This window comes from Artemia sp. Qi Xiang Cuo, chromosome 1 (assembly GCF_049724085.1).
Source record: "Artemia sp. Qi Xiang Cuo chromosome 1, ASM4972408v1, whole genome shotgun sequence".
NCBI classification, from domain to species: domain Eukaryota; kingdom Metazoa; phylum Arthropoda; class Branchiopoda; order Anostraca; family Artemiidae; genus Artemia; species Artemia sp. Qi Xiang Cuo.
Genome location: NC_142794.1, coordinates 90,377,713 through 90,449,801, shown reverse-complemented (window position 1 = coordinate 90,449,801; position 72,089 = coordinate 90,377,713). Strand labels below are relative to the sequence as shown.

The following is a 72,089-nucleotide window of genomic DNA, read 5'->3' as shown; positions in this document are numbered from 1 at the left end:
GGAATTTTGCTCTCTTTGTAGATGATCCTGAGCGAACGCTTTTGGACCGACTCGATTTTGTCACTAGGCTCGCTTGAAAGATGTGAATGTCAGATCGAGCATATATATTCTAATAGCGGCCTCATAAATGATTAATAAACATGGAGGGACTGCATTTTGGGGCAATTAAATCTGTTTAAAATTTTTGAAATAGATAATAAAACGTTTGCTTGTTTAACAATATTAGAAACATGCATGCCCCATTTAAGATTATTTGAAATTGTGACACCAAGGAGTTTAACATGTTTCACAAGCATTTCGGGTGAGATAGGGTCAAGGAAAGCGGGTGTGGATTTTAAAAAATTTATCGTCATTATATTTGATTTGGTGGAATTTACTTTCATATTTAGGTTCTTAGCTTCATCCGAAATATGGGTGAGGACTTCGAGGGGGTTACTTTTAGTATTCCTGTTGGAAACTTCAAAGATCAACAAGTCATTCACTTATTTCCACCTTTGGGGAAAATCCCTACCAATATCGTTAATCATGACTAGAAATAAAAGTGGTCGTAATAAGGTTTCTTGAGGAAATCCACAATATATAGGGAGAGGGTTAGAGAAAATATTTTTTGTATTTAACAACTTGAGATCTATCAGAGGAGGCGTTGCCTATAGTAAAGGCCATACGGCTCCAATGTTTTATTATTTATTATTTTTTTTCCCAGAGGCACTTCATATGGAAGGGGTTGTCGTAGAAACTTCAAAGGGGGATCATTCAATTGGAAATCGAGAGTTCTAGTGCCCTTTTTAATAGTCAAAAATGATTGGAGGGCACCTAGCCCCCCCTCACGCCCATCATTCCCCCAAACACATCCGATCAAAATTTTGAGATAGCCATATTGTTCAGCGTAGTTGATTTCTAGATAGAAAATATATTTTTGAGGAGAATACCCCCCCCCCCACAACCCTCAGGGCAAGGGTTTTAAGTTATGCCCTGGGGGCATATAAGGTTTTTATAGAAGGCGTTATCGTAAAAACTTCAAAACATGCTCATTCAATTGGAAATTGAAGAGCTAGCGCCCTTTTTAATAGTCGAAAGTGATTGGAGTGTAACTAGCCCCCCTCCCCCCCCCCCCACACCCATCATTTCCCCAAACACATCCAATCAAAATTTTGAAATAGCCATTTTGTTCAGCGTAGTTGATTTTCAGATAGAAAATATATTTTTGAGGTGGACACTCCCTTATAACCCTCAGGGCAAGGGTTTTAAGTTATGCCCTGGGGGCATATAAGGTTTTTATAGAAGGCGTTGTTGTATAAACTTCAAAACAGGCTCATTCGATTGGAAATTAAAGAGCTAGTGCCCTTTTTAATAGTCGAAAGTGATTGGAGTGTAACTAGCCCCCTCTCCCCCCCCACACCCATCATTCCCCCAAACACATCCAATCAAAATTTTGTGATAGCCATTATGTTCAGCGTAGTTGATTTCCAAATACAAAATATATTTTTGAGGAGGATACTCCCCCCCAACCCTCAGGGCAAGGGTTTTAAGTTATGCCCTGGGGGTATATAAGGTTTTTATAGAAGGCGTTATCGTAGAAACTTCAAAACAGGCTCATTCAATTGGGAATTGAAGAGCTAGTGCCTTTTTAATAGTCGAAAGTGATTGGAGTGTAACTAGCCTCCCTCCCCCCCCCCCGCCCATCATTTCTCCAAACACATCCAATCAAAATTTTCAGATAGCCATTTTGTTCAGCGTAGTTGATTTCCAGATAGAAAATATATTCTTGAGGTGGACACTCCTCCACAACCCTCAAGGCAAGGGTTTTAAGTTATGCCCTGGGGGCATATAAGGTTTTTATAGAAGGCGTTGTCGTACAAACTTCAAAACAGGCTCATTCGATTGGAAATTAAAGGGCTATTGCCCTTTTTAATAGTCCAAAAGGATTAGAGGGCAACTAGCCCCCCGCCCCCCCCCCACTCCCATCATACCCCCAAACACATCCGATCAAAATTTTGAGATAGCCATTTTGTTCAGCGTAGTTGATTTCCAGATAGATAATATGTTTTTGAGGAGGATACTCCCCCACAGCCCTCAGGGCAAGGGTTTTAAGTTATGCCCTGGGGAAATATAAGGTTTTTATTGAAAGTGTTGTCGTAGAAACTTCAAAACATGCTCATTCGACTGGAAATCAAAGGGCTAGTGCCCTTTTTAATAGTCGAAAGTGATTGGAGTAAAACTAGCCCCCGTCCCCCCCCACGCCCTTCATTTCCCCAAAAACATTAAATCAAAATTTTCAGATAGCCATTTTGTTCAGCGTAGTTGTTTTTCAGATAGAAAATATATTTTTGAGGAGGACAATCCCCCACAACCCTCAGGACAAGGGTTTTAAGTTATGCCCTGGGGCATGCATATCAGGTTTTTATAGAAGGCGTTGTCGTAGAAACTTCAAAACAGGCTCATTTGATTTTAAAATCTCGGGTTCGGGTACATTTTAAGAGGCGAAAGTTAAGGGTGGGTAACTAGCCCACCCCCCCCTCCCACGCTTATCTCTCCTCCGTACAACTCCTATAAACATTTTGAGATTATCATTTTGTTCTGTGCAGTTTGTTTACACGTAGAAAATACGTTTTTGAGCAGGAAACTCCCCCAGAACCTTCAGGGCAAGGGTTTCAAGATATGCCCTGGGGGCATATAAGGTTTTATAGAAGGTGTTGTTGAAGAAATTTCAAAAAAGGTTCATTCAATTGGAAATTCAAAGGGATAGTGCCCTTTTTAATAGTCAAAAGTGATTGGAGGGCAACTAGCCCCCCCCCCTCCCTACGCCCATCATTCCCCTAAACACATCCAATCAAAATTTTGAGATAGCCATTTTTGTTCAGCGTAGTTGATTTCCGGATTGAAAAGATATTTTTGAGCAGGACACTCCCCCACAACCCTCAGGGTAAAGGTTTTAAGTTATGCCCTGGGGACATTGAGGGTTTTTATAAAAGGTGTTGTCTTAGATTCTTCAAAACAGAGTCATTCGATTGGAAATTAAATTGGTAGTGCCTTTTTTAATAGTCTAAAGTGATTGGAGGGCAACTAGCCCCCCCCCCTAGGCCCCTCATTTTCCCAAACACATCCAATCAAAATTTTGAGATAGCCATTTTGTTCAGTGTAGCTGATTTCCAGATAGAAAATATGTTTTTGAAAAGGACACTCCCCCACAGCCCTCAGGGCAAGATTTTAAGTTATGCCCTGGGAAAATATAAGGTTTTTATAGAAGGTGTTGTCGTAGAAACTTCAAAACATGCTCATTCTACTGGAAATTAAAGGGCTAGTGCCTTTTTTAACAGTCGAAAGTGATTGGACTGTAACTAGCCCCCTTCCCCCCCCACTCCCCTCATTTCCCCAAACACATCCAATCAAAATTTTTGGATAACCATTTTGTTCAGCGTAGTTGATTTCCAGATAGAAAATATATTTTTGAGGAGGACATTCCCCCACAACCCTCAGGGCAAGGGTTTTAAGTTATGCACTGGGGGCATATAAGGTTTTTATAGAAGGAGTTGTCATAGAAATTTCAAAACAGGCTCATTCTAAAGGAAATTATAGGGGTTGTGTCCTTTTTAATAGTCGAAAGTGATTGGAGTGAAAGTAGCCCCCCCCACGCCCATCGTTTCACCAAACACATCCAATCAACATTTGGAGATAGTCATTTTGTTCAGCGTAGTTGATTTCCAGATAGAAAATATGTTTTTGAGGAGGACACTCCTCCAGAACCTTCAGGGCAAGGTTTTAAGATATGCACTGGGGGCATATAAGGTTTTATAGAAGGCGTTGTCGTAGAAACTTCAAACGAAGTTCATTCGATTGGAAATTCAAAGGGATAGTGCCCTTTTTAATAGTCAAAAGTGATTGGAGTGCAACTAACCCCCCTCCCCTCCCTACGCCCATCATTCCCCTAAACACATCCAATCAAAATTTTGAGATAGCCATTTTTGTTCAGCGTGGCTGATTTCCAGATTGAATATATATTTTTAGGAGGACACTCCCCCACAACCCTCAGGGCAAAGGTTTTAACGTATGCCCTGGGGACATTTAGGGTTTATATAAAAGGCGTTGTCGTAGAAACTTCAAACCAGGCTCATTCGATTGGAAATTAAAGAGCTAGTGCCATTTTTAATAGTCGAAAGTGATTTGAGGGCAGCTAACTTCCCCCCCCATGCCCATCATTTCCACAAATACATCCAATCAAAATTTTGAGATAGCCATTTTGTTCAGTGTAGCTGATTTCCAGATATAAAATATGTTTTTGAGGAGGACACTCCCCCAGAACCTTCTGGGCAAGGGTTTTAAGATATGCCCTGGGGGAGTTAGGGTTTTTATAGAAGGCGTTGTCGTAGAACCTTCAAAAAAGGTTCATTCGATTGTAAATTCAAGGGATAGTGCCCTTTTTAATAGTCAAAAGTGATTGGAGGGCAACTAGCCCCCCCCTCTACGGCCATCATTTCCACAAACACATTCAATCAAACTTTTTTGATAGCCATTTTGTTCAGTGTAGCTGATTTCCAGATAGAAAATAGGAAGACGCTCCCCCACAACCCTCGGCAAGAGTTTTAAGTTATGCCCTGGGGGCATATAAGGTTTTTATAGAAGGCGTTGTCATAGAAACTTCAAAACAGGCACATTCAATTGGAAATTCAAAGGGCTAGTGGCCTTTTTAATAGTCGAAAGTGATTTGAGGGCAACTAGCCCCCCCCTACGCCCATCATTCCCCCAAACACATCCAATCAAAATTTTGAGATAGCCATTTTGTTCAGCGTAGTTGATTTCCTGATAGAAAATATGTTTTTGATGAGGACGATCCCCCACAACCCTCAGGGCAAGGGTTTTAATTTATGCCCTGGGGGTACATATGGCTTTTATAGATGGCGTTGTTGTAGAATCTTCAAAAAAGGATCATTCGATTAGAAATTCTGAGGACGAGTGCCCTTCGTAGTAGCTGAAAGTGATTCGAAGGCAACTAACCCCCCTCTCACGCCCAACTTTTCCCCAAACATATCCGATGAAAATTTTAAGACAGTAATTATATTAAACGTAGTTTTAAGTTCTGGAAATTAGGTCTTTGAGGATTACAACTCCACCAAAGCCCTCAGGGCAAGGGTTGTAATTTAAGGATTCTCCGAAATCTTCATATTATTTCTTATGGATGGATGCTCGTATAAACTTTAGAAAGGGCTCGTTTGATTGGAAATTGAAAGTTCTCGTTCACTTTTTAATAGTCAAAAGAGATTGAAGGGCAACTAGCCCCTCTCCCTCCTACACGCCCTCAATGCATCAGATAAAAATTTTGAGATGGACATTTTGTTAAAATAGTTCAAAGTTCTGATATCAAAAACTCCGGTGTCGACACAGCCCACCAGGGCCCGGGGGTAGGCGTTTTAAGTTATGCCCTGGGGCATAACTTATTAAGGGGGGTTTATAACTTATGGAAAGGGGTTTTGTATGGGAAGAACACATAGGAAATCTATTATAATTATCCAATTATAAGGTTAAAATAAATACTCTGTGATTGATGCAAAATTGTTTTGGCACACATATTCCTATTAAGGTCAATTCCAAACAGCCGTGATCCCTTTGTGTCAGCAAGTGAAATGGTCTAAACTCCCTTATTGGAGCTATTTTTTCAATACATTCATTGTTGTCAATCGCTGTCCACAAGTTATGCAAGCTGTCTATTGTTCATATATAAGGTTTTTATCAAAGAGGTAATCGTACATAAAGGTAATTTGATAAAAAGCCTCAAGAGGTAATTTGATAAAAGCCTCATTCGATTTAAATTGAGTTCTAGATCCGTTTTTTAATTTCAAGAATAATAGTACATTACTAACCCCTTCCCATGCCAAAAAAAACTTTAAACTTTTTGCAATAAAAAACGAACAAAAATTAATTAAAAAAAACACTCCGAAAAATAATTTTTTCATATAACATACAAGACCTATTCAAGCTAAAGCTCGGCATGTGAATCTACCTTTTAAAATTCAAAATCAAAACGAACAGAAATTACTATTAAAGAATAAATGAAACCTAAAATAAACAGAAATTAAATAAAAAATCATAGCAAAAAACATACAACAAGTAACAATGTAAATGAATAATTAGATACGAAATCTATTAATACTTAGATTTAATATGAAAATCTAGCTTAAAAAGAAAACAAATATTTTTCTATTAAATTATAAATGAAGCTCAAAACGAACAGAAATTAAATAAAAAATCACTGCGAACAAACATAAAATATATATTAATGTAAATGAATAAATAAATCTTAAAACGAGTGAAACTTAAATTGAATATGCAAATAAAGTTTGAATCGAATAAAAATAACTGCAAACAAGAGTTTGGGTATCACCTCACTACAGAAGCCTAAAACCTACTGTGTCATTGGCGCTTTAGTGAAACCGAATTATATTGCAAATGTTTTCTTTCGTACTTATTGCAAAATTGAAAATAAACATAAAAATTACACTAAAATTAAATTTTGTACTGATGAGCTTTCAGCCATTAATATCATTATGCATCAAATATTCAGTTTAATTTATTAGTTCTTTTCAAGATTGGTCAAGACAAATATAGTTTCACTACATGCTAAAGTTGGAAATTGCCCCCTTCTTTAACTGTAAAAACCTAAAGCCTTCTGCGTCATTGGCGCTTCACTGAAAACGAATTACTCGTATATTACAAATTTATTATTCTTACAGCATTGAAAATGAAAATAAAAATTACAGTGAAAAAAAAACTTGAACTGATTGGTCTTTCAACAATTAATATCATTATATATCTAATATTCAATTTGATTTTGTCTATACTTTCGAAGACTGTTCAAGACTCATAAAGTTTTGCCATTTTTTTTTAACTGTGCCTTTTTTTTTTAATAATCGTGTTAGTTTGTTATGAAAACATTCTATGGCTTCTAGGCATTTCTATTTGAGTGGAAAACTGCACCTCAAACTTTGTGAAACATGTATTTTCTTGTATGAAACACAAAAATATAATAAAATATCAAGTTTCGGAGTGTTCCACCACTCGCAGGCAAGTGCCATTTGTATTTTTGAGTCCACAAATCCAATATAAGGGGCGGAGGGTTTGCTAGTTCTTGTAGCAGTCCCATTCATTCGTCGTATGTTTCATAATTTCAGCACCTGACGTCTAGAATATCATATAATCTACCAAGAACATAACAATCCAACATTAGTATTAATAAATAAATGAAACCCAAGACGAACAAAAATTAAAATAAATATTAGAGTCAAACTCAAAACGAGCATAAATTAATGTGAGTAGGGTTCAAAACCCCTATGCTTTCTAAAAGCCAGAATATAATTTGTACTTTACTGAAAAAAAAATTCAAATGAGTTAACTGAAAAAAAATGTGCATTGCCAATTTAATATACATATGCTGATATTTATTCCCTAAAATCTTAATTAATTTTTGATTTCTTAAAGTTACAAAAGTGAAAATATTTCAAAGAATTGTTTTAAGTAAAGCGCCAATGACGCAGTAGGTTTTAGGCTTCTGCAGTGAGAAGATACCCAAACTCTTGTTTGTAGTTATTTTTATTCGATCCAAACTTGATTTGCATATCCAATTTAAGTTTCACTCGTTTTAAGATTTATTTATTCATTTACATTAATATATATTGTATGTTTGTTCGTATCGATTGTTTATTTAATTCCTGTTCTTTTTAAGTTTCATTTATACTTTAATAGCAAAATATTTGTCTTCGTTTTAAGCTAGATTTTCATATTCAATCTAAGTATTACTCGCTTTAAGATATATTTATTCATTTATATTATTCCCTGTTGTATGTTTTTTGCTATAATTGTTTATTTAATTTCTGTTCGTTTTGGGTTTCATTTATTCTTTAATAGTAATTTCTGGTCGTTTTGAGTTTGAATTTTAACAGGTATTTGTATCTTCCGAGGTTAAGTTTAAAATGGCCTTTACTTTTCTTTGAAAAATTTATTTTTCGGAAAGTTTTTTTTGAATTAATGTGAAAAAAACGATATAACAATATTTACTAACAGAGGATCAAGTTCAAAGTTAACCAGTAGTGAACGAATTAGGATGGTGTGGTCAACCAGGTCAAAAGCTTTTTGGAAATCAACTAAGACAAGGTTCAACCAAACATTTGGTTTATCAAGGTTACTTACGATGGTATGCATTAAGTGCACAAGGTAATGGCTGGTGGAAGTTTTCCTTAAGTTACCAACTTCCGGGTGTCAATACGCGGACAAATTATACCCCTAAGCCAGTCACAAATGAAACTTTCATAAAGTTTGGAAAAAACTGAAGTGAGTGTAATGGGGCGAATGTTGGTGAAAGTCAGACTGGTGCATTTTTTGGGACAGGTTTTATAAAACCTTGTTTCCAGCAACTTGGGAATTTACCAAATTTTTTGATGTGGTTGAAAATATTTGATAAAGGGTCAGCAATTTTGTCTGAAAAGGCTTTAATTATGTCAACTGGGATGTCCAGGGGACAAATACTTGATTTTCTAAGCTTTATAATTTTATTTATAACATCAGAGGGAGAAATAAAGGGGAAAGAAGTATTGGGAGGAATAGTTGGAATTGAGCCATTGAAAGGAGAGAGACTGCACGATGGAAGCAAGGTACAAGTTTAAATCATTGGCAGTCTTATTAGGGGGTTCAGGGAGATGAAAATCAACTTCGGAAGGACTTTTTCCGCATATTTCTTCAATTTTTCTGTACCATTGCTTGGGCTTGTTAGAACATAGATCTTTGAATTCACTATTATAATAATTAGAAGCTAGTTTTTTTAATTTTTTCTTTAGGGGCCTCCTTAGACTATTAGCCTCAGTAATACGACCTGTTTTGAAAAAATTGATTTTGTTTTCTTATAAGTTTTTGAAAAGAATGAGCAATATAAGGCTTATCTGTAGAAGACGTTTTAAATTTTTTCTCAGGGAACTGGGATTCATAATTACCCCTCAATAAATCTAGGAGGGACAAATCAATTGAGTCTACGTCATTTGCTTGATACACAGTGGAACAATTCGCAGTAGTAATCCAGGAGCCAAAATTAAAAAGTCCTGACTCAGTGAGAGGTCTATAAGCGGTTTCAGTTATAGAAAACGACTGTTTAACTTTAGCCAGCGGAGATAGGAAAAGGCTAAAGAGATAACTACCCCCTAGAGGGTCAGAGCGGAGACGGGTTTGTAAAACTTCGAAAGATTAGTGCAAATTAAATCAAGAGTAGTATTGCCTTTTGTAGTTGGGACATTAACGACCTGTTTTAAATTAAAAACATTACATATAGAATCAAGTCTTATAACGTTTGAGTCACCCATCAGGAAAATTCCTGCATTTGGGTATTTTGATAGTACAAAGTCAGCACTTGCATGTAATTTTTCAATAAAATTTATTTTGTCAGCGGATCTCTGATTAGGGAAGTAATCAAAACAACACAGGACAATTAAATGGAAAGGACGCGGCAAGACTTTAGGTCGAACACACACCCCCATAATCTCATCAAAGGGAGCAAGACACGGAATTGAGATTTCACTTGGGTACAAGTCATTACAGACAAAGAACAGAATTCCGCCACCACCTTTTTTACCCAAAGGGTGGTTTTCTGGTCTGAGTTTAATAAATTGAGAAAAATTGTTAATCTTTAACATGTGCAAATTTTAAGGTTGAACTTCAGTAATAGCGATTAGATCTAATTTATATATTTTAGAAAGGGTGTCTAATTCATTAAGTTTTTCAAAGTTAAGGCTTTCAGCGTTGCTCAACAAAAGTGTAGGGAAACTAAAGAGACTTGTGAAGGTACCGTTTTTACACTTTACTTTTTTTTATATCACAGATGGGGTCAGAGGTTCTAGTGGAATTCTTGACGGGGGTTAAAGATGGATAGTGAGAACAAGGGACAGGGGGATCAAATCCATCTTTTTCAAATACGATTGCATTTGATTGAGCAGGTACTAGCGGAGACTCTAAACAGCGTTAACTAATTAGCGGTTGAGTTTGGGGTCAACTGGAGGATTCTAGAGAGATTAGGCTATTTTGGCAGGGGAATGGTACGAAGAGTTCACGTTGAGTGGGTACGCAAGGTGGTGGGGAATGATAGATGGAAGGGTAGGAAAATGTTGGAAAGCAGTCGGAGGGGTGGGTGGGTTTATCTTTGAAAAAGAAGGAAGGGGGTAGGGAAGTGGATATGGAGACGGGGTTATCATTTGGATAGGTACTCGATTGGTAAGGACTGGATGGCTCGTGGGCTTTCTTGTGTGTGAGCGATGGTCTAAAAAATATTTAGTAGGATTAGCAGAATTTAGGTGGCCTCTGGGTAGCCCAGTTTTGTGGAACCTACTACGACTCTTAATGGGCAATTTGATGTGATGTTTTGCACAGCCAAAGCATCTTCCACTTGAAAATTGTTTACAGATATCAACATGGGGGTATTTGCACAGATTATTTATACAACGGCTAAAAACATGAAACTTGCAAATGTATAAATATTTACAATTACTAGACATACATCTAATGTCTAAAAATCTAAAGCACACATAAGGTTGATTACACTTGAGATCACTGAACTCATTTTTATTAATACATGATTGCATTGAGTGAGAATTTCCGGTTGTAAGTCCGATATCACTGTCAATTTTTTAAGATTTGTCATTACCACTGGATTTCAATAACAAAATATATTCAGTTAAAACAAGTTTAGAAGGAATAGTTGGAGCAGCATTTTTAGTCCCCTGAAAAAATTCTGACGAAGGAAGTTCACTATCACTTGCTTGATTACATATAGTGACATATATAACGACAAGCCTTTTGTCACCCTTTATTTTTTTCTGTGTTTTTAACATTGTTTGTAAATTTGATTGAAATAATAAAACTTTTATTTACAAGCTCTGTTTTTTAAGATTTATAGTTTAGGACTAGTAAAGAGTTTACAGAATTTAAGCACTCCTTAGTCTTGTATTACTATAAATACCTTGAGAGTGATTGTCTCTGAAAATATGCCGAAAAGGGTAATATTCAACAGTGATGTATGTCAACATCGCGTAAGATGCGTTGGCATTACATAAAGTGTGTGCCGCCATTAAGTTAAAGATCAAAAAATGCTTTGAGCGTTTGGGGCCAAAAATGAAAGTGTCAACGAGGTATTACGTGACAAGGATGGTTGCACTGTCATCACGTAAGGTGTTTGCTCGTTACGTTACATGCGAGGATCCCCCATGGGCTCCTGTCGCAAGGTTACATAAAATTGCGTTAAGCATATTAGACCTGTGCGCTTGAAATCCTGGCCAGCTATGCCCTTGAACCTTAAACACCCTCAATACTAATGCGGGGTCTAGGAGATCTTAATTAATTATTTAATTTCCGTGTTAATTTTTGTGTATATTTTAATTTAGTATATGTGGAGATTTTGCAGACTTGAAGAAAATATTATAAAGCTTAAAAAGAACTTTTGTAGACAAGGTTGGAAACCGTCTTGGTACTAGTAATTTCACGTTCCTTGAATTTTTCAGAGTTTCCCCTGAATTCTATTAAAGAAATGTGGGGTCTTGACCTTTCCAAAAATAAATTATTTAATTTTCGTATTAATATCCGCGTAATTTAGAACTTTTGTATTGACGGAAATTTTGAAGATGTGGAGAAAATATTATAAAGCTTAAAAAGAACTTTTGCGGACAAAGGCTGGATACTGTCTTGGTAGTAGTGCTTTCACCTTCCTTGAATTTTTGAGTCTCCTCCTAGATTATATCAAAGAAATGTGGTGTCTTGGAGATCTTGAAAAAAAAAATTATCTAATTTTCGTTTTAATGTCTGTGTACTTTTGAACTTTAGTTTTTGGGTACATTTTTCAGATTTGGAGAAATTATTTTAAAGGTTAAAAAGAACTTTTACGACAAAGTTGGACACTGTTGTGGTAGTTGTGCTTTCAAGTTCCTTGAATTTTTCAGTTTCCCCTGTACTTTATTAAATGAATATGGGGCCTTGGATATCTTGCCAAAAACTAGTTATTTAATTTCCGTATTAATATCCGCATATTTTTTAATTTTAGTATTTGCAGAGATTTTGCAAATTTGAAGAAAATATTATAAAGCATTAAAAGAATTTTCGTGGACTAAGTTGAATGCATACATTTGATTTATTAAAAACATTTGATCATTTAAGAAATTGAGTTTTATCTTTGATTAATAAGAAAACACTCGGTTAAGATATATCTGATCCATTGAAACTAAAATGATCATTGCAGAAACTTTGATTTTATCAGTAGTAATCAACCTTATACTTTGCTTACGCCCCTGTACCAAACAGGTTTCTGGTAGGTATAGTATTCTACCGGTCCTATAGGTAAACATTTCTACGAGACGTATACACCTTTTCAAAGAGATTCAGAGCTTTGCATAACGTGTTATGAAGGACAAGTTGTTCTGACACAATTTACCAGATTTCTAGTTCATGGTATACATGTCTTTTTATTTCTGACACAATTTACATGGACCAGATTTCTAATTCATATATTTTTTGATAACTTGATAGGTGATTTGAATAAAAGGAATTCAAATATTTTGCCTATGAAATAGAAGCTAACTCAATTTGCGAAAAAGGTATTCCATTTGCACAACTCAAATCTGATTGAATCATCGCCTGACAATGAGATGTAATCACTGCTAAGCCTTTTGTTATTGCGAGAGGGTTACCCAATTTACATCTTAGTGTTAACTGACAGAGTTCCAAATACGAACATTTTGAAAAGCAGACAAAAAAATCGGACGCTATAATCAGAATTATTTGATTAACATTTAAAAAGGGGTAATGAGATATATGATCTGTATAATACACAAGTGATGTTTGATAAGTATTGTCAATTTAAAATAGGATCTAACGTTCCCTTCGTTCCCCCATTTCTGAGGGCAGGGAGGAGAGGGGTCAATTTTGGAGGCCCGACACAATTTACATAGACCAGATTTCTAGTTCATATATTTTTTGATAACTTGATAGGTGATTTGAATAAAACGAATTGAAATATTTTGCCTATGAAATAGAAGCTAACTCAATTTGCGAAAAAGGTATTCCATTTGCACAACTCTGATCTGATTGAATCATCGCCCGACAATGAGATGTAATCACTGCTAAGCCTTTTGTTATTGCGAGAGGGTTACCCAATTTAGATCTTAGTGTTAACTGACAGAGTTCCAAATACGAACATTTTGAAAAGCAGACAAAAAAAATCGGACACTATAATCAGAATTATTTGATTAACATTTAAAAAGGGGTAATCAAATATATGATCTGTATAATACACAAGTGATGTTTGATAAGTATTGTCAATTTAAAATAGGATCTAACGTTCCCTTCGTTCCCCCATTTCTGAGGGCAGGGAGGGGAGGGGTCAATTTTGGAGGCCCTTCATAATTGCGTGGGTACTAAAGGAACATTGAATATTTTTTCTGATTTTGTGTGTTTTCGCAAGAAAATAGCTGGTCTTTAGCAAACTTAGCCATAGCTAGTTGAAACTCTGCATAAATATCTTCATTTTTAGCCTAATTGCGTAGATACTAAAGGAACATTGAATATTTTTTCTGATTTTGTGTGTTTTCGCAAGAAAATAGCTTGTATTTAGCACACTTATCCATAGCTAGTTGAAACTCTGCATAAATATCTTAATTTTTAGCCTAATTGCGTAGGTACTAAAGGAACATTGAACATTTTTTCTTATTTTGTGTGTTTTCGCAAGAAAATAACTGGTCTTTAGCAAACATAGCCATAGCTAGTTGAAACTCTACATTAATATCTTCATTTTTAGCCTAATTGCGTAGGTACTAAAGGAACATTGAACATTTTTTCTGATTGTGTGTGTTTTTGCAAGAAAATAGCTGGTCTTTAGCAAACTTAGCCATAGCTAGTTGAAGCTCCACATAAATATCTTAATTTTTAGCCTAATTGCGTAGCTACTAAAGGAGCATTGAAATTTTTTTCTGATTTTGAGTGTTTTCGCAAGAAAATAGCTGATCTTTAGCAAACTTAGCCATAGCTAGTTGAATCTCTGCATAAATTTCTTAATTTTTAGCCTAATTGCGAAGGTACTAAAGGAAAATTGAACATTTTTTCTGATTTTGTGTGTTTTCGCAAGAAAATCCATAGCTAGTTGAAACTATGCATAAATATCTTAATTTTTAGCCTAATTGCGTAGGTACTAAAGGAACATTGAACATTTTTTTCTGATTTTGTGTGTTTTCGCAAAAAAATAGCTGGTCTTTAGCAAACTTAGCCATAGCTAGTTGAAACTCTGCATAAACATCTTCATTTTTAGCCTAATTGCGTAGCTACAAAAGGAACATTTTTGTTGTATCTATTGGTATCAATATTCCCTTTTTTAGAGTTTTGGTTACTATTGAGCCTTACGTGCCGGAAATCATGAATTAGAATATTTAATTAGCTGTTTGGGTTTTCAGACATAGTTTTCTAGATGTTCATGGGTGTTAGGTTCCTGGAGGGTTTTATGACTCCTCCCTCCAATGAATTCAGATGGATTTAGGACTCATCCCCCTAGCCATAACTCCATTCAACCTTGAGCGAAGATATAAAAGTTTTATGAAGTATTTTTCTACTTAACAACTACATTAATAACTTCTAAGATGATGGGACTGTATGACACAGAATTTATCAGTTACCGAGAGTTCAATGACTCCTCCCCACAATGACTTCCAAGGGTTTTATGACTCCTCCTCACAATGAGTTCAGATGGTTTTAGGACTCACCCCCCTAGCCATAACTCCATTCAACCTTGAGCGAAGATATAAAAGTTTGATGAAGTATTTTTCTACTTAACAACTACATTAATAACTTCCAAGATGATAGGACTGTACGACACAGAATTTATCAGTTTGAAAAAATCATCTTGTGGTGTTATATTTGAATGTGCATTTTTATTATTGTCTATGGATCTCGAAGAAATTGACTATTATCATTGGATAGTTAACTATAATCTGTTTGAGTATGTGAAAAGTTTGTGGAGTACTACATTACGTTATATAAACAGACTGGGATTCTATGATAGAGTGATTACACCACTTAATAATACTGGTCAGGAACTGAGAAATGTTCAGGAGGAAGTCAGTGAAATTTGCAGCTTTTTCGGGGTTGAAGCACACTACGTAAAGGATAATGTACCTACAGATAAAGTTTTAATTCAAAAGTGTGACCCTAGGATTCCACTTTTCAATCTAGAAGAGTTTAAATGTCCTAAATTTGAAGGGGGTTATCACCGTCCTGAAGACGAGGTTAGGCGCTTCGCGCAGTGGATACCTAAGGACATACCTGATCGTGATAAATCCATAAGACATGGTAAAAAAAACTATTCTATATTATGGGGTCATCTTTTCTGGATGTTTAAGTGTGAACTCTAAGTAATATTTTTATGTAAATATGTGGTGTTGTTTTTGTTTTTTTTTGCTTTTCAAAAAAATATGTTAATAAGTTTAATCAATAAATATATTTAATCTTAACCCGTCGTTATTATTTATAATAGTTTTATTAATTTCATTAAATTATGAAGAAATTGTAAGTAAGTAACAATAGCTTTCTTGAATTCGCTTCCTGGACACAGTACAGATATTTAATTCAAGAAATCAAAATAAAATCGCAAGTAAGTAATAAAGTCTTTATTGTTTTCACCTATTAGATGCACAATACTGAAATTTCATTCAAGAAATTATGAAGGAATTGTAAATAGGTAATACACACATTCTTGAGGTCACCTCTTGTATACACAATGCAGAAATTTCATTTAAGAAATTATCAAAATTGTAACTAAGTAGCAAATTCTTTCTTGAATTCGCCTCCTGGATAAATAAAAAAGACATTTCATTCAAGAAATTATGACAAAATTGTAAGTAAGCAACAAACTCTTTCTTGAAGTTACCTCTTTGATACACAATGCAGAAATTTCATTTAAGAAATTATCAAAAAATGTAAGAAAGTGGAAAATTTCTTCTTGAATTCGCCTCCTGGTTAAATAAAAAAGGCACTTCATTCAAGAAATTACGAAAAAATTCTAAGTAAGTAGCAAATTCTTTCTTGAATTCACCTTCTGGATAAACAAAAAAAAAACATTTAGTTCAAGAAATTATGACAAAATTCCAAGTAAGTAACAAACTCTTTATTGTTTTCATGACCAAGATACACGTAGTAGAAATTTAATTCAAGAAATTATGAAAAAATTCTCAGTAAGTAACAATTTCTTTCTTAAAGTCAACTCTTGGATACACAATACGGAAATTTCATTTAAGAAGTTATGAAAAAATTATAACTAAGTAGCAAACTCTTTCCTGAAGGCACCTCTTGGATATACAATACAGAAACTTCATTGAAGAAACTATAAAAAAATTGTAAGTAAGTATCAAATTCTTTCTTGAAGTCACATCTTGAATACACAATACAGAAATTTCATTAAAGAAATTATGAAAAAATTGTAAGTAAGCAGCAAATTCTTTCTTGAATTCACCTGCTGGATAAACAAAAAGACATTTCATTCAAGAATTTATGACAAAATTCTAAGTAAGTAACAAACTCTTAATTGTTTTCACGACTTATATATACGATGTAGAAATTTAATTCAAGAAATTATGACGAAATTCTCAGTAAGTAACAATTTATTTCTTGAAGTCAACTCTTGGATACACAATACGGAAATTTCATTCAAGAAATTATGAAAATATTTGTAAGTAAGTAACAAACTCTTTTTTGATTTCACCTCTTGGATATACAGTACAGATACTTCATTCAAGAAATTATGAAAAAATCGCAAGTAAGTAACTTTTTTTTCTCTTTATCACAAACAATTTTCACTTAGCTACACGATATAGAAATTTAATTCAAGAAATTATGAGAAAATTCTCAGTAAGTAACAGTTTCTTTCTTGAAGTCAACTCTTGGATACACAATATGGAAATTTCATTCAAGAATTTCATTACTTAGATACACGATGTAGAAATTTAATTCAAGAAATTATGAAAAAATTATCAGTAAGTAACAATTTCTTTCTTGAAGTCAACTCTTGGATACAAAATACTAAAATTTCATTTAAGAAATTATGTAAAAATTGTAAGCAAGTAACAAAATCTTTCCTGAAGTCACCTCTTGGATAAACAATGCAGAAACTTCATTTAAGAAACTATGAAAAAATTGTAAGTAAGTAACAAATTCTTTCTTGAAGTCACCTCTTGGATACACTATACAGAAATTTCATTAAAGAAATTATGAAAAAATTGTAAGTAAGTAGCAAATTCCTTCTTGAACTCGCCTGCTGGATAAACGAAAAGACATTTCATTCAAGAAATTATGACAAAATTCTAAGTAAGTAACAAACTCTTAATTGTTTTCACGACTTAGATATACGACGTAGAAATTTAATTCAAGAAATTATGAAGAAATTCTCAGTAAGTAACAATTTCTTTCTTGAAGTCAACTCTTGGATACACAATACGGAAATTTCATTCAAGAAATTATGAAAATATTTGTAAGTAAGTAACAAACTCTTTTTTTTGATTTCACCTCTTGGATATACAGTACAGATACTTCATTCAAGAAATTATGAAAAACTCGCAAGTAAGTAACTTTTTTTTATCTTTATCACAAACAATTTTCACTTAGCTACACGATATAGAAATTTAATTCAAGAAATTATGAAAAATTCTCAGTAGGTAACAATTTCCTTCTTGAAATCAACTCTTGAATACACAATACGGAAATTTCATTCAAGAAATTATGAAAATATTAGTAAGTAAGCAACAAGCTCTTTATTGATTTCACCTTTTGAATATATAGTACAGATACTTCATTCAAGAAACATAATTACACACGTTTTGAAACTACATGCTATTTGCTTGTCTTTTCCTTGGCACCTTTCCAAATGATCGGGGATTATTTCACCCCTTTGATATACAGTACAGATACCTCATTCAAGAAATTATGAAAAAAAATCGCAAGTAAGTAACTTTTTTTTCTTTTTCTCTTTATCACAAACCATTTTCACTTAGCTACATAATGTAGAAATTTAATTCAAGAAATTATGAAAAAATTCTCAGTAAGTAACAATTTCTTTCTTGAAGTCAACTCTTGGATACACAATACGGAAATTTCATTCAAGAAATTATGATAATATTTGTAAGTAAGTAACAAGCTCTTTATTGATTTCACCTCTTGAATATACAGTACAGATACTTCATTCCAGAAACGTGATTAGACACGTTTTGAAACTACATGCTATTTGCTTGCCTTTCCTTGGCACCTTTCCAAATGAGCGGGGCTTCCCCACCGGTTCCTACACATTGAAAAAAAGTGAGCAGTACGAAAACTCCACGTTTTCAACCAGACTGGTTTTTAGCTAAATCTTTGGAAACAGCCTCTATTTCTGACCGTTTAAGTTTTGATGTTAGTGTTGTCAGTCAAAAGCTATGACCTTGAGAAAAGAGCTTGAGAAAATTGCCTGATTATCGAAAAATGGGGGAAACATCCTCCAAAAGTCGACAGGAATTCTCCCCTCCAGCGCTTTCTCGGATACGTTGAATAAAATGTGCAATGTCGACATAGCTTTATTTCATTTTTTTAAGGTTAATTTAGACGAGGTTACGTGTGCGCACGTAACCTCGTCTAAATTAACCTTAAAAAAAAGAAATAAAGCGATTTTATTATGATTTCTTGAATTAAATATCTGTATTGTGTCCAGGAAGCGAATTCAAGAAAGCTATTGTTACTTAATTACAATTTCTTCATAATTTAATGAAATGATTAAAACTATTCTAAAGAATAAAGACGGGTTAAGCTTAAATATATTTATTGCTTAAACGTATTTACATATTAAAAAAAAAAAACTAAAAAAAACAACACCACATATTTACATAAAAATAGTACTTAGAGTTCACACTTAAACATCCAGAAACGATGATCCCATGATATAGAATAGTTTTTTTTACCATGTCTTATGGATTTATCACGATCAGGTATGTCCTTAGATATCCACTGCGCGAAGAACCTAACCTCGTCTTCACGACGGTGATAAGCCCCTTCAAATTTAGGACATTTAAATTCTTCTAGATTGAAAATTGGAATCCTAGGGTCACACTTTTGAGTTAAAACTTTATCTGTAGGTACATTACCCTTTACTTAGAGTGCTTCAATCCCGAAAAGGCTGCAAATTTCACTGACTTTCTCCTGAACATTTCTCAGTTCCTGACCACTTTTATTAAGTGGTGTAATCACTCTATCATAGAATCCCAGTCTGTTTATATAACGTAATGTAGTACTCCACAAGCTTTTATCATACTCAAACAGATTATAGTTCACTATCCAATGATAACAGTCAATTTCTTCGAGATCCATAGACAATGATAAAAATGCACATTCAAATATAACACCACAAGATGATGTTTTCAAACTGATAAATTCTGTGTCATACAGTCCTATCATCTTGGAAGTTATTAATGTAGTTGTTAAGTAGAAAAATACTTCATCAAACTTTTATATCTTCGATCAAGGTTGAATGGAGTTATGGCTAGGGGGATGAGTCCTAAAACCATCTGAATTCATTGTGGGGAGGAGTCATAAACCCTTGGAAGTCATTGCGGGGAGGAGTCATTGAACTCTCGGTAACTGATAAATTCTGTGTCATACAGTCCCATCATATTGGAAGTTATTAATGTAGTTGTTAAGTAGAAAAATACTTCATCAAAATTTTATATCTTCGCTCAAGGTTGAATCGAGTTATGGCTAGGGGAATGAGTCCTAAAAACATCTGAATTCATTAGAGGGAGGAGTCATTAAACCCTCCAGGAACCTAACACACATGAACAACTAAAAAACTATGTCTGAAAACCCAAACAGCTAATTAAATATTCTAATTCATGATTTCAGGCAAGTAAGGCTCAATAGTAACCGAAACTCTAAAAAACGGAATATTGATACCAATAGATATAACAAAAATGTTCCTTTAGTAGCTACGCAATTAGGCTAAAAATGAAGATATTTATGCAGAGTTTCAACTAGCTATGGCTAAGTTTGCTAAAGACCAGCTATTTTCTTGCAAAAACACACAAAATCAGAAAAAATGTTCAATGTTCCTTTAGTACCTACGCAATTAGGCTAAAAATTAAGACATTTATGCATAGTTTCAACTAGCTATGGCTAAGTTTGCTAAAGACCAGCTATTTTCTTGCAAAAACACACAAAATCAGAAAAAATGTTCAATGTTCCTTTAGTACCTTCGCAATTAGGCTAAAAAATGAAGATATTTATGCAGAGTTTCAACTAGCTATGGCTAAGTTTGCTAAAGACCAGTTATTTTCTTGCGAAAACACACAAAATCAGAAAAAATGTTCAATGTTCCTTTAGTACCTACGCAATTAGGCTAAAAATTAAGATATTTATGCAGAGTTTCAACTAGCTATGGCTAAGTTTGCTAAAGATCAGCTATTTTCTTGCAAAAACACACAAAATCAGAAAAAATGTTCAATGTTCCTTTTGTACCTACGAAATTAGGCTAAAAAATGAAGATATGAATGCAGAGTTTCAACTAGCTATGGTTAAGTTTGCTAAAGACCAGCTATTTTCTTGCGAAAACACACAAAATCAGAAAAATATTCAGTGTTCCCTTAGTACCGTACGTAATTAGGCTAAAAATTAAGATATTTATGCAGAGTTTCAACTAGCTATGGCTAAGTTTGCTAAAGATCAACTATTTTCTTGCGAAAACACACAAAATCATAAAAAAATTTTCAATGTTCCTTTAGTACCTACGTAATTAGGCTAAAAATTAAGATATTTATGCAGAATTTCAACTAGCTATGGCTAAGTTTGCTAAAGACCAGCTATTTTCTTGCGAAAACAAACAAAATCAGAACAAATGTTCAATGTTCCTTTAGTACCTACGCAATTAGGCTAAAAATTAAGATATTTATGCAGAGTTTCAACTAGCTATGGCTAAGTTTGCTAAAGAACAGCTATTTTCTTGCGAAAACACACAAAATCAGAAAAAATGTTCAATGTTCCTTTAGTACCTACGCAATTAGGCTAAAAAATTAAGATATTTATGCAGAGTTTCAACTAGCTATGGTTATGTTTGCTAAAGACCAGCTATTTTCTTGCGAAAACACACAAAATCAGAAAAATATTCAGTGTTCCCTTAGTACCGTACATACTTAGGCTAAAAATTACGATATTTATGCAGAGTTTCAACTAGCTATGTCTAAGTTTGATAAAGACCAGCTATTTTCTTGCGAAAAAACACAAAATCAGAAAAGATGTTCAATGTTCCTTTAGTACCTTCGCAATTAGGCTAAAAATGAAGATATTTATGCAGAGTTTCAACTAGCTATGGCTAAGTTTGCTAAAGACCAGCTATTTTCTTGCGAAAACACACAAAATCAGAAAAAATGTTCAATGTTCCTTTAGTACCTACGCAATTATGAAGGGCCTCCAAAATTGACCCCTCCCCTCCCTGCCCTCAGAAATGGGGGAACGAAGGGAACGTTAGATCCTATTTTGAATTGACAATACTTATCAAACATCACTTGTGTATTATACAGATCATATATCTCATTACCCCTTTTTAAATGTTATTCAAATAATTCCGATTATAGTGTCCGATTTTTTTGTCAGCTTTTCAAAATGTTCGTATTTGGAACTATATCAGTTAACACTAAGATGTAAATTGGGTAACCCTCTCGCAATAACAAAAGGCTTAGCAGCGATTACATCTCATTGTCGGGCGATGATTCAATCAGATCAGAGTTGTGCAAATGGAATACCTTTTTCGCAAATTGAGTTAGCTTCTATTTCATAGGCAAAATATTTGAATTCCTTTTATTCAAATCACCTATCAAGTTATCAAAAAATACATGAACTAGAAATCCGGTCTATGTAAATTGTGTCGGGCCTCCAAAATTGACCCCTCCCCTCCCTGCCCTCATAAATGGGGGAACGAAGGGAACGTTAGATCCTATTTTAAATTGACAATACTTATCAAACATCACTTGTGTATTATACAGATCATATATCTCATTACCCCTTTTTAAATGTTAATCAAATAATTCTGATTATAGTGTCCGATTTTTTTGTCTGCTTTTCAAAATGTTCGTATTTGGAACTCAGTCAGTTAACACTAAGATGTAAATTGGGTAACCTTCTCGCAATAACAAAAGGCTTAGCAGCGATTACATCTTATTGTAGGGCGATGATTCAATCAGATCAGAGTTGTGCAAATGGAATACCTTTTTCGCAAATTGAGTTAGCTTCTATTTCATAGGCAAAATATTTGAATTCCTTTTATTCAAATCACCTATCAAGTTATCAAAAAATACATGAACTAGAAATCCGGTCTATGTAAATTGTGTCGGGCCTCCAAAATTGACCCCTCCCTTCCCCTCCCTGCCCTCAGAAATGGGGGAACAAAGGGAACGTTAGATCCTATTATAATTGACAATACTTCTCAAACATCACTTGTGTATTATACAGATCATATATCTCATTACCCCTTTTTAAATGTTAATCAAATAATTCTGATTATAGTGTCCGATTTTTTTGTCTGCTTTTCAAAATGTTCGTATTTGGAACTCTGTCAGTTAACACTAAGATGTAAATTGGGTAAGACTCTCGCAATAACAAAAGGCTTAGCAGTGATTACATCTCATTGTCGGGCGATGATTCAATCAGATCAGAGTTGTGCAAATGGAATACCTTTTTCGCAAATTGAGTTAGCTTCTATTTCATAGGCAAAATATTTGAATTCCTTTTATTCAAATCACCTATCAAGTTATCAAAAAATATATGAATTAGAAATCTGGTCCATGTAAATTGTGTCAGAAATAAAAAGACATGTATACCATGAATTAGAAATCTGATAAATTGGCTCAGAACAACTTGTCCTTCATAACACGTTATGCAAAGCTCTGAATCTCTTTGAAAAGGTGTATACGTCTCGTAGAAATGTTTACCTATAGGACCGGTAGAATACTATACCTACCAGAAACCTGTTTGGTACAGGGGCGTAAGCAAAGTATAAGGTTTATTACTACTTTTATCTTTGATTAATAAGAATACAGAAGTTTAAGATACATCTGATTTATTAAAAATATTTGATCATTTATGAAACTTGAGCTTTATTTTTTTACTAATAAGAATACACTCAATTGAGATCCATCTGAAGTATTAAAAAAATTTGATCATTTATGAAACAATATTAGAAAAATAAAATCAAATAATCTTCCAAGCCTAAAACTACCACAAATCACCATCGATAAATAAATGAAACTCAAAACAAACAGAAATTACAATAAATAACCGAGTCAAACTCAAAACGAACAGAAATTACAATAAATAACTGAGTCAAACTCAAAACGAGCAGAAATTAACATGAGTAGGGCAAAAAACCCCTATGCCTTCCCAAGGCCTGAACAAAATTTGCACTTTACTGAAAAAATATAAATGTTTTTACTTTTGTAACTTTAATAAATCAAATAATATTTACATTTTGATTACTAAATATCAGCAAGGCCGTATCCAGGGGGGGAGGGCTTACCCGGTTTGAACCCCCCCCCCCCGAAATTTTTGACCGACTCGAAAATAAGTCGAAAATTAGTAAAACCTAGGTAAAAATCAGTAAAATTAGTCGAAAACTGAGTCAAAAATTAGTAACCCCCCCCCCCCAAAAAAAAAGTCAAATGTTAGTAAACCCCCCCCCCCCCCCTGAACAAAAATCCTGGATACAGCCCTGAATATCAGTATATGTATATTACACTGACAATGCACATTCATTTGTATTTTTTCAGTAAAGTGCAAATTTTGTTCTGGCCCTGGGAAGGCATAGGCGTTTTTCACCCAAATTGTGTTAATTTCTGCTAGTTTTGAGTTTGAATGGGCTATTTATTGTAATTTCTGTTCGTTTGGGTTTCATTTATTTATCGATGTTGATTTGTGGTAGTTTCACGCTTGGTAGATTATTTGATTCTGTTTTTGTTCATTTTTGGTTTAATAAAGTCCTTTACTTTTCTTTGAAAAACTTATTTTGTGGAAAAAGTTTTTTTTATTAATTTCTGTTCGTTTTATATTGACATAGTCTTTTTCAGGAAAAAAAAGTAATTCTTTAAATCTTTTCGTTTTTTAAGACTTTATAGTCTGACCTGCTATTTGTATGCTGGAAAAAAATTTCAGCAATTTTTAAAGCAATTAGTTATTAAACATAATAGGCAAAATGGAGGGTGGGCGTGGGAGGATGGGAAAGGACGCGGGATTAGTTTCCCTCCAATCACTTTCGACTATTAAAAAGGGCATCAGCCTTTTCTATTTTCAATCGAATGAACCCTTTTCGAAGTTCCCGCGACAACTCCGTTGAAACGAAGTGCCCTGGTCTAAACAACAACAACAACAAAAAATAATACATTGTACCCACATCGATCTTTCCTATAAAAATGTCAAGCCTTCCAATCACTTTTGACTATTAAAAAGGGCACTAGCCTTTCGATTTCCAATCGAGTGAGCCTTTTTGGAAACGACAACACTTTCTATAAACACCTTATACGCCCCCAGGGCATAAATTACAACCCTTACTCTATGGTCTGTTAGGGTGGTTTTCATCCTCTAAGACCGAGGTTCCAGAACTTTCAACTACGTTAAACAAAATGGCTATCTCAAAATTTTGATTGGATGTGTTTGGGGAAATGGTGGGCGTGAGAGGGGCGGTAGTCGCTCTCCAATCACTTTCAACTGTTAAAAATGGCCCTAGCCCTTTAAATTTCCAATTAAGTGAGCTCTTTTGAAGTTCCTACGACAAAACTTTCAATAAAAATCATTAATGCCACCAGGGCATAACTTACAAACCTTGCCCTGAGTGTTGGGGGGTGTCATTCTCAAAAACCTAATTTCCAGAACGTCCTACTACGTTTGACAAATTGGCTATATGAAATTTTGATTGGATGGGGTTGGAGGAATGGTGGGCGTGAGAGGGGGGTTAGTTAGCCTCTAATCACTTTCGACTATTACAAAAGGCACTAGCCCTCTCAATTTACAATTCAATGAGCCCCTTTTGAAGTTTTACGACAACTCTATCTATATAAACCTTATGTGCCCCCAGGGCAGAACTTACAACCTTTGCCATTGGGGCTCTGGGGGGTTTTTCATCCTTAAATACATAGTTTCTAGAACTTTCAACTACGTTGAACAAAATGGCGATCTCTAAACTTTGATTGAATATTTTTGGGGAAATAGTGGGCACCAGAGGGGGGTTAATTACTCTCCACTCACTTTCGACTATTAAAAAGGGAAATTTCAATTTCCAATCAAACGAGCCCTTTTTGAAATATCTATAACAACTTTCTATATAAAATTTATATGCCCCCAGGTCATAACTTACAACCCTTGCACTGAGGGCTCTGAGGGGGTTATCATCCTAAAAGACCAAATTTCAAGAACTTTCAAGAACCAAATGGATATCTCAAAATTTTGATTGGATGCGTTTGGGAAAATTGTGGGCGTGAGACGGGCGCTAGTCACTCTCCAATCACTTTCAACTATTAAAAAAGGCACTAGTTCTTTCAATTTTCAATTGAATGAGGCCTTTTTGATGTTTCTACACTTTCAGTAAAAACATTATATGCCCCCAGGACATTACTTACAACCCTTGTCATGAGGGCTGTGGTGGGGGGTTGTCATCCTTAAAGACCTAATTTCCAAATCTTTCAACTACGTTGAATAAAATGGCTATCTAAAATATTGATTCGATGTGTTTGGGGAAGAGATGGGCATGAGAGGGAGCTTAGTTGCCGTCAAATTACTTTCGACTATTCAAAAGGGCACTAGCCCTTTGACTTTCCAATCAAATGAGCCCTTTTTCGAGTTTCTACGACAAAGATTTCAATAAAAACCTTATATGCCCCCAGGGCATAACTTATAACCCTTGCTCTGAAGACTGTGGGGGGAATGTCCTGCTTAAAGGTATAATTTCCTGAACTTTAAACTGCATGGAACAAAATGGCTATCTCAAAATTTTTATTGGATGTGTTTGGGGAAATGGTGGGCGTGGAAGGGGTGTTAGTTGCTTTCAAATCATTTTCGACTATTAAGAAGGGCACTAGCCATTTTTATTTCTAATCGAATGAGCCCTTTTTGAAGTTTCTATGACAACGCGCTATATAAGAACCTTATATGCCCCCTGGGAATAATTTACAACACTTGCCCTGAGGGCTGTGGGGAGGTTGTCATCCTCAAAGACTTAATTTCCAGAACTTAAAACTAAGTCGAATAAAATGGCTATCTCAAAGTTTTGATTAGATGTGCCTGGGGAAAAGGTTGGCGTGAGAGGCGGGTTAGTTGCCCTCTAATCACTTTCGCCTATTAAAAAGGGCACTAGCCCTTTGAATTTCCAATCGAATGAGCCTTTTTTGAAGTTTCTACGACAACGCCTTCTATAAAAAAAACTTTATATGCCTCCAGGGCATAACTTACAACCATTGCCCTAAGGGCTGTGGGAGACTGTCCTCCTTAAAAACATAATTTCTAGCTGGAAATTAACTTCACTGAACAAAATGGCTATCTCAAAATTTTCATTGGATGTGTTACGGGAAATGGTGGGCGTGGAAGCGGATGTTAGTTGCCTTCCAATCACTTTAGACTATTAAAAAGGGCACAAGCCACTCCAACTTCCAATTGAATAAGCCCTTTTCGAAGTTTCTACCAGAACTTCTTCGATACAAAGTGCTCTGCTCTAAAGGAAAGAATTAATAGATAATGCATTATGCCAACATCGTTCTTATATGCCCCAGGGCATAACTTAAAACCCTTGCCCTGAGTTATGTGGGGAAGTGTCCTCCACTTTACTTAGTCCCCGTTTCTTGTCTTGTTCTCGATTCTCCCCGTTCTTTACTTAGGCAGCGCGATCGCGCTGCCTACGATTTATAAAACAACTTTCTATATAAACCGTATATGCCCCAAGGGCATAACTTGCAACCCTTGCACTGAGGGCTCTGAGGGGGTTATCATCCTAAAAGACCTAATTCCCAGAACGTTCAACTACGTTGAACAAGATAGATATCTCAAAATTTTTATTTGGAAAATGGTGGGCGTGAGATGGGCGTTAGTCGCTATCCAATTTTTTTCAACTATTAAAAAAGGCACTAGCCCTTTCAATTTCCTATTGAATGAGCCTTTTTGAAGTTTCTAGAACAACGCTTTCAATAAAAACTTTATATGCCCCTAGAGCGTAACTTACAACCCTTGCGCTGTGGGCTGTGGGGGAGGGGTTGTCGTCCTTAAAGACCTAATATCCAAAACTTTCAACTACGTTGAATAAAACGGCTATCTAAAAATTTTGAATGGATGGGTCTGGGGAAAAGGTGGACATGAGAGGGGGATTAGTTGCCCTCAAATCACTTTTGACTATTAAAAAAGGTACTATCCCTTTGAATTTCAAATCGAATGAGCCCTTTTTCAAGTTTCTACGACAAAGATTTCAATAAAAGCCTTATATTCTTCCAGGGCATAACTTATAACCCTTACCCTGAAGACTGTGTGGGGGGGTGGGGGGGAGTTTCATACATAAAGGTATAATTTCTTGAATTTTGAACGTCGTGGGACAAATTGGCTGCCTCAAAATTTTTATTGGATGTGTTTTATGAAAATGGTGGGCGTGGAAGGGGTGTTATTTGCCTTCCAATCACTTTCGACTATTAAAAAAGGCACTAGCCATTTCAATTTCCAATCGAATGAGCCCTTTCTGAAGTTTCTGCGACAGCACGTTCTTTAAAAACTTTATATACCCCCAGGGAATAACTTACAACCCTTGCCCCGAGGGTTGTGGGGGAATGTCCTCCTCAAAAACATATTTCTGTTTGGAAATCAACTACGCTGAACAAAATGGCTATCTAAAAATTTTGATTGGATGTGTTTGGGGGAATGATGGGTGTCTGGGGGTGGGTGGGCTAGTTGCCCTCCATTCACTTTCTACTATTAAAGAGGGGAGTAACCACTTCAATTGCCAATCGAATGAGCCTGTTTCGAAGTTTCTGCGACAACTCCTTCGATACGAAGTGCCCGGATATGGAGAAAGAAAAAAATAATACATTGTGCCCACATCGTTCTTTACTTAGGCAGCGCTGTCACGCTGCCTGTGACTTGGGTTTTATTTTTGATTAATAAGAATACACACGTTTAAGAAATATCTGATTCATTAAAACTATTTGATCATTTAAGAAAATTGAGTTTTGTTCTTGACTAATAAGAACACACTCGGTTAAGATATACTTGATACTCTAGGAAAGTTGGGTTCTATTTTTGATTACTAAGAATACAGACTGTTAAGATACATCTAATTTTTTTTTAAATATTTGGTCATTTAAGAAACTTGAGTTTTATTTTTAATTAATAAGAATACACTCGATGAATATACATATTGCGTATTAAAAAATATTTGGCAATTTGAGGAACTCGGGTTTTATTTTTCATTATTAAGAATGAACGTGGTTAAGATACATCTGATTTAGTAAAACTATTTGATCAATTAAGAAACTTTAGTCTTATTTTTGAGTAATAATACTACGTTTGGTTAAGATATATCTGATCTATTAAAGAATATTTGATCGTATAAGAAAATTGCGTTTTATTTTTGATTAATATGGATATAAACTGTTAAGATACTTCGTATTTCTTAAATATATTTGATCATTTAAGAAACTTGAGTTTTATTTTAGACGAATAAGAATAAATTCGGTTAAGATACATCTGCTCTATTGAAAATTATTTGATCATAAAAGAGACTTGAGTTTTAATTTTAACTAATAAAAATACAGCATGTTAATTTACATTTGATTTATAAAAATATTTTGTTCTTTAAGAAACTTGAATTTCACTTTTTGACTAGTAAGAATGCACTCAATTAATATACATCTGATGCATTAAAAAATCTTTGGTCATTTAAAAAACATGAGTTTTATTTTGGACTAATAAGAATAAATTCGGTTAAGATATATCTTATCTATTAAAAAAATGATCATTTAAGAATCGTGGGTTTTATTTTTGATTCATAAAAATACATCTTAGGGTTATGATACATTTGATCTATTAAAAATAATGGGTCATTTAAGAAAATCGAGTTTTATTTTTGACTAATAAGAATACAGTAGGTTAAGATACATCTGATCTATTACAAACGTTATTTGATCATTTATGAAACTTGGGTTTAATTTTGAATAATATGAATACACACAGTTAATATACATCTGACTTAATAATAATATTTGATCATTTAAGAAACTTTAGTTGTATTTTTTGACTAATAAGAATACACTCGGTTATGATATATCTGATCTATTAAAAAATATTTGATATTTTCAGGAACTTGGGTTCTATTTTTGATTCATAAGAATAGACAGGGTTAACATACATCTGATTTAAAACGTTCGATTTGCTAGCGTATTCTAAGAATATTGAAAATATAAAAAAGTAATGAAAAAAATATTTTTATTCAAATAGCCACCAATAGAATGTTGACATCAAAAATATCTTACATATATTGTTATACATTATTAATATTATTGAACAACTTTGGACATTTTGAATCTGTTCCATAAAATTATTTATCATATTCTCTCTTGATAGTGTAGCTACTCTCTTCTCTTACTTCGTAATCAGTAGAAGAATCATTAATCCATTTTGAGTCATACACAATATTTACTGGGGTATCACATACAGGTTCAATATGCGTTTCGTCTTTGGTATTAGTGGGTTCATTGACTGTATCTATCAGTATATGATCAATGGTATTAATAATGTTCACGTGCGCTTTATTTCCATCAATTCATATTCAAATTCATTAGTGATATTGTCTACCAATGCCCTTTATTTTGCTTACAATTTCACTGTCTGTTTTCACATTATTTTTACACAGGTAACAGTTTTGGCACGTAGACATGATATGCTTAATGAAATTAGTGCATCAGTATTCCTGTCTTCTTCTTGTCTTCTTTACATTGCTAATACCAGAACGGTTATTATAGGATCTATCAAAAGGTAAAGTGCTACCACTAGCAGTAACAAGGAGCTGTCCCCATCATTGACGTTTATTTTTGTGTTTGCATGCTCGTTGAACACTAACTTCTCTGGAAATGATACTCTCGCATATCCACCATTTGCATGAGGGAGTTTCTTGGGTATTCCAAAGGAATTTAGCTCATCGATGTCATGACTTGTAATGCTTGTTTCATAGTTCAAGTATTTTTCCTTGTCAGTATTCAACGCAACGATGATTTTATCGTTTGCACACACTTTCTTCGAATATTTCATTTTCACTTTTAAAAAAATATGATGCTGGTGTTTATCCTTCCAATGTGCGAAAATTACAGATTTAATACATACAATAAGCTAGGTATTGTCGATAACCAGCCATAGAGCACCACTGGGACAGTCGTGTAGTGTCTATGAGCAATCATAGAGTACGATTGATGTAGCCGCATAAATAATTAAAAAAGTGTTACTACAAACATTATTTTTCTAATAGTAAAAATCGCGACTGTCATATCTATATCATTCTCATTTTGCATTTCGAAAATATTAAACGTGAGTTGTTTTTGTTTTAAGTATATTTCATGTCATTTTAAGACATGTATAAAAAGTTGAATAATTTTCTAAAGCCAAAAAATTTCAAGTAAAAAAAAAGTATTACTACAAACATTATTTCTATAATCGTAAAAATTGCGACTAACATTTCATATCATTTTTATTTTGTATTTCGAAAATATTAAATGTGATTTGTTTTTGTTTTAAGTATATTTCATGTCATTTTAAGACATGTAAAAAAAGTCGAGGAGGGGGTATTGAGGACCTTGGAAAAAAGTGTTACTGCAAACATTATTTTTCTAATAGTAAAAGTCACGACTAACGTATCTATATCAATCTCATTTTGTATTTTGAAAATATTAAATGTGATTTCCTTATATTCCATGTCATTCTAAGACCTCTAAAAAAAGTTGAAAAATTCTATATTATAAAAAATATAAAAATAAAAGTTAAAGTGTTAAAAAAAATAAACTTAAAAAAGTTTAATAAAAAATATGGGGGTAGGGGGCCTTTGGAGGTTGAGGTCTCCGGTGGTTGGGGTCCTTGGTGCTTCAAATCCATAACCAGCTCACTACTTGATTTCTAAGGATTTTTCTGGATTTGTATATTAAAATTCTTTTCTCGGCAACTACGACTTTATTAGTTTCAACTTTAAGCATACTCCAATGCTAAACAATATTTTATATAGGCAACATTCCTCACTTGGTACCTGTGTATTATACAGACCATAGCCAGGAAGTGAAGCTAGGTCAATCGAATTAACGACTTTTGAAAGTCAAATATATTCTAATCATATTCTAACATTTATGTAATGTGGCATGGTAGTTACCATTCCCTCATACGCACCTTTATTTGGTAAACAATTTTAACCCTGTACCGGTTTCATTATATCCAAATAAAAAAATGTTCTTTTTATTGTTATATCGGTTTCATTTCAATATTTAAATCCGTAGTTAAGACCATTTAGTGGTATTCTATACCGGGCGTACATCTCAATTTGAATCATTGACATAAATACTGGTTTAAAATACAGGCTATTAATACAGGCTTACAATTTGGAATAATTATGTATCATCAGTAATTGTTGAGGTGGTTTAGACCTTTAGGCTGTACTTCCCAGATTGTATATCATTATAGGCCGAGTATAACGTGTTCTGGTTGACTTATACGATGTATCGCCAGTTGTTTTAGGCTGTTCATCCCATATTGTATATCATTATAGGCTGAGTATAACGTGTTTGTAGATTCACGTCGTTGTATCCTTCGTTGTATCCGTCAAATGTATATATAGGACACTACTAGCCTTTACGTGGAAACTACAGTCATAACAGTGGTCAAGTATAGTTCTGAAACGTGGACGCTTCGGATTATGGATGAAGATTCGTTAAAAATCCCCAGAGTAATAGTCTATGGATTGTTTTGGTTACCCGTTTGACTGACCATATTTCAAACAGTAAGCTTTACGGAAAATATTGTTCTATTCCATCATGTAGGGCTATAATGAGTTAAAGGTTAAAATGGCTAGGACCTGTTCTACAGATGAAGGATAAGAGATTGCTAAAGATAATCATTTCTGTCTGTGCATCTAGGACCAAACGAAAAGTAGGTCGTCCCCAAGTGGGGTGTAATAGGTTGTTAGAAAGGAGATACATAGGTTTCAATAATTGTTATGAAACGCAATTCAAGGATTGTAATCGTCTATTGAAAACCAAGCTTTACAAAATGAAATGTTATATGCTTATTCAACGCGAGTTAGTGTTGTTTAGTGTTTTTAATTATGCCCGACTCACTCGCAGGTGATTTTCCATCGGAAAACCAAAAGGAAAAGCCAAAGACGTCCCTATAAGAAAACTCAACGGAAAACCAATAGTAGTTTTGAAAACATTCGGTTTTTTCCATTCGTGTGAATTAGATTATTTGTCCTACTCATTATTTTCTAAAATTCACCTATTGTTTGGCACCTGAGATTCCCTATTTTTGGCACACACAAGAATGGCGTGTTACTCCCCAAATTTGGCAAGCTCTCGGAGAATATTTATTTTCAGAGACAATCACTCTCAAGGTATTTTTAGCAATAAAAAACTAAGGGGTGCTTAAATTGTGCAAACTCTTACTAGTCCTAAACAATAAATCTTAAAAACACAAAACTTGTAAATAAAAGTTTTATTATTTCAAAAAACCAACAGAGAGAAAAACCTCAATGAAGAAAAAACAACAAACGAGACTGCGGCAAGACTTGTTTTTTCTTCATTGAGACTGTTTTTTCTGTTTTTTTAATAATGTTTGTAAATTTGTTTGAAATAATAAAACTTTTATTTACAAGCAAAGTTTTTTAAGATTTATTGCTTAGGACTAGTAAAGAGTTGACAGAGTTTAAGCATTCCTTAGTCTTGTATTACTAAAAATACCTTGAGACTTGAGAGTGATTGTCTCTGAAAACAAATATTCTCCGAGAGCTTGCCAAGTTTAGGCAGTAACACCGTTTTAGCGTATGCCAAAGATGGGGAATCTCAAATGTCACGCAGTAGGTTAATTTCACGCATATAGAATATAATTAGTAGGACAAAATATTAGGAATGGTTTGTTAGTCCTCTCGGTTATGGCACAAATTCGTTGGAAGAAATTTGACCTTTCGAATTTTGGTGAGGTCAAAGAACTAAAAAAAAGAGAAACAACTAAAGAAAGAAAAATAAGCGTTGAACATTTCGAGCGGAAAACAATATGCCAAAAAGGGTATTATTCAGCAGTGATGCATGCCGACATTGCGTAAGATGTGCTGGCCTTACATAAAGTGTGTGCCGCCACTAAGTTAAAGAAAGAAAAATGCTTTGAGCGTTTCGGGCGAAAAATGAAAATGTCAAAGAGGCATTACGTCACAGAGATAGTTGCACTGTCATCACATAAGATGTGTGATGTCGTTACGTTACATGCGGGGATTCCCTCATGGGTTCCTGTCGCAAGGTTACATAAAATTACGTCAAGCATATTAGACCTGTGCGCTTGAAATCCTGGCCACCTATGCCCTTGAACCTTAAACATCCTCAATAATAATGCGGGGTCTTGGAGATCTTGCATAAAATTATTTATTTGATTTCCGTGTTAATTTATGTGCATTTTTTAATTTCAATATTTGTGGAGATTTTGCAGACTTGAAGAAAATATTATAAAGTTTAAAAAGAACTTTTGCAGACAAGGTTGGACACCGTCTTGGTACTAGTACTTTCACGTTCATTGAATTTTTCAGAGTTTCTCCCCTGATTTTTTTAAAAGAAATGTGGGGTCTTGACCTTTCCAAAAGTTAATTGTTAAATTTTTGTGTTAATGTCCGTGTAATTTAGAACTTTTGTATTGACGAAGATTTTGCAGATTTTGAGAAATTATTTTACAGCTTAAAAAGAACTTTTGCGGACAGAGTTGGATACTTTCTTTGTATTAATGCTTTCACGTTCCTTGAATTTTTCAGAGTTCTCCTCTGAATTTTATTAAAGAAATGTGGGGTTTTGAAGATCTTGCAAAAAAATAATTATTTAATTTTCGTTTTAATGTCTGTGTATTTTTGAACTTTAGTTTTTGGGTACATTTTGCAGATTTAAAGAAAATATTATAAAGGTTAAAAAGAACTTTTGTGACAAAGTTAGTACATATACTTTCACGCTCATTGAATTTTTCAAATTTTCCTCTAAATTCTATTTATCAAATGTGGGTTTTGAAATCTTGCCAAATTTTAATTATTTAATTTTCGTATTAATGTCCGCGTATTTTTAAGTTTTAGTATTTGCCGAGATTTTGCAAATTTGAAGAAAATATTATAAAGCATAAAAAGAACTCTTGGGGACAAAGTTGGACACTGTCTTGCCAAAGATTTTGCCAAAAGAATAATTATTTAATTTCCATATTCATGTCCGTGTATTTTTCAACTTACGTATTTGTGGAGATTTTGGATATTTGAAGAAAATATTATAAAGCTTTAAAAGAACTTTTGCGGGCAACGATGGACACTGTCTTGCCAAAGATCTTGCCAGAAAATGAATTATCTAATTTCCGTACTAAAGTCTTTCCTCTGAATTTTATTAAATTCTTTGACACATTCATTTTTTGCCCGAAACGCTCAAAGCATTTTTTCTTTATCTTAATGGTGGCACACACTTTATGTAAGGCCAGTGCATCTTGCGCAATGTCGGCATACATCACTGTTAGATAATACCCTTTTCGCCATATTATTTTTTGCTAGAAACTTTCAACGCTTTTTTGTCTTTCTTTAGTTGCTTCTCTTTTTTAGTTTAGTTTTTTTACCCCGCCAGGACTCGAATGGTAAATTTTCTTCCTAATGATATGTGCCCTAACTGAGAAGACTAACAAGCCATTCCAAATATTTTGTTCTACTCATAATATTCTAAAATTAACCTATTGCATGACACCTGAGATTCCCCATTTTTGGCACACGCTAGAACGGCATGTTAGTGCCTAAATTTGGCAAGCTCTCGGAGAAAATTTATTTTCAGAGACAGTCACTCTCAAAGCATTTTGGTAAAAAGACTTATGGGAAAATCTGGGGAAATCAGCTTACCACACCCCCGGGTATCTGCAGCCAACCTGCTACCCTGGTACCTTCAACCAACCTAAAATCACCAGACACGTCTCAAGTGTTGTCATCTTTTCAGTCCTATATATAGATAGCAGCACAAATTTTCACCTCTACTTATAGATGGCAGCACACCCGCTCGTACACACAGGAATAGTGAGAGAGACTAGCAAAAAGTTAGGCTCATTTAGGTTCACTTATCATGGCCCTCCATGTGAGGACTTTGTTGCCATTTTTTTCCACATTGTTAATTTTCAAATGACTCTCACACTGCTAATTACAAACTAATTGTGTAGCTGAGGTTGATCTACACAATAGATTTCTAAAAGTTAAACTCCATGATTGCATTAGGTTTTGATAGTATTCGACAAGAAATGATAATACAGAGCAACGTTTCGTTAACAACTTGTCTTATTTTGATAATACTATTTATAATTTCGACAGAATCATAGAGGATTCTCATTATACCACTCGATATTTTGATAATGTATTTCAAGATGTTTCATAATATCAAACATAATTTTGAGATATGAACCGGATCCTCTTTTGAGTTAGAGACATTTTTGATCATTCAAAATTGAGTTTTATTTTTGATTAATAAGAACACACTCGGTTAAGATACAACTGATCCATTAAAAAAATATTTGATCATTTAAGAAACTTGGATTTTGATTTTGATTAATATGTATACACAGATTTAAGAGACATCTGATTTATTAAAAATATTTGATCTTTTAAGAGACTTGATTTTTATGTTTAACTAATAGGAATAGACTCAATTGAGATACATCTCATCTATTAAAATATAATTGATCGTTTAAGAAACTTGGGTTTTATTTTTGATTAATAAGCATATCCACCGTTAAGATACATCTGATTTATTAAAAAATATTGATCAGTTAGGAAAGTTGAGTTTTTTTTTACTAATAAGAATATAATTGGCTATGGCGCATCTGATGTATTATAAAATATTTGATCATTTAAGAAACTTGGGTTTTATTTTTGATTAATAAAAACTTCCACGGTCGATACATTCGATTTACTAAAAAAATTTGATCATTTAAGAAATTGAGTTTTATTTTTGATTAATAATAACACACTGGGTTAAGATATAACTGATCCATTGAAAAAAAAATGATTATTTAAGAAACTTTGATTTTATCTTTGATTTTTAAGAATACACAAGTTTAAAATACATCTGATTTATTAATAATATTTGATTATTTAGGAAACTTGAGCTTTATTTTTCTACTAATAAGAATAAACTCGATTGAGATACATCTGATCTATTAAAAATATTTCATCAATTATGAAATATGGCTTTTGTTTTTGATTAATAAGAATACACACAATTAAGATGCACGTTTAAGAAACCTGAGTTATAAGATAAGATAAGATTTATTCATAATCAATTAATCATACAAGAAAACACATTGTGCTATCCCCCAAAGGCTCCTAGGCCTGTAATAGAGGGGAATACATACCATTTAAATCAAACACTAAATCAATAGAAAAACATTAAAATAGGCCTACATTGAAAAATCCAATCAATACATACAATCCAACCACAACACTCCTAACCCCCCTTGAAAGGCTCCATGGCCAGGGATACAAGGGGGAATGAGAAAAAAAGAAAGAAAATACAATATATCCAAACAACCATAAAAAAGAAATCAATCGCCAAACAACATATAAAAACAAAAAGAAACCATACCTGAGGCCTGGGAGTCATAGCGCAGTTAAGACCACCATAAAACACAACTAAACATTCAGAACTAAACATTCAGGGGACATCAACTCCACAAAAAAAAAAAAAAAAAAAATCATTCTGTTTGATTCTTAACTAAATGGTCCTTAATAATCCTCTTGAAAGTGCCAAACGAGTGGCATTTCTGTACTGAAGAAGGCAGGGACTTCCAAACCTGATGACAAGCGATGAGGGGATTGAAATCTGACCGCACAGTGGGAGGTGGGAGTAGGAGGAATGCAGATATTATGTGACGAACGAAGGTTATATGGAGCTGAATCAGAAATAAACTGAGGAGTTTTTTGAAGAGATTTTGGAAGATTGCCATGAAGCTGATGAAAAACAAAAGAAGCACAAGAAAGAATATAGATAGACTGTAGATTTAGATGCGGTTTTGGGGATGGAGGGCTGGTGTCAATAACCAGAAGCCGTGTTTTATCATACATGATAGAAAACGACCGCAGTGTAGACGGAAAAGAAGACATCCATACTATGGGCCAATAAGAGACATATGACTGGACAAGGCAGAAAAAAAGAAGCTTCAGAATAGAGCCAGGAAAGGTGTGTTTGAGTTTTCGAATGACACCCAAACTCCGTGAGGCCTTGACCCTAATCATGGCTGTATCGTTTCTAAACGAAAGGTTCTCATCAAGCAGGATACCAAGAAACCGGACCACCCGATTATCTAGTCTACACAAGGAGCCTTGTGACACCTGAAGCTGTGTCAGTTGAGGGAAAGCTACACCAATTCGAGAAAAAATAAGAAAATGTGACTTGGTAACATTCAAGGCCAAGTAATTCGCCTCTAACCATGAAACTACTCTCTCAAGTATTGCCACCAGATTAGACCTGACATCACATTCCGTCCTCCCTAGAGTCCCGAAAGTGCTGTCGTCAGCAAAAGCAACGAGGGAATCTTCATTAGAAGTAGCATTGGGACACGAACGAACATCCGGATGACACAGCTTGCAGCATGCTAGAGGCCTGGTGTTTTTAACAGCCGAAATTAAAGCATTAACATGAACCAGAAATAGAACGGGGCCAAGAACAGGTCCTTGAGTTGTACCTTAATCTACTTCAGAAGAGCTTCGGAAAAGCGGATTAATTGAAATAGGCCAATCAGAAAAATGATGTTTAAAGCAAAAGAAAGCATTTGATCTTATACCAATATGCGATAATTTCCAAAGAAGAATATGATGAGTCAAAGAATCAAAAGCTTTACGAACATCCAAAAATAAAGCTGCCGGGATAAGACCAAAATCTATTGCCGAATGAATGAAATTTGAGAGAGATGCGCAAGCTTGCTCTGTAGAGTGATTCGCTCGAAATCCAAACTGGAAATCATGGAAAAAATTTTTGACATCCAGAAAACTAAGAAGCCTGGATAGCATAGCCTTCTCAAAAATTTAGCTGAAAACAGATAGAAGAGAAATTGGCCTATAGTTAGCAGGATCACTCCGGGACCCACCCTTATACAGCACTATAACCTTAGCTTGCTTGAGTGATTCAGGGAAAATTCCTTTCACGAAAGACAGATTGACAAGCTTAGTCAATGGTGACAGAATAGCAGGAAGAACGGCACGGATAACCCTTGTAGGAATTCTGTCTGGCCCTGAAGACGATGAACCTTTAAGTGCATTTACGATCCGAGCTACCTCAAACTCAGAAACAGGGTTCAAGACCATTGACTTTAAAGATAGGCTCTGAAATCGCAACGAGGAGTTGTAGAGCTCACAGATGAAGCAGTCGTTTTTGCTATATTAGCAAAATAATAAGTAAGCTCTAGCTGAACAATTTATTATCCTTGGACAGATTTAACGTCAACAATAAGCGTTGTTGGAACTAAGTGCGGAGGGGGTGTAGGTCTAAGTAAAGAATTAATAATTTTCCATGTCTTCCCAACATCTTTTCCACACTCAGAAAATTTCTTGTGATAATACTGAGACTTGGCCTTCCCACACAGAGAATTATTTATATTCCTATAGGCATTGAACTGCTGATGATGAGAAGCAGATGACGAAGCCTTGTATAGCTTCCACAAATAATTTTTCCTTTTCCAGCTTTTATGGAGACCTGGAGTCATCCATGAATTCAGCAGTACTATCCTTTTCTAGGTATGAGGCTTTGGATTCTGGTGGCAAACTTCTAGGATGCCTTCTTTTACTGAATCATAAAAGAAATCAAAAGAGAGGTTAAAATCCGATTCAGAATCCAAACTATCCCATGGCTCATCAGTCAAACGAGATTTAAGTAGACTGATCTCACTGACACCAAAACGGAAAAATGGGAGATTAGATCGCGAAGCTTTACGCTGCGATCGATTAGCAGTCCTATATCGTGAAATAGCAGGGAAATGATAAGAAATATCACTAATCATCATCGAATTATCTAAGACATCTAGTGACGGAAAAATATTATCAATAAGTGATGCATGCATCTCAGTAACTCGGGTTGGTATACAGACTGAAGGTAGAGGTCCCGCAGAAAGCATCATTGACAAAAAATCTGCAGCCGAAGCAGAATTTTGATCCAGCAGGTTAAGGTTGAAATACCCCATAAGGATTAGTTCGCAAGGATGCTTTTGGACTAAGTCCAAAACCTCTTCCAGAATTTTCATAAACGAAGGAATAGATCCACTAGGGGAACTGTAAACCAAACCGACAACTAAATTCTTACAACCTGACTTAATCTCAATAAAAAGGGATTCAACTCATTCTACTCAAATCACTTCGGAAATTATATACAAGATTATCGGCAATATACAGGGCAAGGCCACCTTTCGCCATCTGTTTCCAGTTCATCCTCTCCATCCTAAATCTTTGGATATCTAAAAGCATATCCTTTTTTGAATCCGGGAAAGTTTCACATAATCCAATAACATCCGGAGTTCCACCACTGACGATCCGTTTCAGCTCATCAAAAGAGGAACAAAGTCCCTGAATGTTTTGGTGAAGCACAGAGAAATATTTTTGACTAATAAGCAAACACTCGGTTAAGATACCTCTGATCTATTAAAAAATCCTTGATCATTTATGAAATTAATTAAAAAAACTTTTACCACAAAATAAGTTTTTCAAAGAAAAGTAAAGAACTCCATTAAACAAAATGAGCAAAAATAAAATCAAATAATCTACCAAGCGTGAAACTATCACAAATCAGCATCGATAAATAAATGAAACCATAAATGAACAGAAATTACAATAAATAAACGAGTCAAACTCAAAACGAGCAGAAATTAACATAAGTTGAGCACAAAACCCCTATGCCTTCTCAAGGCCAGAACAAAATTTGCACTTTACTGAAAAAAATATAAATGTTTTTACTTTTATAACTTTAATAAATCAAATAATATTTAAATTTTGGTTACTAAATATCAGTATATGTATATTAAACTGACAATGCACATTCATTTGTATTTTTCAGTAAAGTCAAAATTTTGTTCTGTCCTTGGGAAGGCATAGGGGTTTTGCGGCCAACTTATGTGAATTTCTGCTCGTTTTGAGTTTGACTCGGTTATTTATTGTAATCTCTGTTCTTTTTGGGTTTCATTTATTTATCAATGCTGATTTGGGGTAGTTTCACGCTTGGTAGACTATTGGATTTGATTTTCGCTCATTTTTTGTTTAATGGAGTTTTTTACTTATCTTTGAAAAACTTATTTTGTGGAAAAGTTTTTTTTAATTAATTTCTGTTCGTTTTATATTGACATAGTCTTTTCAGGGGAAAAAAATACTTTAAATCTTTTCGTTTTTTTAGACTTTATAGTTCGGTCTGCTATTTGTATGCTGGAGAAAACTTTTCAGCAATTTTCACAACATACACCCTTTTAAAACTCTGGCCACAAATAGTACTGTTTAATTTAGTTTCATACCTCCTCTAGTTGACCTGAAATGGAAAACTTGATACCATTCGCAAAAAAAAAAATCGGTTTACTTTCTTTGATAGCTTGGATACACTTACGGTATTTAGATTTGGTTAAATTTTAAGAGCAGAAGTAGCCCCGAAAGTTTGAACATAATGCCCTCAGTCGTTCTTGGGATATAGTTTTGAAAACCATCGGTTTTTCCATTCGTGTGAATTAGGTATTAGAAAAACTGGTACTCCTGTATTATTCAGAACACACTCGAGAAGTGAAGTCAGGTTAATCCTAATGAAAAATACCAAAATATGATGAAGATTTAATACTTCAGCTTCTATAATAATAAAATTTGGGCTATATATTTGCACATTAGAGGGTTGTGGGGGTAAAGTAGTTACCCTAACTTAACCTAACCTTATCCCTCCACCCTAATATGCAAATATATTGCCCAAAGCATACAAGTCCAGTGCAGTTTGTCACCTGTATTTGCCTTTGTGGCTATGAAACCATATTAATAGATCGTACATTCAGCAAATTTCTCGAGTGTGTTCTGAATAATATGGGAGTACTTTTTTACATTCACCTTTGTATAAATCTCATAATAGCTCAAAAAATATATATTTCCATTATTTCTATATATTTCCATTAGTTCAAAGCAGGATATTATTGTGTATTCTACCTTAAAAGTATTTTGGTAAATCCTATGCATGCCAGTTGAAAACCAAAAACTTCAGGTTTTTCTCGAAAAAAATTCAAGCCAAAAATCCCGTCGTACATATAGGAAAACTAAACAGAAAACCAACAGTAGTTTTAAAAACCATCCGTTTTTTTCATTCGCGAATTAGGTATTGGAAATAGTTTCCCAAAAATAATCTTTATAAGATTGATTTGAACCTTTCTCGATTTATTTGTCGTTTTACTTACTTTGTTTTATTAGGTATATCAAGTAAATTTAGAAAGTAAACATTTAAGTAATATATTTAAAAGCATTTCATGAAAGATAGCACTTACGTTGTGGGATGGGGGACAAACCAGGTTTTTCCTCCGGACACTGGACAGGCTACCTAGGCCATTGGACACTGGACAGGCTACCTACCTAAGACATTGTACATTGATAAAGTGAATTTCATCTTCTTTGAAAAGTATGCATTTTTTCAAAACACAAGAATGTACAAGAATAAGCTACACCCTATAGACCGACTGGTAAATATTGCAATTTGTTCTAAACCCCTTTTAATGATTTATACGCAGGTAAGTATACATTCACTGGATGATTGAGTGTACTCGTCGGAAGACCATTCGTTGAAGCAGTAAACGGCAGCTGGAAATAGATATATTTCCGTCAAAGATATAAAATTCTATTTTTTTTAAAGACGTTCTTTTGTTTGAAGGAATTTGAGTATATATCTTGTATCTTCAAATTACATATTTTTTTTACATAAATTTGATATTGCATAAATTCTACCTAGGGTCTAAGGTGATCAAGCAAAACTTCTGACTTAGTGTTGAAAATGCCTAAATACATGTCGAAAAATAGGCATTTTGCATCCTAATGTTTTCCAATGGGGAAAATCTCCAATGGAAAATTTGTAGTAAAATAAATGTATCCTTTCAATTAATATAATTTTTCTTTTCGCTCAGTGTATAATGTATAGTCATTAACTTGCTGTGAAATTAAAAGCCTCCTTTGCATTAAATTAAAAGAACAAGCTCTTTTAAATAAAGTTAAATATTCACTTAAAATCTTGTCTAAGGTGGTCTGCTTACTATCTCAATTTCCTGCTCCTTAGGCTAAAGTTTAACAAGTGTAGAAAAACTTTAGCTAACATTATTTTAAAGTGCAACAAATAGAACAAGCTGGTGATTACAGGTATTTAAGTTATCAATTGCTTTTCATCAGGGCCGTTCTTTTACACTAAGATCTTACATGTTTTTGCAAAGATTTCCGTTCTTTTAACTCATCTCTGTTCTAAGATCTTACAGCTCACTGATGTTAGTAAAAAGTGTGAAGGACGCCATCTTCCTGCCATATAGAACAATGATGAGAGAACTTTCATGATATATTCATCATTGTTCTTAGACCGCGTTTCAGAGCAGAATGATGATAGACGTTTGCAAAAGAACGCTATAAGATGTAAGATCTTAGTGCTAAGATTTCACTTTTAAGCGTTCTTTGTCAAAAGATGTAAAACCTCAGCACAGATATGAGTAAAAGAACGGCCCTATTGTCCCCAATTCACAAAACTTTTGGAACGGTAGGAAGGTGAAATTGCATCTTTCAAAATACAGGGGGGGGGGGATCTCGTTCTATTCTTCGGTATGAATATACGAAACATAATATAAAAATAGCATTTAAATCAGGACAAACTATAAGCTCTTTGCTAAATAATGGAAAAGACAAAGTACCAAGAAGCATACAAAAGGGAGTATACAAAGCTCCATGCTTTTGTGGTAAATCTTATGTAAGAAGAACACAGCAGAATTTAGAAAATAGGCTACAGTAACACAAAAATGCCATATATTGCTCGCTAAAACATTATAAAAAACAGGAAACGTTTGAATTAGCTGTAGCAGAACGCGTATTTAATTTTTTTCATCACATTATTTTATTTGATGAGACAAAAGTTGTAGATACGGTTGCAGGACTTTCACAAAGTTTCGGAGCAATTATAGAAATAAAAAAGATTATCTATGAGGGTATTAGTATGAATAGAGATGTAGGGGATTTTTAGGATAAATTCAATTTATAATAGTTTATAATATTCGACCAGTATTAAAATATTAAAATATATGAAGTTATTAAAATATTCGACCAGTAGTGATTTAAATAATTGTCCTGAAACAAATGATAACCTTGCGAACAAAGGTCAGAATGAGGTAAAAGCTAGGAAATGTCAACCGACTGCAGTTAAACTAGGAAACGAAAAGATAAATTTATTTTATAATTCATGAATTTGTTGATTAGCCTGTGAGATTTAGTTAGGGGTGAAGGACCCGGGGTTAGGTGACCATTTTGTTTGTTCAAGTAAATATTGTCTTCACTTCTAATAGATTACCATTTATACACTGAATTGTGAGAGGAGAGTGACCCGTGGGGCCGTAATATTCGGAATATTTTTTCATCAAAGTGCTGTTTTTTCTATTTATTTTTGTTTCACTGCTTTGTTGAAGTTAATACCCGTTTTTTCTTGCTTAATTATTCGTAAATGGAAAAGTAGTGCGGTCTAAGAAATTATTTACGTTTAGCCTACGAATGGCAAAAGACCAATTCATTTTTTTTTGAATTTAGCAAAAACACATGCTAATATAATTACGCAACAAAAGTTTTTAGAAAAATATAAAATAAATAAAATAATTCCATAATCATTTTGTTTCAAGTATCATTTAAATCATGAATGCAGCGGCTGCTGCAACCTAATAAAGACCGAACAACAGCCCATAGTAACCAAAAGTTAAGAAACGCATTTTGAAAAAAAAAACTGCCTAGTGAAAAAAAAATTCATCTGACACTGATTCACGAATGGCAACTATTATTTCGGTTTGTCTTAAAAGTAAAGTTTGTTGCAAAAAGAAATTTACGTTGGTTTCGAAAAAAGCCTAAAACCCCTTGAAAATGGCGTCGGATAAAAATGAAAATGCACCAATGGAATCAGCATGGTGGAAACCTTATTCAGGAAAATTGCCGCCCCCCTCCTTGAATAAAAAAGATTTTTTTTTGTTTCGGTAGCACTGATGCGTCTCTTTTTTTCTAGAACGGCTGGGGGGGGGGGGGAGCAGAGCATCATAGAGGGAAGCGAAATAGCTCATTCGAAAGGGATTTAAATGTGTAAATGCCTTTTTTAAGTGACCAAAAGATTGGAGGTCAACTAGCCCCCCTCCTTACAAGCTGCCACCCCCTCCTCCCAAGGTCATCCAATAAAATTTTCAGATAGCAATTTTTGTTCAACATAGTTCAAAGGTCCAATATCTATTGTTTCAGTGATGATATGACCCTCTATAGTCCCTGGGGAAAGCGCTGTACGCTGTGTTGGTATCGGGTGTATTGATATCACGCGTATGGGCGTATTGTTATTGGGCGTTTTGGTATCGTCTCTATCTTAGACAAATTTTTAGTAGCTCATATAAAATATATTGCTCGTATATACATCCTTCCTTCCTATAAGTTTCACCATCAGCAAGTTCCAAATCTTGGCTGTAGCGGTAGCTGCAACCTAGTAAAGAGCGAACGACAGCCCATAGTAACCAAAAGTTAAGAAGCACGTTTTGAAAAAAAACTGCCCAGTGAAAAAAACTGCCATCTGACACTGACTCAGGAATGGTATATATTATTCCGGTTTGTCTTAAAGTAAATGTTTATTGCGAAAAGAAATTTAGGGTGATTTTGAAAAAAAGTCTGAACCCCCTTGAAAATGGCGTAAGATCAAAATAAAAAGTCTACCGTTGGAATCACCACTGTCGAAAACCTCTTTTCGAGTTACACCCCCCCCCTTTTTTTGCATGGGTAGCACTGATCTCTCTCCGTTTTTTGTCTCTATCAGGGCTAGGGGACCAGCAGAACATCATAGAGAGATGTATTATAGCTAATTTGAAGAGAATTAATTTTTTTTAGTGCCCTTAAAACGTGCCTTTAAGTGACCAAAAAGATTGGAGGGCAACTAGCCCCCCTCTCTAAGCCCCTCCCCCAAGTCAGCCAATGCAATTTTGTGTTAGGTATTTTGCCCAGCGTAGTTAAAAGGTCAAATATATTTTGTTTTGGTGATAATATTAATCACTATAATCCCTGGGGAACGGGCTACACACTGTATCGGTATCGGACGTACGTATATGACGCGTATCGATATGAGCGTGTTGTTATTGGGCGTATTGGTATTGCAGGTATCTAGAGAGATTTTTAATAACTCATATAAAATATATTGCTCATATCTACGTCAAGTGAGTAGAGAGGGGGGCGCCACTCCCATTGCTCACCCCTGCTGCCATCTACAATTTAGTCTAACTCTGTCAGTTTCCGAGAACTTGATTGCGTAATCGATTGGGAATTTGAAACACCTGTGCTGTCAGTCATTAATCAAATTGTTTCCGGGCAAAGTTTAATAATGTCTAACAGGTAGTGTCAATCATTAATCAAATTGTTTCCAGGCGAAGAAACAATTCTCCAGGAATAGATCCAAGTCATTAATGTCTTTGCCTCGGAAACAATTCTACTGGTTGAACTCCAAAAGATATTAATAAACATTGCCATGGTAACAATTCTCCAAGAAACATCTTAGCGATGAATAGATTAACACGGGAATCAGGTTTCTTAGTAATTTCAAATGTGACAGCGCAAAGATGTCAAAACAAAAGGAACACGCTGAAGTTACGATTAGGGGTTATTTGGGCGAAACCGTTTTAGACATTTTAGGGAATTATTTTGGCAAGAACAGTTAGAGACATTTTAAAAGATGATTTTAGAAAAGGATTTGAGGGTGAAAATCTGTGGTCTTTTTACTACACAACTTCCATTTGAACAGTGTTGTGAGGTGCTCTACCCCGACCCAAAGGCCCTCCCCCGGTCCCCAAAGGTCCACTGAGCTCCCAAAGGACCACCCGACCCTCAAGGGCCCCCCAGACCCCCAAAGGCCCTCCCCGGGCCCCCAAAGGCCTTTCCCCGGTCCCCAAAGGTCCCTTGGGCTCCCAAAGGACCACCCGGCCCTCAAGGGCCCCCAGACCTCCAAAGGCCCTCCGCGGACCCCCAAAAGCCCTCCCCCGGCCCCCAAAGGTCCCCCGGGCTCCCAAAGGACCACCCACCCCTAAAGAGCCCCCCAGACCTCAAAAGGCCTTCTCGGGCCCCCAAAGGCCCTCCTCCGGTCCCCAAAGGTCCCCCGGGCTCCCAAAGGACCACCCAGCCCTCAAGGGCCCCAGACCCCCAAACGCGCTCCCCGGGCCCCCCATAGAGCCCCCTGAGCCACCATTTTTTAATACTTTTTTATGCACTTTATCTTTTCAGAACAAGTTCCTTTTCTTAATGTCATTCCTTACCCTATTTTTACAAGTCGAAGTACCCATCCTTTTACCACAACTTTACTTTATAGCTTTTTGGATACCCCAACATCAAGCAATAGTTTTCAAAAGACATTTCAGAGCAACTTCATTTCTTAATGTTCATTCTAAACCCATTTTACAAGTTGAAGTACTTATCTTTTTCACCCACAACTTTACTTTACAGTTTTTTGGATACCTCAACACCAATAAATACCTTTCAAAAGGCATTTCAGAGCAACTTTTTTTCTTAATGTCCATTCTAAACCCATTTTACAAATTGAAGTACCCATCCTTTACACCCAAAACTTTACTTTACAGCTTTTTGAATGCTCCAACACCAAGCAATACTTTTCAAAGACATTTCAGAACCAGTTCTTTTCTTAATGTCCCTCCTAAACCCATTTTACAAGTTGAAGTACCCATCCGTTTTACACACATCTCTACTTTACAGCTTTTTGAATGCGCTAACACCAAGCAATACTTTTCAAAGGGTATTTCAGAACCAGTTCTTTTCATAATGTCCATCCTAAACCCATTTTACAAGTTGAAGTACCCATCCTTTATACCCACAACTTTACTTTACAGCTTTTTGAATGCTCCAACACTAAGCAATACTTTTCAAAGGGCATTTCAGAACAAGTTCTTTTCATAATGTCCTTCCTAAACCCATTTTACAAGTTGAAGTTCCCATCCTTTTCATCCACAACTTTACTTTACAGCTTTTTGAATGCCCAACACCAAGCAATGACATTTCAGAACAAGTTCCTTTCTTAATGTCCATCCTAAAACCATTTTACAAGTTGAAGCATCCATCCTTTTCACCCACAACTATACTTTTCAGCTTTTTGGATACCTCAACACCAGGAAATACTTTTCAAAGACCATTTCAGAGCAAGTTCCTTTCTTAATGTCCATTCCCAAACCCATTTTACAACTTGAAGTACTTATCTTTTTCACCCACAACTTTACTTTACAGCTTTTTAGATATCTCAACACCAAGCAATACTTTTCAAAAGACATTTCAGAGCAAGTTCCTTTCTTAATGTCCATCCTAAACCCATTTTCCAACTTGAAGTACCCATCCTTTTCACCCCCAACTTTACATTACAGCTTTTTGGATACATCAACACCAAGAAATACTTCTCAAAAGACATTTCAGAGCAAGTTCCTTTCTTAATGTCCATTCTAAACCTATTTTCCAACTTGAAGTACTCATCCTTTTCACCCACAACTTTACATTACAGCTTTTTGGATACCTCAACACCAAGAAATACTTTTCAAAAGTCATTTCAGAGCAAGTTCCTTTCTTAATGTCCCTTCTAAACCCATTTTACAAGTTGAAGCATCCATTCTTTTCACCCACAACATTACATTACAGCTCTTTGGATACCTCAACACCAAGCAATACTTTTCAAAGGGTATTTCAGAGCAAGTTCCTTTCTTAATGTCTCTTCTAAACCCATTTTACAAGTTGAAGCATTCATCCTTTTCACCCCCCAACTTTACATTACAGCTTTTTGGATACCTCAACACCAAGAAATACTTTTCAAAAGGCATTTCAGAGCAAGCTCCTTTCTTAATGTCGCTTCTAAACCCATTTTCCAAGTTGAAGTACCCATCCTTTTCACCCACAACTTTACATTATAGCTTTTTGGATACCTCAACACCAAGTAATACTTTTCAAAGGGCATTTCAGAGCAAGTTCCTTTCTCAATGTCCCTTCTAAACCCAATTTACAAGTTGAAGCATTCATCCTGTTCACCCACAACTTTACTTTACAGCTTTTTGGATACCTCAACACCAAGAAATATTTTTCAAAAGGCATTTCAAAGCAAGTTCTTTTCTTAATGTCACTCATAAACCCATTTTCCAACTTGAATCCGTTTCACCCACAACTTTACATTACAGCTTTTTGGATACCTCAACACCAAGAAATACTTTTCAAAGGCATTTCAGAGCAATTTCCTTTCTTAATGTCCCTTCTAAACTCATTTTACAAGTTGAAGCATCCATTCTTTTCACCACAACTTTACTTTACGACTTTTTGCATACCCCAACACCAAAAAATACTTTTCAAAAGGCATTTCAGAGCAAGTTCTTTTCTTAATGTCCCTTCTAAACCCATTTTCCAACTTGAAGTACCCATCCATTTCACCCACAACTTTACTTTACAGCTTTTTGGATACCTCATCACTAAGCAATACTTTTCAAAAGACATTTCTGAGCAAGTTACTTTCTTAATGTCCTTCCTAAACCAATTTTACAAGTTGAAGCACTTATCTTTTTCACCACAACTTTACTTTACAGCTTTTTGGATACCTCAACACCAAGAAATACCTTTCAAAAGGCATTTCAGAGCAAGTTCTTTTTTTAATGTCCCTCATAAACCCATTTTCCAACTTGAAGTACCCATCCGTTTCACCCACAACTTTCCTTTACAGCTTTTTCGGATACCTCAACTCCAAGAAATACTTTTCAAAGGCATTTCAGAACAAGTTATTTTCTTAATGTCCTTCCTAAACCAATTTTACAAGTTGAAGTACTTATCTTTTTCATCACAACTTTTTTTTACGACTTTTTGCATACCCCATCATCAAGCAATACTTTTCAAAAGGCTTTATTATGCCCTTTCAGAACAAGTTCTTTACGTAATGTCCTTCCTAAACCAATTTTACAAGTTGAAGTACTCATCTTTTTCACCACAACTTTACTATAAGGCTTTTCGAATAACCCAATATCAAGCAATACTTTTCAAAAGGCTTTATTATATCTTTTCAGAGCAAGTTCTTCACGGAATTTTCTTCCTAAACCCATTTACAAGTTGAAGTACTTATCTTTTTCCCCACAACTGTACTTTACGACTTTTTTGCACAGCCAAACATCAAGCAATACTTTCCAAAAGGCTTTATATTATCTTTTCAGGACAAGTTTTTTTTCTTAATGTTCTTCTTAAACCATTTTTACAAGTTGAAGTAGTTATCTTCTTCACCACAACTTTACTTTACGACTTTTTGCACACCCCAAGATCAAGCAATACTTTTCAAAAGGCTTAATTATATCTTTTCAGAACAAGTTCCTTTCTTAATATTCTTCTTAAACCAATTTTACAAATTCTAAATTTTTTCTTAGTAGATAGAAAAAGCTATAGCATACTTGTGAATATTTTCCCGGAAGATAAAAAGTTCTAGTCAATGTTTAATTTTCTCAACGAAGTGAAGAAAAGTTCAAGGTCTATTCTGAATTTTCTCAATGAAAAAGAAATTAGTTATTGATCATTTCTATTTTTCCAAATAATATAAATATTTTCCAACTTCAAAATGAACACACACACAAACTTACACACACACAAAAACTTACACACACACACAAAAACTTCTACACATACAAAAACCTACTCACACACACAAAAACTTACACACACACAAAAACCTACTCACACACACAAAAACTTTATTTCAGAGCAAGTTCCTTTCTTAATGTCCCTTCTAAACCATTTTCCAACTTGAAGTACCCATCCGTTTCACCCACAACTTTACTTTACAGCTTTTTGGATACCTAATCACCAAGCAATACTTTTCAAAAGACATTTCAGAGCAAGTTACTTTCTTAATGTCCTTCCTAAACCCATTTTACAAGTTGAAGCATTCATCCTTTTCACCCCCCAACTTTACTTTACAGCTTTTTGGATACCTCAACACCAAGAAATACCTTTCAAAAGACATTTCAGAGCAGGTTCTTTTCTTAATGTCACTCATAAACCCATTTTCCAACTTGAAGTACCCATCCGTTTCACCCACAACTTTACATTACAGCTTTTTGGATACCTCAACTCCAAGAAATACTTTTCAAAGGCATTTCAGAACAAGTTCTTTTTTTAATGTCCTTCCTAAACCAATTTTACAAGTTGAAGTACTTATCTTTTTCACCACAACTTTACTTTACGACTTTTTGCATACCCCAACATCAAGCAATACTTTTCAAAAGGCTTTATTATGCCCTTTCAGAACAAGTTCTTTACGTAATGTCCTTCCTAAACCAATTTTACAAGTTGAAGTATTCATCTTTTTCCCCACAACTTTACTATAAGGCTTTTCCAATAACCCAACATCAAGCAATACTTTTCAAAAGGCTTTATTATATCTTTTCAGAACAAGTTCTTCACGTAATTTTCTTCCTAAACCCATTTACAAGTTGAAGTACTTATCTTTTTCACCACAACTTTACTTTACGACTTTTTGCACACCCAAACATCAAGCAATACTTTACAAAAGGCTTTATTATACGTATCTTTTCAGAACAAGTTTTTTTCTTAATGTCCTTCTTAAACCATTTTTACAAGTTGAAGTAGTTATCTTCTTCACCATAACTTTACTTTTCGACTTTTTGCACACCCCAAGATCAAGCAATACTTTTCAAAAGACTTTATTCTATCTTTTCAGAACAAGTTTCTTTCTTAATATCCTTCTTAAACCAATTTTACAATTTCTAAATTTTTTCTTAGTAGATAGAAAAAGCTATAGCATACTTGTGAATATTTTACCGGAAGATAAAAAGTTCTAGTTCAATGTTTAATTTTCTCAACGAAGTGAAGAAAAGTTCAACTTCTATTCTGAATTTTCTCAATGAAAAAGAAATTAGTTATTAATCATTTCTATTTCTCCAAATAATATAAATATTTTCCAACTTCAAAATGGGCACACACAAAAACTTACACACACACAAAAAGTTACACACTCACATAAAAACTTACACACACACATAAAAACCTACTCACACACACAAAAACTTACACAAACACAAAAACCTACTCACACACATAAACTTTATTTTAGAGCAAGTTCCTTTCTTAACGTCCCTTCTAAGCCCATTTTCCAACTTGAAGTACCCATCCGTTTCACCCACAACTTTACTTTACAGCTTTTTGGATACCTCATCACCAAGCAATACTTTTCAAAAGACATTTCAGAGCAAGTTACTTTCTTAATGTCCTTCCTAAACCAATTTTACAAGTTGAAGTACTTATCTTTTTCACCACAACTTTACTTTACAGCTTTTTGGTTACCTCAACACCAAGAAATACCTTTCAAAAGGCATTTCAGAGCAAATTCTTTTCTTAATGTCCATCATAAACCCATTTTCCATCTTGAAATACCCATCCGTTTCACCCACAACTTTACTTTACAGCTTTTTTGGATACCTCAACTCCAAACAATACTTTTCAAAGGGCATTTCAGAACAAGTTCTTTTCTTAATGTCCTTCCTAAACCAATTTTACAAGTTGAAGTATTTATCTTTTTCACCACAACTTTACTTTACGACTTTTTGCATACCCCAAAATCAAGCAATACTTTTCAAAAGGCTTTATTATGCCCTTTCAGAACAAGTTCTTTACGTAATGTCCTTCTTAAACCAATTTTACAAGTTGAAGTACTCATCTTTTCCCCCACAACTTTACAATAAGGCTTTTCGAATAACCCAACATCAAGCAATACTTTTCAAAAGACTTTATTATATCTTTTCAGAACAAGTTCTTCACGTAATTTTCTTCCTAAACCCATTTACAAGTTGAAGTACTTATCTTTTTCACCACAACTTTACTTTACGACTTTTTGCACACCCAAACATCAAGCAATACTTTCCAAAAGGCTTTATTATATATCTTCAGAACAAGTTTTTTTCTTAATGTCCTTCTTAAACCATTTTTACAAGTTGAAGTAGTTTTCTTCTTCACCATAACTTTACTTTACGACTTTTTGCACACCCCAAGATCAAGCAATACTTTTCAAAAGGCTTTATTATATCTTTTCAGAACAAGTTCCTTTCTTAATATCCTTCTTAAACCAATTTTACAATTTCAAAATTTTTTCTTAGTAGATAGAAAAAGCTATAGCATACTTGTGAATATTTTTCCGGAAGATAAAAAGTTCTAGTTCAATGTTAAATTTTCTCAACGAAGTGAAGAAAAGTTCAAGTTCTATTCTGAATTTTCTCAATGAAAAAGAAATTAGTTATTGATCATTTCTATTTTTCCAAATAATATAAATATTTACCAACTTCAAAATGGGCACACACAAAAACTTACACACACATAAAAACTTACACACTCACATAAGAACTTACACACACACAAAAACCTACTCACACACACAAAAAACTCACACACACAAAAACTTACACACACACACAATAACTTACACACACATTTACTCAATGAAGCACAAAATGTTCAAGTTCTATTCTAATTTTTCAAGGAAAATAAAAAGGTTCCACTTCAGTTCTGTTTTTTTTCTCAAAGAGATGAAAAATTTAAAGTTCTGTTGTAATTTAAAATTTTACTTCCTTTGTCTTATGGATTTACCATTCAAATTTTTAAATTAGAAAATGAGTGACTCGTTCTACTATTAAAGAAAATCATTCAAACTCGTTCATCTAAACTCCAAAACAATAGGTTAGGTATAAATAAGTATTAATAAATACAAACATTTCTCATTGTTTAACTTAGGTTAGGTTAACTTATCATGAGCGCTCATGATAAGTTAACCTAGCCTTTTCCGGCAAGTATGGTTAGGTTAGGTTAGGCTAGATTGAATTAGGTTAGATTAGGTTAGGTTAAGTTAGGTTATCCTACGTACGCTTCACTTAGGTTAGGTTAGGTGAGAGACAGGCAAAAAGTTAGGTGAATGATTAGGTTAGGTTAGACTAGATTAAGTTAGGTTAGGTTAAGTTAGGTTAGGCTAGGTTAGCCTACGTACGCGCGCGTACGTTTTATATTTGGAATGATCATAAAAAAAATTCTTTTTATGTATCAATTGTTATCAAAATTCCTTTTGTAGAGTTTTGATTACTATTGGGGCGAGTCTTTCTTTACTTACAATTCGTTACCGTGAACTGTTGGATTATTCTACACCATATATTCTATATGTATTTTGGAACATAGGTAGATTCCTTCTTTTCTCCATTCTTTTTATTTGTCTTAATTTCCCTTTAGCTGTTCAATTTTGTATGTGGGGAGAATGTTCCAGTGGGGAAATTTACGCTGTATTTATGTGTGTGTGGCGGGGGGGGAGGGCACGCTGGATTCCTATAATTTCATACAGGAATGTATAAACACACACAAAAGAACACATACAAAGAAACTTTCCCTATGGCAGTACCATATTCTACATAAAGAACAGCAAATGCACATCAAAAGAGTTGAATTGAGGATGGAAAGGACCTAACTGCAGGCAGGCCTCTTCATTTAACTTGGAATTTAACTTTTTATATAATATCAATGTATCAGTTGCACCAAACATATAAATCATCTTATGGTTCCTTTACCAACAAGGCAGATATAAAAGGTATTTTTACAGTAACGGAAATACAATGCTCTAATATCCTGCATATCACTAATATTAAAAAGTGGGTGTAGATCTGACAGAAGAAGAAAGAAATATTCAAAAACTGGAATATTTACTATGGTATTCGCACAGCTAATAGAAATATTTCCTCCTTCCTAATTGATTGCTTTGTTGAAATTAGCCATCTTTCTAATGCGTGTGATATACTCTCGCTTGCAGAAGACTGAATCGCCTCAAACGGCCGTAAATGTTGTCCAATTTGGTCTTTCAGCTATAAGTCTTTCCCTAGAGGCTTCTAAAACCGAAATTATTGCAGTTAATTTAAATTCTGGATTAAGATAGTTTCTTCTAGTTGAGGCATCTTCAATCAGACGTTCGAACACATTGAGTATCTCTGACTTCCTCTCAGTAGATTTATGAAAGACAGTGAACACATGTTCGCGATTATTCAAGCTATGAAGGGAGAGCTTCCATAAATTACTGACATGCTTGTCATATTAAAAGGCCATTTGATAAGAATTGCTTTTAAAGGCTTGCCAATGCAGTGTTTGCGCCGCACGTATATTTCATAGCGGTGGTTTGACTAAGTTTTTTCTTAGACTTTCCTAATGGTTCAAGAATGCTTAAAGTCTCAGCAGAGAGATTTTCAATCAATAGTGCCCCCCGAAGTTACCCTTTTTGATACAAAAGGACTTAATAGTAGATATATTTAAGCTTGTCTAGTTATCTGGACTTTCATCAGAGCTAGGAAGGATTGATAATAGGTAAAACAAGTTGATAGGAGGAGGAAAGTTTGAACAGACCTGTCTGCAGCCGAAAAAAAAAGTTTTACTATTTTGCACGGGTATGCCAGAGTTAAGTGTGATATTTTCCCCCTCCCGGAAAATAAAAGAAAGAACTTCTGTTTGAGTAAACTTTGGATGCAAAACCATTTGTACACTGGGGGTAAGGCACATTCAGAGGTCGTGTCCAAGAAGCTTTTCCCTTTGAAAATTAGATAAAACTGGCAAAGTCTAATATAATAGGCCATGATTGGAACCTAGAGTGACAAAAATTCGTTCACAGTTTTTCTTTTATTATTTCCCATGTCTGTTGGAAATTACTTAAATAATAAGACATGGAATTATATAATGGTAGGGCACATCTGGATGAAATATGAATTGTAAGTCAGTTCATCCCATTGGGTGACTAGACAGTAGATATGCAAAGTGAGCAACCCTCTCCCCCTCCCGAAAAATGCATCCTCCTGGTTGACAGAGACACCCTACGCAAAAATATGGCTCTTTTGAAAAATAGACATGTTAAGAACCTAGATTCAAACTTGAAATATAGCCAGTAATTTAGTTTCTCTCTTGCTGAACCAGCCCTGAGATTACTCCTCCCGTTCTCTCTAAAAGCTACACTAAGTGAAGTAGCACAAAAAAAAGCTTAGCAGAAAAATTTGTCAGCTGTTTTCTTACCAAGTCTGGAGCCACCATATTTTCGTGAAATGACCTCACTATGAGTTCCTTGCATTTAGTAAAAGCTCTTAATTTTATGTTTGACAGACGGTGGACTTGTATATTAGTGTTTAAAAAGTCCCACTAGTGAATATCCCTATCCTTCCTTGTTTTATGTTTCATCACATGTTGTGCATAGCTGTCCATACTTCTTGTCACTTAAAGTTTCGGTGTGAAAATAGATTAAGTCTTAAAAAAGTGGTTCTAGAAGCTAAATGACACAAATTTATTACTGAATTTAGGGTTAAGTCCAGTGCATGATCTCCAGACAAATTTGTATAATAGGTATGATAACTGTTGGGCAGAAGCTAAGAGCAACAAGTAAGAACAAAGCAAGGTAGATTTGGTTAAGTCTCTCTGCGACGGGAAATGTGACATTTTTCAAGCTACTGCTATAGAAATATGTTGTAAGTATAGTATATGTAATTATTATTATCATAATGTAATAATTATGGATTGTATATTCAATTAAATGTTTGTTCTTTATTTTAGTTGCATTTGGTGCAGGAATTGAAGCTGTGATTACAGAAACTGTTGTTAGCACATTTGATCCTATTACAAAACAGCCAATGGTCGATCCCGTGAAAGGAGCCAAGTCTGGACACACATACGAACGATCTTCTATCATTGAACTCATTAAACGCAAACCAAAAGGGACAAGGTAATGCTTGCCTTTCAGTTATTTAAAAACATTGTCTCTGCCAACCAGCCAGATCAAGCGGTCTTAAACGTTGTTTTGTCGAAATTAGCATGTGAAAATGTATGATGCATGTCGGAAGAGTTTTATAAGTTCAGTCTTAAGGGGCGACCATACTTGAAGAGACCTTCCTATCTCTCCCATAGTAAGCGTTTTGAGTCTGACTGACATTAATAGTTGAGGCAGTTAGGCGGTCTCCGTCTTTTCTAATAGAATAGAATCAGGTGAACATTTTGATTTAGCAAAATGCTAAAGCCGACACCTATGTTTCCTTAAATCCCAAAAAAACTCAAAAACATATATTGGGTTTGCCTGCAAGATCTCTGCAGTCAATATTGTCGTAATTGGTAATTAAAAATGCAGCGAAAAATATTCTATTTAAGCAGTTGCAGCATATTTTTATAAAAAAAAACACTTGCTGACTGCAGTCCCTTCGAATACTTTACATACCAACGTTTCAAATTGCTTATCACCCGACAAAGAGCCTAAAATACTTGGAATCAAAGGGATGTGTGCGCATAAATTATCCTGAGGGGGTTAACGCTTCCTTTTGTTCAAAAGCAGTCAGTTGGACTTTGATTTAGTGAAGCTTTAGCTCTTGAAATGATTTATTTGGTGTGTATAATTTGAAAGCGTTAGCTTGAGAGTTGGACATTCGACAACTTGTGTGAATAACTTGGATGTACTGGGAAAATTTAACTAATATTGATAGCGTAAGGAACCCCTGGAAGTCACCCTCTTCGAGTTTGTTTACTCAAGTCTGTGTGAAATCTGATACCTTTGTCTTTGAGCCTTTTTGCCGACCAGGAAAAGGGCTCGAATCGGCCAAAACGGCTTTGGACTGACGTCCCCCCTTAAACAGCTTGTAAAGAGCGACCATATGTAAATCCTTAGAAAGGAATGTTCATATAAAACCTCTTAAACTCAATGAAATTCGTTGTGAGAAATGTCAAAGGAGTTTTCTTACTGTGATGATTAGAAATATTCTCTTAAATACTGTGAGTAGCTTCAAAAAGGCTTAAAGCTGTGTATTTGCGACTTTTTTCCATTTATAATGTTCTGAGCTTATTCACCCTCTGAAAATCGCCCTCTTTTGGTTTTGTTTTCTTGATGACCTAAAGGGAGACATAAATGCTGTTCTGAGCTTATTCCAGTGGAAACTAGTAAAACAACCAGAAAATTAAAAAGCCCTGAAACTAGTAAAACAACGAAGAAAAATAGTTAAGAAAATAAAACGTGAGTGATTTTGTGGCACTGAATAAAACGGAAAGATAAACTATATATTTCAGTAAAGACATTTACCAAGCCGTCCTCAGATCTTTATCGAAATGTTTGCTTTATCTCACGGTTTTATTATCACCCTCTGTTGGTTCTTGTTTTCTTGATGACTTAAAGAAAGAAGGTAATGTTAATATTAACACTGTTCTGAGCTTGTTTCAGTGACTGTAAGACATATTCTGGATACTGTCACTTTTGAAAACAAAAAGTGTTATAAAAATGATGCCAGAGTTACACATCCAACCATTTTATAAAGAAAAAAAATTGTTGTATGTTATTTGGCCATTAGAGTTTATTAAGGTTAGATATTACAGGTAAAATTCGCCATTTCCCCTGTATCATTGTTGAGCTTGTTATGCTTAAAAGACCACCTAAATTCATAGACAAGAGATGTATTTTTGATTGTCCAGGTATTGTATAAACAGCTCTCGGTATTTGAAGGGAAAAAACACAGACATAGCTTTAAAATTGGATGGCTTTAGCAATTGGAAACTTGTTGATTTGTATATCGTGTTGACAAATTCAAAGGATTTTTTTAGGAAGGTTACTTCCCTAGCCCCACCTATGGCTTTGTCTAGAATGCTTATCAAATATACATTAATGACATTAATGATTTAATCCTAATTATAGAATAATATCTGATTTATTAATCCCAACGAAAAAAAAAATATTTATCTTTTTTTGAAAATTGGCAGTCTGGGATTTTCTGGCCTGAAAAAAGGATCTAGAAAGGTCAAGAGTTTGAGAAAATCTGTTTAGAACCTTAATTTTTGAAATACACTTTTTAAGTAAAACATAACCAATTATAAATAGCACGTGTAACGTTGTAAGGAATTTCTACTTTCTTTTGTCAATTTTGGAAAACAATAAAAAAAATGTTCACAGGACAGCCCAAAAAACGCAAATTTACAATTACTCAAAATGACAACTCGTTTTAACAAGAAGAAATGTTTGTCCAATCATCTGAACCATCAAACTTGACAAGACCAGACATGCGATAGTAAGAATCATAACGAGTCAAAAACGAAATTATCTTGTTTGAGGACTAAAAATAAAACTCTTTCTAAATAGCAGTTGCAAAACAATTTTCTTAAGGTCCTTGAAATATTCGAACAGTTTATTAGTCTGCTATGTGAACTTCGAAAAAAATTAAACCATATTAAACATAACTAAGGATGAAATACTAAGTGTGCTGTAGCGAGGAATCCCTACTTTTTTATTGTTAATTTTGCATTGTAATAAAAAAAAAGTGTTTATAGGATGACCCAGAAACCGCAAATTTGTAATTAATAAAATGTATAATTTGTATGAACAAGACAAATTTTTTATTCGATCACTTGAACCGTCAAACTTGTCAAAATCAAAAGGACGATTTTAAAAAACGTAAATTCAGAATGGATGAAAACGAACAACCTAGACCATCAAATGTAGCAAGACCAATAAGACCAGCTAAGACAAAGGGTATTGAAAAAAAGTCAAGTAATGATAAACGACGTGAAGAAAGTGAAGAACAAAGAAATATGCGGTTAGGAGATATGCGGCAGCAAGAATCACAGAAGTGATAAAATACTGTAGATCAAGGTATCTAGGACAGGCCATCCGAATGCCTGAAACTCGACTTCAGGAAGCTATCCTCCATGTGACAGTATGCTGAATCTAGATGAAGAGGCAGACCGAAGAATTCCTTCAAACACAGCTATGCCAAAGACCTCTGAAATCTTCATGGATATCTGTAACCCAACTGGAATAACGTGTGGGCACACCCGAGGGCAGACATGCGGCTCTTATTGGATGCCCTAAGCGCTTGTTAGGGCACAGAAGGGCCTAAGGTAAGTCACTAAGCAAATGTAGTGAATGATACTTTTAATGGCTTATGTCTTCTAAAATTTTGGAAGAAAATTATATTGATAGTATATTTCTTTATTGATAGTATGTATTGATAGTATATAACATATTTTCGTCAGCTCTTCAAAAAGGAAGAGAAGACGGTGCAAGGATTCAAATATTTTTTTTCGAGCCTCCTTTTAACTGGAAATTGGCGAAAATTTTTCGTTTTCCCCATATTCAATCGGCACGTAACCAGTGTGGGTTCAGAGATGCATGGGATCTAAGTGCAATTCCTATTGTGCCTAAGCCCCTTTGATTGGCTAGTTTGCGATTTTGCTTTGCTTATTGAAAAAGAAGTAAAAGTGCCTTTACATGGTGGAGAAACTCGCGCACTGGATTCGATCTAAAAAAAAAATATTACAGAAATTACTGTATCCTTGTGCAGAATGTCCTAGTTGGTAAAGGATTTGAATGTTTTCAGTCTCATATCATAGGTAGCGCAATAACACTGCCTAAATAAAAAACGATGTTGGCACAATCTTTTTTTTTTTAGACATGCACTTCATATTGATGGAGTTGTCGTAGAAACTTCAAAAAGGAATCATTCGATCGGAAATGGAAAGGGCTAGTACCCTTTTAATACTTAAAAGGGATTGGATTGCAACTAACCCCTCTCCCACGCCCACCACTTCCCCAAACACATTCAATCAAAATTTAGAGATAGCCATTTTATTCAACATAGTTGAAAGATGCGGAAATTATGTGTTTGAGGACGACACCCCCCCCCCACAACCCTCAGAGCAAGGGTTGTAAGTAATGCCCTGGGGGTATATACGGTTTTTATAGAAGGTGATGTCATGGAAATTTCAAAAAGGTTCATTCGATTGGAAATTGAGAGGGCTAATACCCTTTTTAATAGTCAAAAGTGATTGGAGGGCAACTAACCCCCCTCTCATGCTTACCATTTCCCCAAGCACATCCAATCAAAATTTTAAGATAGCCATTTTGTTAAACGTAGTTGAAAGGTTCGGAAAATATGTCAGTGCCCAAGGGCAAAGGTTGTAATTTATGCCCTGGGAGCATTTAAGGTTTTTATAGAAAGTATTGTCGTAGAAACTTCAAAAAGGACTCATTCGATTGGTAATTGAAAGGGCTAATGCCCTTTTCAATAGTCGAAAGGGATTCGAGAGCAACTAACCCCCCTTTCACGCCCACCATTCCCCCAGACACTTTCACTCAAAATTTTGAGATAGCCATTTTGTTAAATGTAGTTGAAAGGTCCGGAAATTATATCTTTGAGAATCACACCCCCCTTCCCCAAAGTCCTCAAGGGCAAAGGCTGTAATTTATGCCCTGGGGGCAATGAGGTTTTTATAGAAAATGTTGTCGTAGAAACTTCAAAAAGGGGTAATTTGATTGGAAATTAAGAGGGCTAGTGCCCTTATTAATAGTCGAAGGTAGTCATAGGGCGAATGCAATATGAGTCAAAAGTGACGGAGGGCACTTTATGAGTCAAAAGTGATGGAGGGCAGCTAGCCTCACTCCCTTCCGACAACCCCTCTTCACCAAACGTATCTGATTTAAATTGTGAGATAGTGACTTTGCTCAAAATCGTCCAAAGAACTAAAAAAAATTATCTAGGGTTGTAAGTCATGGCCTGGGGTCATATAAGGTTTTTATGGAATGGGTGGTTGCATAAACTTCATATTGGTCTCATTTGATTCGAAATTAAAAGCTATAGTGCCCTTTATAAGAATCAAAGTGATTTGAGAGCAACCACCCCCACGCTCATCTTTTCCCCAAAGACATTCAATCAAAATTTGGAGATAGAAATTTTGTTCATTGTAGTTGAAGAGTCCGGAAATTGTGTCTTTCAGGAAGACACCCCCGCCCGCGCAGCTCTCAGAACAAGGGTTGTAATTTATGCCCCGGGGCATATAAGTTTTTAATTATAGAAAAGGTGGTTGTATATACTTCGAAGGGGACTCATTGGATTGGTAATCAGAATTTCTAGTGCCCTTTTAAGAGTCATAGGGATGAGAAGGTGGTTACCCCCCCCCCAAAAAAAAAATGTCTTGCTTTCCCTAAATATATTGAATAAAAAATTTAGAGACTATCATTTTATTCAAAGTAGTCTAGAGATCATATAACAAGGCTTTTGGGTTGATACAAACCACCGGAGTCTAGGGGCGAGGGCTGTAAGTTATACTGCTGGGCATCTAAGGTTTTTGTGGAAGAAATGGTTGTTTAACCTTAGAAGAGGCTCATTTGCTTGGCAGTTGGAAATTCTAGTTCCTTTTTAAGTGTCAAAAGTGATGGAGGGTATTTAGCCCCCCCCCCCCGACAACCCCTCTTTTCACAAAGCCCATCTGATTGAAATTGTGAGATGACGATTTTGTTAAAAATAGTTCAAAGAGCATATAATAATGTCTCTAGGGGTGAAACAACCCCCCAGCGCCCTGGGGATAGGGTTGTAAGTTATGTCGTGTGGGCATATAAGGTTTTTATGGAATGGGCGGTCGTATGAACTTCAGATGGGGCTTATTTGATTTGAAATTGGAAGTTATAGCGCCCATTTTTTTTTTTTAATTCTTTTAAATGTTTTCACTTTTATAACTTTAAGAAATAAAAAAATTAATGAATATTTTAAGGAAAAAATATCAGCATATGTATACTAAACTGACAGTGCACATTCATTTGGATTTTTTCAGTAAAGTGCAAATTATATTCTGGCTTTTAGAAAGCATAGGGGTTTTGAACCCTACTCATATTCATTTCTGCTCGTTTTGAATTTGACTCGGTTATTTACTGTAATTTCTGTTTGTTTTGGGTTTCATTTATTTATTGATGCTGATTTGTGGTATGCTTGGTAGATTATTTGAATCTTTTTTTGCTCATTTTTGGTTTAAAAACTTGTTTTGTGGAAAAGGTTTTTAATTAATAAACATATAAGGTTCTACAGCTGAGGTGTAGAACAGGGTGACCACGACCTCTTTAGGCTTAAGCCCGGGAGGGACTTGGCTCTCATAGAATTTACTGTTCTAAAATTGCAGAAATTACAGCGTCATTCCGCAGAATGTCATTTTTGAACAAAGGATTTGAATAGTTTTAGACTCGGATCTTCAAAAATTACATTTATCCCGTCGCTGAACCATAGTCTTTCTGCTTCCCTCACATTTGGTGACTCAGTCGTATCTGCGGAGCTGAATGCCATCTGTTACTATAAATCCTTGCATTGTTTGCTAAAGTACCTTTTTTCTAATTAACTTTTAGTCTAGTATATCCCTGCTTCAAAAGACAAACAGAAATGCTTATGACAAAGACTTAAAAACTATCATAAGGTAGCTCTTAAAACTGCAATCCCATGATAAATTATTGTATTTTCAACACATTCCAACCCATTAGTGTGTTGACTATGATTTGATGGGGAATTTACTAGCTGTTAAGACTGCCTTTATAACCATCAGCAATTCTGTGAGCCTCAGTATCAGAGATAGTATCGGACAAAGAATATAAACAAATCAAAACCAACAGATATTATCCCCTTTCTCTTCAAAAGATCAGGCAGTACTATATCTCATCATAAAAATAGTTACCCTTTTGTTAAACAGAGACTTGTTTAATTAGGGGTTGGCAGTTCCTCCATATGTCGCACTGGCTTCTCAGCTGATGTAATGAGCCGACATCTAGTATTTGACTACCAGGCCCTGTGCGAGATAATTGAAGTCTTCAAGCATATTTGCTGTAAGTAAGAATTATCCGAAACATTCAATGCAGTTCTCAAATATTGCTCTCCTCCTCAAAATAATTTTTCCTCTTCGTTCTTTTACAGTGTGTCTTCGACGGTTTTGCTTTATTGGATTGACCATATTTATAAAGCAGCATCAAAATAGAAAAAAGTCAGACGATAAAAAAGCGAAAGAGTCTAAATTTGCCGTCATGCAAATATTACCTTGTGCAGAGGAAGACAAAATAAGGCTCTGGAGCTTAGACGTGAAGTAAGGTTACTCTGGAGAGAAGGAATTGCGGTCCCCTTGGACGACGGTAAAGCCTCCTTGATGATTTTCCACCAACTCTTTGCCGAAGCAAGTTGAAGCTTGGTGGCGAATTTTTCCTTATACTGAACCCGGGACTGCCGAATCGTTCGAACTGCATCTTTGCGCGCATTTATGAATGCAATTCTGTCCTCTTCGCTCTTCGAAAGTAGCCATCGCTTGTGTGCCTTTTGCTTTGCTCGGATTGTCTTCTTACACTGGGCGTTGAACCAAGGTTTGTCCTTACTGGACACCTGGATCCGCTTTGAAGGGATATGCTTTTCGACAGAGTCAACTATGGCCTGCTGGTACTTATCTGCAGCTTTCTCTGGGCCTTCCAGGAGGAAGGATCTCCACAGCTGAGAAAAAAGAGTGTTTCTCAAACCGTCCCAATCACCACTTTTGTATAGCCAGATTGTTCGCTCATGCTTTACTGGAGGCGGAATACGTAGGTTTCCACGTGCAACGACGGCAACGTGGTCACTGGTGAAAGCTTGAGCGTCTACCTTAAAGGAGTCAGGGTGATCTGTAAGGAATAGGTCAAGACGAGATGATCCGTTTGGGCCGTGATACGTGTCGAAATCGACAAGTTGTTCCCGCCCATAAGAGAGAGATAGATCATACAAGTGCGACCATTCCCTATCATTATTTTTGCAGCAAAGCCACACGCTATGATGGACGTTGAAGTCTCTATAAAGGATGATTGCAGACTTAGCGTACTTGCCCCGAATATATTCAAGGGAGGTTTCAAGGTAGCTGGTAATCTGGTAAGTTGGAGGGTTATACACGGTACCGACAATCACAGATTTATTTGGGAGGGTCACCCTGACCCTCAGAGCTTCTTCACCTGCTGAATCTGGTATGTTCAGGCACGAATAAGGTATATGGCTCTGTATATAAACAGCGACACCTCCTCCTCCGTATTTAGCGTCTTCAGTACGCTCTCGATCCCGCCTGAGGAGCGTGTATCCCTGTATGGCAACCTCACTGCTCTGAATTTCTTAAAGTTGAGCTTGGTGTTCTTCAAGGGTTTGTTCTTGGACCGTTCCTGTTTTTGATTTATGTTAATGACCTTATGGTTGAGGTTAAGAATCAAAACCTACTGTTTGCTGTCGCCTATGTCATCCTGAATCTTTCAATGCTAAAAAAAATCCATCGTTTTCGCAGGATGTGGACACTCTCGTTGCTTTTGCTGATGACAGTACCATTGGTACTGTAGTAGGAACTGAGTCTGAGATGCTTCCCAAATTAGTTGACCTTTTTGAGAGAGTCGTTGTTTGGTTTGATGCAAAATGCCTTGCCCTAAATGTTGCTAAGTCAAGTTTTTTAATTTTTTCCCGTATTTCTCTGGCGTGCCCTGAGTTAACTAATATCCGGCTTCCAAGGGGCTCTCTCAGTAGACCTGAGGAACGATATGTCCGATTTCTCGGTATTCTTCTCGATGAAAACCTTTCATTCAAGCATCATATTGGACTAATTGATATGAAGATCTCAAGGAGTCTTGGAATTTTGAGGAAGCAAAAACACATTTTTCCTGGATCAGTTTTAAAAATTCTGTTCCATCGCTTAGTTCAGTCCTACGTTTCTTATTGCCCTAAAATATGGATGTGAACTTTTTCTTCTTTTTTGAAACCACTTTCTAAGTTATATGATAAGGTAAGAAGGCTTATACAGGAAACAAATTGTTCTACATCTAACCAAACTAGCCCATGATACATACTTGATTTGCAGTCTCTCTACATTCTTTCATGCGCGTCTTTCACTTTTCATCAAATTCATGGTAGTGTTCCCACGGCCCTTCAAACTACTCCTTCTTTCGTCACTGATAGGTCTTCGCACCATCTTCGCAATTCAAGGAATATTAATATTTTATTTACTACATCGGCGAGGTCTTACTTTAATCCATTAACTGCTTGTCGTGTTGTTTGAAATAGCCTACATTAGTCAGCTCAAAAACGTCACTCATTTGGCATTTTCAAAAGAATTTAAGGAAATTTGTAATGTCTTAATTTTTTATGTTTAAAGATATGTTTTTTTTTTAAAATTTATTATTATTATTTGGGGGGGGGGGTGACACCAGGAGCGAATCTCCAGCATTTTTATTGGGGGGGGGGGGCAAGAAGGGTCCATATCTGGATTGTCAAAGGGCATCAGATATATAATATTTTTTTCTCCACAATATTGGGGGGCATCTGCCCCCCCATGCCACCCCCAAACGACGCCCCTGGGTGACACTAGCCTGGGTTGGAAATGTTTGTTGTGAGGGGCACTGAGTTTGTCTAATATTTTTTGTGACTTGGTTTCAAATATATATTTGGAATTTGGTTTAATTTATTGGATTGTCCTACATCTTTTGTTTGTTCGGGGGGGGGGGGGTCTAATAAAATCGCTTTTTGCTTGGGTCTTTTAATTATTGTTTTTTTTCTCTTCTTGGTTTTGTTTTGTGTGTGTGTGTGTTGAGTCTTTGAAAGGTTGAAATGCATTATATTGATTGATTATTTTTTTTTTTTTTTTTTTTTATAGTATTTATGCCATTTTTGTTTTTCCCCTTTTTTGTCCTGGCCATAGAGCCTTACGGGGGGCTCAATATTGAAGTGTTTTTGTCGTAAATTTATTGGTTGAATAAATTGATTTATTGATTGATTGATTGATCATAGGGTGGTCCACGCGGAATAAATTGATTGCTTGGTAGTCCCCTGCTTAGTTTTTGATTTTTTGATTTTTTTTTTGATCATTGTATTTTATGATTTTTTTTTTCTTATTTATTTATTTTTTTGTTTGTTTATTTTTTTTCTCTTGTGTTGAGTCTCTTAAAGGTGTGAATGTATGATGTTGAAAATGTTTTTGTTTTTTATGTATTTGTTTCATTTTTGTTTCTCCCCTGTTTTTTTCCTGGCCATAGAGCCTAACGGGGGATTAACTCTTAACTAAAACTAAACTAAACAACAGCTCTAACAAAAACTCTAAGCTAAGACTCTAAGGTAAAACTCCAAACTCTTAGCTATAACTAAACTAAACTAGAACTTCAACAAAAACTCTAAGCTAAGACTAAAATTGAAGTGTATTTTGTTGAGTTTATTGATTGAATAAAATTGATTGTTGATACTTATTCCAGTTTAAAGAATAGATCTGCTGTCTAACTTGGAGCCTATATTAAGTTTTAAACATCCTCTCTCCATCCCTACCCTATTTATAAGGCTTGAAAATTCTGTGGTAATCTTCACTTTAAAAAGCAAAGGCCAATTTCGACTTAGAGTTTGCTTCTTTGTGACTGTAGATTTTGCTAAGGTAGTTGTTATTATGGGGTTTGCTCTAGATATAGAGCGAAAATATTTTTTTCGAAGTTGGGATGTATTCTTGTAGAAAAATTTGTCAACCCTTGCAAGTAGAGAAAAAGCAAATGCATGGAAATACAAACACATTCCATGAACCTAACTCAAGCTGTAGAATCCATTGAAAGTTTCATTCACTTATCACATCAACTTTCAGAATTTGTGAGTATTCAATATTCTAGGGGGAGAAGGGACGAGGAGTAAGAAGATTCAGTTTTATATTATTGCAACTTTCAGAGTTAGTAAAGAGCTCTTACGGGTTTTCCATCAGTCAGTTCTAAGAAAAAGTATTAAATTGTTACTCTTGTAGGTTTTCGATGCCATGTACGAAGAGTACCTATCAAATACCAATTTTACAGAGTTTAGTAAATATCCCAAGTTTGTTGAGGCCGTTCAGTCAGTTTCTGAGGCTAATGGTACTGTATTTGTTTCTTAACTTTTTAAATAATCTCTTTTTCATTAATTAAATAACGAACAGGTAAAAATGTCACGTAAAAGCAAGAAAAAAAGACTGTAGCTGACATTAAGAATTTAAAGTACTAAGACAGCTAGTAAATCAACGCCAGAAAAAAAACTCTGATAAAAATAAGTGGTGAAGGGTTTTCATCACCTTTATTTTCATCAATGACATGTTCTTTGGGCTATAAATGACCTCTATCAAGCACTCTCAATTTGGTATGTTTTCTTGGTTTTGTTGGGACAAATGAGATTATATAGCTTCACTCGAGCAAAATGGAACTGTAAGGGTATTAACCCCAGTTGATAGCGCTATAAAAAGGTTTTTTCTCATACGCAATTAATGTTAGCAAATTGGAATTCCAAACTTTTGTGGACATAAGGATTGATAATTTCCAGAAGTTTGCCATTTTCTATATCAAACCAACTTGAAATTTTTTTTAGTTTTATTTTTTATTTTATGCTTAAATTTAATATTAAACAACCCTTTATTTAAGGCAAGTTTGTAGATTTGACTCTTGGTATAATGTAAAATAAGTAGATTATTTTCGATCTCACGATTACGCCTAGATCTGAGAGGCTATAGGGTAGTTTTTCCATGTTTTCTTATCAATTTACCTATTTATGCTTTTTTTTTTTTTTTTTTTTTTTTTTTTTTTTTTTGCTAGAAGGTGTTTGAAGTTCCCAATATACCCATAAGAGATCAGGTTCATCAGGCATGTAGGGTAGGTTTCCCATTAAATCAATCATCTCTATTTTACTACCAAGAGCTCTCTAAAATAACAGTACAAGTCTTTTACTACAAGATGCTGCTGTTACATCTAAGAGTTTTGTCAGATTTGTTTAACATATGTCACCTTTTAATGATACTGACAAATTAAAGCAAATTCTTATTCAACCAAATACTCCATAAGGTAAATGTCTATAAGGTAAATGTCTATCAAAGGTGCTTTTGAAGTATGCTCAGTCCCTCAAAAGATCCTGGGAGTTGGAAACACCAAGGCAATGTTGCTCTGGGTGCCTAAGAACTTACCACTTATTTCTGGAAAAACAAAATGCAAAGGAATCTAACAAATTTTCTTACTGGCATTCTCTTTTTCTTAGCCTGCAGAATATATTTTTACCCTTGTGCCAAGAATCTCTGCTACAACATATTCCCCCATTAACGCCATACTTTTGTTCATGATTTTGTCAACATTAGATATTGTTTTTCTATCTAGAGTGTGCCTGTTGGGTTTCGGTTCATTGGTCAGATTTTGGCGTCCCTGTCCCTAGGCGAGCCAAAGAAACTGGTTGGGCGTTGGCCTAGCAAGCTATCTTTGTAAAACAATCCCGGCTAATGAAATGTCAATGGTGAGCCTTGGATCGGAACCTCTCAATCTGATGACAGCTAATGCAAACCCCCGGACAAGATTTCGAATCCGAATAAACCGTTTAAGATTGGCCTATGGAAAGTTAGAACCATGTCTGCACTGTCAAAAGCCGAAACAGGTCCTCTGTAAATGCAAGAAATTTGGACTTGACATAGTCGCCATCTCGGAAGCAAGATGGAAAGACTGTGGCGAGAAGACAATCAGTGGTGACCATACGATGCTTGAAGGGATATATAGCGGAAAAACTGAAAGTCACTTTCCTGAACTTGCAGCAATATTTGATCCAAAAGCGTCTGACGCCCTATGCTCATGGAAACCAGTAAATGAAAGAATACTGTATGCAAGGTTTGCTTCTAACCACACCAACTTGTCACTGATCGTGAGCTACGCACCAACCAAGGATGCAGATGACGCCATTAAAATGAGTTATTTGATAAACTTCAATCAGTGGGCCCCCTTCACGACGTCACCTGCGTTGCAGCTGACGTTGATGCAAAAATTGGACAAGACAGAGTCACTATCCTGAAGTGACGGGACAACACGGACTTGGCACTATAAACAAAAATGGTGCTCTACTTGTAAGCTTCGCCATAGGGAACGATCTTATGATCGGTGATACACCGTTTCAGCATAAAAACATCCGTAAATACACTTAGACATCCCCAGAGGGCACCACAGAAAATAAAATCAACCAGTTCCTGGTTCGTTGGAGATGGCGGACAAGACGTTGTAAGTTTTAGAAGCACCGCCATGGTTTCAGATCACGAACTAGTGGTTGCCATTCTGAAATGGAAACTAAAGTTAAATAATCCGAAACAGAAGTCGCACATACTCAGAAGTTGTGACGTAGACAAGCTAAGTGACAAGGGCGTCCAATCTTCATTAGGTATAAAACTTACTAATAAATTTCAAGCCCTAGATGACTTACCAGATGACGTAGAAGAATTGTAGGGATGATTCACAGAAACTATGTCAGCAACAGTGGGATTTGCACCCGCGCAGTCTAACCAGAAATCTCCGTTGTGAGACAACGAAGATGGTGATACCTTGGTCCTTTCTTCCGCATGCTAGACCCTAGACTTCAAAAAATTCTCCTCCATCGGCAAACGGAGGGTGCCCTTCACCGAGTAAGACCAAAGAACACGCTCGGTAGGACGCACAAATGGGACAGAAAAGCTCTTCAGACGAGTCTCATCCCAAAGTAGGAGGACATCTATGCAGCAGCCGACCTGAGGGTAGATTGGAAGCTAATCACTTACGCTCTTTGTGCCTCTGAAGGCACAGAGAAACTGAGATCTGAGATACTTTTGCTTCCAATAATGAGGCACTGTGTTGTTTCTAATCATTTCCATGATAGTATTGCTGGATACATTGTAGCTCCTTCCCATTTACAGTGGGCCTTTGATTTTTGTGTTACTTCTGAGCTGATAGTTGTTCGATTAGACAACTTTTTAGTAGCATATGGGTAAGTTTGCATTTGTTTTCGGTGTTTTTGATACAGTTTGCATTATTGAGCATCTTCTGATGCCCTTAGCATCTCTATTGAGCAACTTTTGACTGATCATGAGTTCTTTTTGCCAGTCTGAATTCACCCTAAGTCGGCCTTCTGGTGGCATTGTTGCAGCATCTCATAAAAAGTGTCAATGTAAGCTTCTTGATGACAATGATTTTTATTTCATGCAGCTGATTTTGATAACATAGTGCTAATCCACCCGTTTTTGCCAACGGATTCTTATAATAACACTTTTTCCCAGAAATATGTCATATTATGTGCTTCCATGTCTAAGATTACCCACCGGATATGGTCGTCTGGTAAACAGTTGACGATTAATGATGTTGAATAATACTTACCAGTATTTGCGATTAGTGCTGTTAGTGCTGATCTTTTAACTGCTGCATCCCCCTTTTCTTGTATTTTTAAAAGTCCTTTGCCACCATCTATGTTTGTCGTTCTGAAGGATGAAGATTTCACTTATATCCATGATTCTGGGTCCACCTCTAATTTAAACTTAGTGGTCACCGATTCATGCCCAGTAGTGAATCGACCAATACATGTTTCGGATAATTTTTTGACCATTGACCCTTTTCATCTCGAAATTCCCTTGCCGACATAAATAACCTGAAATAAACTTTTAATTGATAAACACAAAGTTATGAAGAAGCGCTGGCAGATATTGGACTCTACCGCTATGTTCTTGATTTGCACTCACCGGGGTAGTACATTCTATTGGATTGTCGAGTCCTTCTTAGTACCTCTAGGCATTGCCAGAAAAAAAACTCTCGGGAAAAAGGTTCGCTAGATTTTCCTCATTATAAAGAGGTGACGCTCAGGAACCGGAATTATTTATGATGGGATGTGATAGGCCTCAGTCTGGAGTTGTATTTGAAAATATGAAGTCTACAAAACGCAAATTCCGTGAGGTTGCTGGAACCCCGTACAAAGTCCCCCCCACGTCCAAAAACTAGTCTAAAATTGAGTAGTAAAGTTTTAGTACTTAATACTGTCACTGCATATGTCAATTCGGTGTGTGAGGATGATGGCTATTTGCTATCGCCCAGAATTTACAAAAAGGAAAAGAACATATTTATCTGATAAGTAATTAAATATTTACGCAGTGTGTAATGCAGTCTTTAATTGTTTATCTTTCTGACACAGACGACGAAAATGTTGTTAACACTGAAAATACGCCAGAAGAAGACGCAAGACAAATTCCGAAAAGCGACGTAAAACCATCGAGATGAAACAGTCGTGAATGAATTTTTCGACGAAGAAGAAAGTTTTCTTGTGTGAATGTTTTACAAATTAAAATAATTAATTATTAAAATTTCATATAAATGTCTCTGGTATTGTCCGGATGATTAGGAATATTCGATGTTGGCATAAGAACCTTGATAATTGATAGAAAAAATTCACAAAGAAAATAATGGAATCATTTTCCTCGCTTAAAGCTTGTCTACATTAATGGGAATTCTGATCAAATAAAGGGGTGTCATTTGGATGGGGTTGTGCACCACCCTAAACTTTTCCTTGACCCTGCAAAATTATGAAAAATATTTATTATTAAGGAGTCAAGAAAAATTGCTCACCACCTTGATTTAATTACCCAAAGCCAAGACTTATACAAGAGACACTTGAGTAACACATCATATGAGAATAAGAAGACTAAAAAAAAACAGTAGAAAAAGCATTAAAAGATGATCAAATGTTGAGCCGTCTTAGCCGAGTGGTTAGTGCGCTAGACTTGAAATCCTGAGGACAGGGCTTCGAGTCCTGGTGTCATTGGTTATTTAGTTTGGAATAGGAGTCAAAGGTGTGACTCTGTTAGGTCAGCCAGAGTCAACCCAGCTCTAAATGGGTACTTCGAGAATTCTGAGGGAAAGAAACGGAAAGCGTTGGATAATTTGCCCCCAACCACGCACTGTACTCTTGGCTGAGGA

The 72,089-nt window shown here is 35.2% G+C and overlaps 1 long non-coding RNA gene across 1 annotated transcript; it reads left to right on the top strand.

Moving 5' to 3' along the window:
* Positions 1 to 40,950: 40,950 nt before the first annotated feature.
* Positions 40,951 to 71,396, top strand: LOC148956904 (uncharacterized). The gene is made up of 4 exons (XR_016142414.1): positions 40,951 to 41,014; positions 56,147 to 56,315; positions 67,133 to 67,238; positions 71,308 to 71,396. It is a non-coding gene; the product is annotated as an uncharacterized LOC148956904 (long non-coding RNA).
* The last annotated feature ends 693 nt before the right edge of the window (positions 71,397 to 72,089 follow it).